We start from the raw sequence: 72,089 nt of genomic DNA, 5'->3' as shown, positions 1-72,089 counted from the left end.
GTCTCCGTACAAAATGGTGTACGGTAAAACATGTCATTTACCTCTTGAGCTAGAGCATAAAGCTTATTGGGCAATCAAAGAGCTCAACTTTGATTTCAAACTTGCCGGTGAGAAGAGGTTATTTGATATTAGCTCGCTTGATGAATGGAGAACCCAGGCATATGAGAATGCCAAGTTGTTCAAAGAAAAGGTTAAGAGGTGGCATGATAAGAGGATACAAAAGAGTGAGTTCAATGTAGGTGATTATGTCTTGCTATATAACTCTCGTTTAAGATTCTTTGCAGGCAAGCTTCTCTCTAAATGGGAAGGTCCCTATGTTGTTGAGGAAGTATATCGTTTCGGTGCTATCAGGATCAACAACACGGAAGGTAATTGTCCGAGAGTTGTAAATGGGCAGAGAATCAAGCATTATATCTCAGGTACTCCCATAAATGTTGAAAGCAATATTATCAATAGGATAACTCCAGAAGAATACCTAAGGGATATTTATCAGCCTGTTTCAGACTCCGAAAACGAAGAGTTATGTGATTCGGTAAGAAAACAGAGTCCAAAACTTTTCCAGTAGGAAATTCTCTCCGTTTTGGAATATTTCAAAAAATACAAAAATTGGAAGTAGTCCGGAAAGTGCGTGAGGAGGCGACAAGCCTGCCCGGCGCAGGCCCACCCCGTGGCCGCGCCGGGAGGGCTTGTGGCCACCTCGTGGGCCTCCCGGACTCCGTTTTCGTGCGGGGTACTCCTTCTGGTCTGAAAAAAATCATTATATATTCTCCCGTTTGTTTTGACCCATGTATCACGCAGATTTCCTCTGTTTTCGTTTTGAGCCTGTTTTCTGCCGCAGATTTAGGGCAAGATGTCTTCTCAAGATTTAGAGGGGGAGAGCTCTGTGGCAGATTACCTTGCTAATCCCAAGGTCTATGGGGACTTGGATCCTTATGGCTGGACCACTCATGAGGAAGAATATTATGATCCGAAGGGGAAGGAACAAACAAGTTCCGATGAAGAGGAGGCTCCTCTACCTCAACGTGGACACACGCATGTCGAGTTCAAGAAGTCGAGCCTCCCTGACTCAAGGAAGAAGTCTAAGACTTTGTTTATCCCTTCTCATTTCTTGTAGGATAGTAAGCAGGAATTATGCCAAAGGGTGTTGAAGCTTGAAGAGGAAAATGATGATCTGAGGGAGCAGAATTTTATGCTCAAGTGGAAATTAAACAAGCTCAAGACCTCTACAACAACTGCTCCACCATCACCACCAAAGGAAGACAACTAAACATGGGTATGGGCAATCGCCTTGGCTTGTGCCAATCTTGGGGGAGTTGCCCCGGTATCGTATCACCATCACTTCTTTTGCCTTTACCTTTGTTTTAGTTTTCTCTTTCTCTTGTAGATTAAAAGTCTTAGTGTTTTAGTCTTGAGTTTTTCTTTGTGTCACCCCCGATGTATTTGGGCTCGTGAGCCATATAATAAGAGTGTCTTAGTTGAAGGGCTTTTCCTCTTGCCATGTTCAAAAGAGTGAGAAAAGAACAAAAGCATGAAATATCATGTAATGATCTTATGGAAGTGATGGCTTCACATATAAAAAGAATGAGGATTTAAACTTGTTGAGGGTAGGCAAACGTAGACCTTGGTCATGGTTGCAATTAATAGGAAGTGATAAAGAAGGAGAGGTTCACATATAATTATATCATCTCTGACACCATCTATGATTGTGAACACTCACTAAACTATTGCATGCCTAGAAGTAGATGTTGGACAAGGAAGACAACATAATGAATTGTGTTTGCTTGGCTCGGAACAATGTTATATGATTAGAGATCCCTTAGCATGTGACGATTGCTTCCACCTCACATTAGCCAAACCTCCGCACTAAGTAGAGATACTACTTGTGCATCCATAAACCTTCAACCCAGTTTTGCCATGTGAGTCCACCATACCTACCTATGGATTGAATAAGATCCCTCAAGTAAGTTGTCATCGGTGCAAGAAATAAAAATTGCTCTCTAATATGTATGATCTATAAGTGTGTGGAAAATAAGCTTTGTACGAACCTGTGATGAGGAAGACATAAAAGCGACAGACTGCATAATAAAGTTCTTTATCACAGGAGGAAATATAAAGTGACGTTCCTCCGCACTAAGAGGACACACATCCAAACCTCAAAAGCGCATGACAACCTCTGCTTCCCTCTGCGAAGGGCCTATCTTGTACCTTTACTTTTTGCCCTTGAAAGAGTCATGGTGATCTTCACCAATTCTTTATTTCGCCTTTATCTTGGCTAACGTCATATGCTTGGGAAAGATCTATATTCATATGTCAACTTGGAGGTAAGTATTCATGAATTATTATTGTTGACATTACCCTTGAGGTAAGCAGTTGGGAGGCAAAACTGTAAGCCCCTATCTTTCTCTCTGTCCAGCTAAAACTTTGATCTCATGAGTACCATGTGAGTTGTAGCAATTGTAGAGAACGGAAGAATGATTGAGTATGTGGCTTTGCTTTACAAGCTCTTATTTGACTCTTTCTGTTGTTGTGATAAATTGCAATTGCTTCAATGACTAAAGGCTATAAGTTGTTACTTCTCGGTAAGGTTCATGATCCATGCTTTACTTTGTGAAGGAATTATCACTTTAGCATGAGAGATTATATGTTGGTATTGTTGTTCTGATCATGATCATGATGCATGCATGTTCGTATCTTGTTTTGTCGACACCTCTCTCCCTAAACATGTGGACATATTTATTGAGCTAGGCTTTTGCTTGAGGACAAGTGAGGTCTAAGCTTGGGGGAGTTGATACGTCCATTTTGCATCATGTTTTCATGTTGTTATTTATTGCTTCTTGGGCTGTTATTTCACTTCACGGTACAATACTTATGCCTTTTCTCTCTTATTTTGCAAGGTTTACATGAAGAGTGAGAATACCTGCAGCTGGAATCCTGGCCTAAAAAGGAAAAAAGTTGAGATACCTATTCTGCACAACTCCAAACGCCATAAAAATCAACGAGGATTTTTTTTCCGGATTTATAAAAAATACTGGGCCGAAGAAGCGCTAGAGGGGCGCCAGCAGGTGGCCACAAACCTGCTTGGCGCGGCCAACCCCCCTGGCCGCGCCCAGGGGGCTTGTGGGCAGCCTGCTGGCCCACTGGCCCCCTCTTTTGCTATATGAAGGGTTTCATCCAGAAAAAAAATCAGGGAGGAGCTTTTTTGTGGATTCGCCGCCGCCACGAGGCGGAACTTGAGCAGAACCAATCTAGAGCTCCGGCAGGATGATCCTGTCGTGGAAACTTCCCTCCCGGAGGGGGAAATCATCGCCATCGGCATCACCAACACTCCTCTCATCGGAGGGGACTCGTCACCATTAACATCTTCATCAGCACCATATCATCTCAAAACCCTAGTTCATCACTTGTAACCAATCTCCGTCTCGCGACTCCGATTGGTACTTGTACGGTTGCTAGTAGTGTTGATTACTCTTTGTAGTTGATGCTAGTTGGATTATTTGGTGGAAGAGTTTCTGTTCAGATCCTTGATGCTACTCATTACCTCTGTGGTCATGAATATGATTATGCTTTGTGACTAGTTACTTTTGTTCCTGAGGACATGTGATAAGTCATGCTAATAATAGTCATGTGAATTTGGTATTCGTTCGATATTTTGATGTGTTGTATGTTGTTTTTCCTCTTGTGGAGTTATGTGAACGTCGACTACATAACACTTCACCATTATTTGAGCCTAGAGGAAGGCATTGGGAAGTAGTAAGTAGATGATGGGTTGTTAGAGTGATAGAAGCTTAAACCCTAGTTTATGCCTTGCTTCGTAAGGGGCTGATTTGGATCCACTAGTTTAATGCTATGGTTAGACTTTGTCTTAATTCTTCTTTCGTAGTTGCGGATTCTTGCGAGAGGGGTTAATCATAAGTGGGATGCTTGTCCAAGTAAGAGCAGTACCCAAGCGTCGGTCCACCCTGATGACCCACAAGTATAGGGGATCAATCGTAGTCCTTTCGATAAGTAAGAGTGTCGAACCCAACGAGGAGCAGAAGGCTGTGATAAACGGATTTCAGCAAGGTAATAACTGCAAGCACTGAAAGTAGCGGTAACAAGTGATTGTGTAACGAGGTGAAACATAGCAAGCAAAGAGTAACAAGTAACAAGTAGTAGCAACGGTGCAGCAAGTGGCCCAATCCTTTTTGTAGCAAGGGACAAGCCTGAACAAAGTCTTATAGGAGGAAAAACGCTCCAGAGGACACACGGGAATTTCTGTCATGCTAGTTTCATCATGTTCATATGATTCGCATTCGTTACTTTGATAGTTTGATATGTGGGTGGACCGGCGCTTGGGTACTACCCTTACTTGGACAAGCATCCCACTTATGATTAACCTCCCTCGCAAGCATCCGCAACTACAAAATAAGAATTAAGACAAAGTCTAACCATAGCATTAAACTAGTGGATCCAAAACAGCCCCTCATGAAGCAACGCATAGACTGGGGTTTAAGCTTCTGTCACTCCAGCAACCCATCATCTACTTACTACTTCCCAATGCCTTCCTCTAGGCTCAAATATGGTTAAGTGTTATATAGTCGACGTTCACATAACACCACTAGAGAAAAAACAACATACAACATATCAAAATACCGAACGAATATCAAATTCACATGACTATTATCAGCATGACTTATCCCATTTCCTCAGGACCAAAAGTAACTACTCACAAGACATAATCATAATCATGAACAGAGGTGTAATGAATAGCATCTCGGAGTTGCGACACGAAGATTGGTTACAAGAGATGAAATAGAGATTGGAGAGGAGATGGTGCTGATGAATATGTTGATGAAGATGCCTCCCCTCCGACGAGAGGAGTGTTGGTGATGACGATGGCGACGATTTCCCCCTCCGGGAGGGAAGTTTCCCCAGCAGGATCGTCTTGCCGGAGCTCTAGATTGGATCTGCTCAAGTTCCGCCTCGTGGCGGCGGCGAAACCACGAAAAAGCTCCCTATTGTTTCTTTTCAGACTAGGATGCTTCATATAGCAAAAGAGGGGGGCTAGTGGGCCTTCAGGCAGCCCACAAGCTTGCCCACCGCCATCAGGGGGGTGGTGGCGGAGTGGGGGCTTGTGAGGCCCTCGTGGCCCCCCTCTGGTATTTCTTTCGCCCAATATTTTTAACATATTCTAGAAAAAATCCACGTAAATTTTCAGGGCATTTGGAGCTGTGCAGAATAGTGGACTAGGATTTGCTCCTTTTCTAGTCCAGAATTCCAGCTGCCTGAATTCTCCCTCTTCAAATAATCCTTGCAAAATAAGAGAGAAAAGGCATAAATATGGTACCACAAGTAATATAACAACCCCAAAATCAATAAATATCAACATGAAAGCATGATGCAAAATGGACATATCAACTCCCCCAAGCTTAGACCTCGCTTGTCCTCAAGCGAAAACCAAGTTCCATAAACATGTCCACATGTTTGGGGACGAAGGTGTCGATAAAACATAATACAGACATGAGGGCATCATGATCACACATAGAACAACGATATATCATAAATATTCTTATGGGAAAGTAACAATTCCTTCACAAAGCAAAGCATGAAGCAAAAACCTTACGAAGAAGTAACCAACAATAGTCCATAGTCATTGAAGCAATTGCAATTTATCACAACATCAGAAAGAGTCAAATAAGAGCTTGTAAGGCAAACCCACATACTCAATCATCTCTTTTGTTTTCCACAATTGTTACAACTCACGTGGTACTCATGGTGTCAAAGTTTCAGCTGGACACAGAGGAAGATAGGGGCTTATAGTTTTGCCTCCCAACGGTTTACCTCAAGGGTAAAGTCAACAACAATAAAGCATGAGTACTCAACTCCAAGTTGATATATGAATATAGATCTTTCCCAAGCATGTGACGGTAGCCAAGACAAAGGCAAAAAGGGAGTTGGTGATGATCACCATGACTCTTACAAGGGTAAAAAGTAAAGGTACAAGATAGGCCCTTCGCAGAGGGAAGCAGAGGTTGTCATGCACTTTTGAGGTTTGGATGCATGTCCTCTTAGTGTGGAGGAACGTCACTTTATATTGCCTCCTATGATAAAGAACTTTATTATGCTGTCTGTCGCTTTTATGTCTTCCTCACCACAGGTTCGTATAGAGCTTATTTTCCACACACTAATAGATCATACATATTAGAGAGCAATTTTTATTGGTTGCACCGATGACAACTTACTTGAAGGATCTTATTCAATCCATAGGTAGGTATGGTGGACTCTCATGGAAAAACTGGTTGGAGGTTTATGGATGCACAAGTAGTATCTCTACTGGGTGCGAGAGTTTTGGCTAATATGAGGTGGAAGCAAATCATCACATGCTAAAGGATCTCTAATCATATAACATTGTTTGGAACCAAGCAAATACAATTCATTATGTTGTCTTCCTTGTCCAACATCTACTCCTAGGCATGTAATAGTTTGGTGAGTGCTCACAATTGTGAAAAGTGTCTAAGGTGATATATTTATATGTGAACCTCTCTTTCCTTATTACTTCTTATTAATTGCAACAATGACTAATGTCTATGTTGATTTATGCTCAACAAGTTTCAATCATCATACTTGTCATATGTGAAGTTATCACTTTCCATAAGATCGTCTCATGATCTTTCATGCTATCGTTCTTTTCATACTTTTTTATCATGGCACAAAGCAAAGCCCTTGACTAAGACACTCTTTATTATATAGCTCGTAAGCTCGAATACATCGGGGGAGAGACAAAAGCAAAAGACTCAAACTAAAAACTAAAGACTTATTCCTCTAAAATAAGAAATAAAAACTGAAAAGGAAAGAACTAAAACAAAGGTAAAAGAAAAGGATATAAAGGTGATACGATACCTGGGCAACTCCCCCAAGCTTGGCAGAAGCCAAGGGGATTGCCCATACCAATGCTTAGTTGTCTTCCTTTGGTGGTGATGGTGGTGTTGTTGGAGCAGTCTAATCCTCCTTCTTCCAAGGCATAGGTGCTCCATCATGGCAGGATGAACGAGTAGCCGGAATCCTCAAATCTGCAGCCAACCTTATTAATTTAAATCTGTACTCATACTCACAGTTTTGATTCTGCAGGTCATAGATCTGGCCCTGAAGTTGGTCAACCCTATTGTAAAGCCTAGAGAGGTGTTTCCCAATATCAATGGCATCCATCTTGTGATTGCTAGTGAACTCCGTGATCATCGTGTGGTTGGCGTTGAGTCGACGCTCAACCATCCCTTGGCACTTGAAGACTTGTTGCTCCATTGCTTCGAGCCTCGTCTCCATGTTTCCGGTCTTCTTAGGCCCCTCAATATCACGGATGTGCAACATCCCCTCGCTCATCTTGATAGATTGAGGGTGTTTCAGCACTTCCGTGAGGTAGGGATTGATGACCTTCTCGAAGATCCTGTCCTTAGGAGCGTTTGGGGAAGTCATTATGATCTAGATCTGCGGCAGAAACAAGCTCGAAATGAAAACAAAGGAAAACTACGCGATACGGAGATCAAAACCTTCGGGCGACTATATATTGATTTTTTGTGGGCCAGAAGGAGTCCTCCGCAAGAAAAGGAGTCCGGGAGGCACACGAGGTGCCACAAGCTTGCCCACCGCCACTAGGGGGGTGGTGGCGGAGTGGGCCCTTGTGGCTGCCTCGTTCTCTCTCCGGACTGCTTTTTATTTTTCTAATTTTCCAAAAATTCCAAAACTGAGGAAATTTCCTATTGGAAAAGCATCGGAGTCCAATTTCTTGCCGAAACAGACACATCTTCGTTTTCAAGGTGTGAAACAGGCTGATAAACATCCCTTATGTACTCCTCTAGAGTTATGACATTGATGATATTGGTCTCAACATTTATGGGAGTACCAGAGATGTAATGCTTGATTCTTTGCCCATTTACCACTCTAGGAAAATTTCCTTCCATTTTATTGATTTTGATGGCACCGGAACGATATACTTCCTCGACAACATAGGGACCTTCCCATTTAGAGAGAAGCTTGCCTGCAAAGAATCTCAAACGAGAATTGTATAGCAAGACGTAATCACCTATATTGAACTCTCGTTTCTGTATTCGTTTGTGGTGCCATCTCTTAACCTTTTCCTTGAACAACCTAACATTCTCATATGCCTAGGCTCTCCATTCATCTAACGAGCTGATATCAAACAACCGCTTCTCACCGGCAAGTTTGAAATCAAAGTTGAGCTCTTTGATTGCCCAATAAGCTTTGTGTTCCAGCTCAAGAGGTAAATGACAGGCCTTACCGTAAACCATTTTATACGGTGACATGCCCAGGGGATTCTTATAAGCAGTCCTATAAGCGCATAGTGCATCGTCAAGTTTGCTAGACCAGTTCTTTCGAGATCTATTGACGGTCTTTTGTAGGATCAACTTGATCTCCCTATTACTCAACTCCACTTGACCACTAGACTGAAGATGATAAGGAGATGCAACTCTATGGTTGACATCATACTTAGCTAGCATATTGCGGAAAACACCATGAATGAAGTGTGAACCGCCATCAGTCATCAAGTATCTAGGGACTCCAAATCTTGGGAATATGACTTCTTTAAGCATCTTAATACAGGTGTGGTGATCAGCATTTTTAGTGGGGATAGCTTCTACCCACTTAGTAACATAATGCACAACAACTAAGATGTGATTGTATCCATTGGAACTCGGGAAGGGTCCCATATAATCAAAGCCCCAGACATCAAATGGTTTAATGACAAGTGAATAGTTCATAGGCATCTCTTGACGCTTACTGATGTCCCTATCCTTTGGCATTCGTCACAAGACAAGACAAACTTACGGGCATCCTTGAAGAGAGTGGGCCAATAGAAACCTGATTGCAATACCTTATGGGCACTTCTATCTCCAGCGTGGTGTCCTCCGTAGGCTTTGGAATGACACTTCTGCAGGATTTGTCCATGTTCATGTTCAGGCACACAACGTCTAATAACACCATCTACTCCTTCCTTATAAAGGTGAGGATTATCCCAAAAGTAGTGTCTCAAATCAAAGAAGAATTTCTTCTTTTGTTGATAGGTGAAATTGGGTGGTATGTATTTGGCTACGATATAGTTTGCATAATCGGCATACCACGGTGCACTAAGTGAAGTGCGGATGACATTTAGTTGCTCATCAGGAAAGCTGTCATCAATTGGTAGTGGGTCATCAAGGACATTCTCTAGCCTAGACAAGTTATCTGCTACACGGTTATCAGCACCCTTTCGGTCAACAACGTGCAAATCAACATCCTGTAGCAGGAGAACCCATCTGATCAGCCTAGGCTTAGCGTCCTTCTTCTCCATGAGGTACTTAATAGCAGCATGATCAGAGTGAATAGTGACTTTGGAGTCAACTATGTAAGATCTAAACTTTTCACATGCAAACACGACTGCTAAAAATTCCTTCTCCGTAGTGGCATAGTTTTTTGGGCACTGTCTAGAGTTTTACTAGCGTAGTGAATGACATTCAAATTCTTGTCAACTCTTTGTCCTAGAACAGCACCAACAGCATAATCACTAGCGTCACACATGATTTCAAAGGGCAAGTTCCAGTCAGGTGGTTGAACAATAGGTGCGGTTATCAAAGCCTTCTTAAGTATTTCAAAGGCTTCCTCACAATCCTCATCAAAAACAAAAGGAACATCCTTCAGCAAGAGGTTGGTAAGAGGCCTAGAAATCTTAGAGAAGTCTTTAATGAACCTTCTATAGAAACCAACATGACCTAGGAAACTTCGTATACCTCTGATATCTGTGGGGCAAGGCATTTTCTCAATTGTATCAACCTTAGCCTTATCAACTTCAATGCCTCTTTCAGAGATTTTGTGTCCTAAGACTATAACTTCATTAACCATAAAGTGGCACTTCTCCTAATCCAAGACGAGGTTGGTTTCTTCGCATCTCTGTAAGACTCGATCAAGGTTGCTGAGGCAATCATCTAAGGAAGTCCCGTAAACAGAGAAGTCATCCATGAAAACCTTGACAATCTTTTCACAAAAGTCAGAGAATATAGCCATCATACATCTTTGGAAGGTGGCAGGTGCATTACATAAGCCAAAAGGCATACGTCTATAGGCAAAGGTACCGAAAGGGCAGGTGAAAGTGGTTTTCTCTTGATCAGATTGTGCAACAGGTATTTGCGAGAAACCTGAATAACCGTCTAGAAAGCAGAAGTGTGTGTGTTTTGATAGCCTTTCTAGCATTTGGTCGATGAATGGCAAAGGATAATGATCTTTCCTGGTTGCCTTGTTCAGTTTCCGGAAGTCTATCACCATTCTATAGCCGGTAATAATCCTTTGTGGGATTAGTTCATCCTTATCATTAGGAACGACGGTGATACCTACCTTCTTAGGTACGCAATGTACTGGACTTACCCAATCACTATGAGCAACAGGATAAATGATTCCTGCTTCCAGAAGCTTTAATATTTCTTTTCTAACAACCTCTTTCATCTTAGGATTTAATCTCCTTTGATGATCAGCAACTGGTTTAAAGTCAGGATCGGTTTTAATCTTGTGCTGAAATAGAGTAGGACTAATACCCTTAACATCATCAAGAGTATATCCAATAGCAGCGCGGTGCTTCCTCAGAGTTTTTAGTAACTTCTTCTCTTCATGCTCTGAGAGGAGAGCACTAATAATGACAGGATATATCTCCTTCTCATCAAGATAGGTATACTTAAGAGTATCAGGCAACTGTTTAAGCTCGAACACAGGATCACCCTTTGGTGGGGGAGGATCCCCAAGCAGTTCAACAAGAAGATTATTCTTGAGAATAGGATGTTGTTCTAAGACAATTCTATCTATCTCATCTCTCTCCTCCATATGCATATCATTTTCATGCTCAAGCAGATATTGCTCTAAAGGATCCGTAGGAGGTACGGCAATAGAGGCAAGAGCAATGATTTCATCTTTACCACACGACTCTCTTTCATGGGTTTGTCTACCAAACTTGGAGAAGTTAAATTCATGAGACACACCCTCGAAACTTATTGTGACAGTCTGCTTAATGCAACCAATGTGAGCATTGACAATGTTGAGAAAGGGTCTACCAAATATGATGGGACAAAAGCTATCTTGTGAAGTACCATGGACGAGGAAATCAACAGGATACTTCGTCTTACCACACAGGACTTCTACGTCTCTCACAATTCCCAGAGGGCAGATAGTGTCTCTATTAGCTAACGTAATAGTGAAATCAATGGGTTCTAACTCAGCAGGTGCAATCTCATCTTTGATTTCATCATATAGAGAACGGGTATTGCACTAACACTTGCTCCCATATCACATAAACCATGGTAACAGTGATCTCCTATCTTAACAGAAACAATGGGCAGGCCAACTACAGGTCTATGCTTGTCTTTCGGGTGAGGTTTAGCAATTCTAGCGGAGTCCTCACAGAATTTAAAAACATGCCCATCTATGTCTTCGGCTAAGAGATCTTTGATAATAGCAACACTAGGTTCAACTCTAATCTCCTCAGGGGGTGCAAGTGGTCAAATGTAACCCCTACGTATCACAGTTGGAGCTTTAGAATAATCCTTTATCCTAGCAGGGTATGGTGGTTTCTCAGTGTAAGCACAAGGAACAACAGGATCACTAAAAGCTATGATTTTCTTCTCAACTAGATTGGTTTTGGCTATGTTGCTTTCTACACGAGGATGATATTTAAACCACTTCTCTTTGGGAAGATCAACATAAGCAAAAAAAGATTCACATAGAGAAGCTACTATCTCAGAGTCAAGTCCATACTAAGCGCTAAAATCTCTAGAAGTGTTTGTCTCAACAAAAGATTTAACGCAATCAAACTGGAAATTCATACCTCACTCCTTACCTTCGTCGAGCTCCCAATCTTCAGAGTTGCGTTTGATTCTCTCCAATAAATTCCACTTGTGATCAATATCCTTCTTCATAAAAGAACCGGCACAAGAAGTGTCAATCATGGTACGATCTTCATGAGAAAGCCGAGAATAAAAGTTTTGAGTGATGATTTCTCTCGAGAGCTCGTGATTGGGGCATGAATATAGCATTGATTTAAGCCTCCCCCAAGCTTGAGCTATGATTTCCCTGTCACGAGGCCTAAAGTTATAAATAAAGTTCCGATCACGATGTACTAAATGCATAGGATAGAACTTTTGATGCAATTCCAATTTCAACCGATTGTAGCCCCATGATCCAGTATCATCACATAGCCTATACCATGTCAACACCTTATCCTTCAAATATAAAGGAAATACTTTTTTCTTTACCTCATCCTTGGGCAAACCTGCAAGCTTAAATAAACCACAAACTTCATCTACATAGATTAGATGCAAGTCTCGATGTGAAGATCCATCTCGTGTGAAAGGATTAGCCACCAGTTTCTCAAGCATACCCAAAGCAATTTCATAAAAGATATTTTCAGTAGGTACCTCAGGTTGAGGAGCAACTCCTCGTTCTTCCATTCGTGGTGAAGATACCCCTAACAAACTCCTCAAAGGAAGAGTTTCCATAGTGACAAGTGACAATTAATTTCAGCACAGTATAAAAATGTTTCCTTACCAATTTCCACTTACCAAAGGCGCTTCACTCCCCAGCAACGGCGCCAGAAAAGAGTCTTGATGACCAACAAGTATAGGGGATCGATCGTAGTCCTTTCGATAAGTAAGAGTGTCGAACTCAACGAGGAGCAGAAGGCTCTGATAAACGGATTTCAGCAAGGTAATAACTGCAAGCACTGAAAGTAGCGGTAACAAGTGATTGTGTAACGAGGTGAAACGTAGCAAGCAAAGAGTAACAAGTAACAAGTAGTAGCAACAGTGCAGCACATGGCCCAATCCCTTTTGTAGCAAGGGACAAGCCTGAACAAAGTCTTATAGGAGGAAAAACGCTCCCGAGGACACACGGGAATTTCTGTCATGCTAGTTTCATCATGTTCATATGATTCGCGTTCGTTACTTTGATAGTTTGATATGTGGGTGGACCGGCGCTTGGGTACTGCCCTTACTTGGACAAGCATCCCACTTATGATTAACCTCTCTCGCAAGCATCCGCAACTACAAAAGAAGAATTAAGACAAAGTCTAGCCATAGCATTAAACTAGTGGATCCAAATCATCCCCTCACGAAGCAACATAGACTGGGGTTTAAGCTTCTGTCACTCCAGGAACCCATCATCTACTTACTACTTCCCAATGCCTTCCTCTAGGCCCAAATATGGTTAAGTGTTATGTAGTCGACGTTCACATAACACCACTAGAGGAAAAACAACATACATCATATCAAAATACCGAACGAATATCAAATTCACATGACTATTATCAGCATGACTTATCCCATGTCCTCAGGAACAAAAGTAACTACTCACAAGACATAATCATAATCATGACCAGAGGTGTAATGAATAGCATCAAGGATCTGAACATAAACTCTTCCACCAAGTAATCCAACTAGCATCAACTACAAAGAGTAATCAACACTACTAGCAACCTTACAAGTACCAATCGGAGTTGCGAGACGAAGATTGGTTACAAGAGATGAACTAGGGATTGGAGAAGAGATGGTGCTGATGAAGATGTTGATGAAGATGCCTCCCCTACGACGAGAGGAGTGTTGGTGATGACGATGGCGACGTTTTCCCCCTCAGGAAGCGAAGTTTCCCCGGCAGGATCGTCCTGCCGAAGCTCTAGATTGGATCTGCTCAAGTTCCGCCTCCTGGCGGCGGCGAAACCACGAAAAAGCTCCCTATTAATTTTTTTCAGACCAGGACGCTTCATATATCAAAAGAGGGGGGCTATTGGGCCTTCAGGCAGCCCACAAGCTTGCCCACCGCCACCAGGGGGTGGTGGCGGAGTGGGGGCTTGTGAGGCCCTGGTGGCCTCCCTCCGGTAGTTCTTTCGCCCAGTATTTTTAATATATTCCAAAAAAAATCAACATAAATTTTCAGGGCATTTGGAGATGTGCAGAATAGTGGACTAGGATTTGCTCATTTTCTAGTCCAGAATTCCAGCTGCCTGAATTCTCCCTCTTCAAATAATCCTTGCAAAATAAGAGAGAAAAGGCATAAATATGGTACCACAAGTAACATAACAGCCCAAAAAGCAATAAATATCAACATGAAAGCATGATGCAAAATGGACGTATGAAACCCACACATCAAACTATCAAAGTAATGAACGTGAATCATATGAACATGATGAAAGCTAGCATGACAAAAATTCCCGTGTGTCCTCGGGAGCGTTTTTCCTCCTATAAGACTTTGTCCAGGCTTGTCCCTTGCTACAAAAGGGATTGGGCCACTTTGCTGCAACGTTGCTACTTTTGTTACTTGTTGCTTTCTACGAATCATCTCACCACACAATCACTTGTTACCGACAATTTCAGTGCCTGCAGATTTTACCTTGCTGAAAACCACTTGTCTGATCCTTCTACTCCTCGTTCGCTTCGACACTCTTACTTATCGAAAGGACTACGATTGATTCCCTATACTTGTGGGTCATCAGGGTATAACTAACTCTCCCCCTCCCCTCAGACGGAAAAATTTTGTCCCTTTTGATCCTCTTTGGACCAAAAGCATCACCCAACGGGCCTTCCCAAATGGACCGAGGGGGACTCGTCTGTGCTGGCACAAACCCGGTCCAAAAATGGGGCACGTATACGCTATCCTCGGACTTTCCCCGCGTCTCCACTAGTCCCTTGTCCCACCTGGCAGCCATGGGTGGGTTGTTCGCTGATGACCCCACAAGTGTAGGGGATCGCAACAGTCTTCGAGGGTAAATATAGCCCAATTTATTGATTCGACACAAGGGGAGCCAAATAATATTTATGAGCCTTAACAACGGAGTTGTCAATTCAGTTGCACCTGAAAAGTATCTTGCTTGGCACAATTTATGAGTAGTAACGATGAGGAAACAACAACAGTAATATAGGAGTAGAAGTAATGGTGTAACAAAAGTAGCAATAGTCACAGCGAAGGAAAAAGGACTAAGTAACAATATTAAAAACACCGAAGGCATAGGGATGGATGTACATGCGTTGCATGAATGAGATTAACCATGTAATAGAGGTAACTAAGGGCAGCACAAATATATAAGAGAGTATCCAAGTCATTAGCTTTTGTAGGCATGTTTCCCGAGAATAGTCGAACGTGCTTGCAATAAGAACTTGCACGACGTCTTTTGTCCTACCATCCCGTTGCTGCGGGGCCAATTTGGAACTAATGGTAATTAAAGTACTTGTTTTACCAAGCACCGGAGCAAAGCATTAACATACGATGGAAACATGTGATCCTCAAACTAAAACCCATCCCCTCCGATATCCCAAGATTTCACCTTTAGGGTCTCGGGTTCTGGACAATAGCAAGTGTATACAACTCGTAGATATGATCAAAGACGCCATTATATTCATGAAAACATGAAATGTTCAGATCTGAAATCATGGCACTCGGGCCCTAAGTGCCAAGCATTAAGCACTCCAGGTTGCAACAAGGATTATTAACAACAATAGTGGATACTAGGCATCATGCCCTAACAATCTTATGGTCTATTACACGACTAATCATATCCAATACCTACCATCCCCTGTGCCTACAGCAGGGAATTACTCACACATCGAAGGGGGAATCATGGATGGTTGATGGAGTGGTATTGGCGATGACGATGGCGGCGATCTCCCCTCCAATCCCCGTCCCGGCAGGGTGCCAGAATAGGAACTTTTCAACCCCGAACTAGGGTTTCTCGTGTCGGCGGAGCTTTGTATCGTTTTTGGGAAAATCCTTCAGGGGGTCTCCGTTTTGGGGTCGAAGTGACCTAAATACCGAAGGGGAGCCGCACAGGTGGCTCTAGGCTCCCAGGGTCCACGAGGCGCGACCAAGGGGGAGGCCGCGCCTGGCTCTCCCCTAGTGGCCTAGCGACCCTCCTCCAGCTGTCCTTCGGGCTCCAGGGGTCTTCCATGAAAATAGAATTTTGGTGAATTTCTGGGAATTTTCCAGGAAAGTTGATTCCTACACTAAAATAGATACCAAGGGTAATTCTGCTAAAAACAACGTTAATGCGTGTTAGTTTGATCCAAATCATGCAACTTAGAGGAGAAACGACAAGAAAAGTGTTTGGAAAAGTATATACGTTTGCGATGTATCAACTCCCCCAAGCTTAGCTTATTACTTGTCCTCAAGGAATTCGGTTGACAAACTGGATGCGAAAAACAAAACTTTGACAAACACTTTTGAATTCATATGATGTGCATAAGACTATTCCATGACTAGTATTTAACGAGTGCATGATAACTGCTGCAAGAATAATAAAGCTTATGAATTCATCCTAACTCATAAGAAGTGAATAAATAACTGAAAGTAAAGATTATGAAACTATAACGCCAACTAGGTTGCAATGATCATAATAAGGTATGGTAAGATGGTATCTCACTTTCCCTTAGTTGTGTAGCAAAACATAAATGCCAGGGCACGTGCAAAGTCTAAGTGGTGACTAGATATAATAATTTTCAGAGGCAACAATATTGTAAACATGCATCAAACAATAATATTTTTGGACAATGCACATTGTACATAGGATGACAATCATGCTCTCCTAATTGGTGCACAAAATGAGAATATGGAGACTCAACATAAAAGTAAAAGACACACCCTTCGAAGAGGGAAGCAGGGATCACTCATGTGATAGAGCTTTTTATTTAGATAAATCAGAAATAGTATTTTGAGAGAGGTGTATGTCTATGTCAACGAATGGTAATGCAAAACTTATCATAACTCATATCAAGCAAAGTTTTTAGACTTTTGAGAGCGGTTTCCATTGGCACTTTCCTCTTTTCCTTATTGTTGGCACTTCCCACCACCTTTTCTTAAACAATCCATGGCTAGCCGAATCCTCGGGTGCCAACCAATCAATCATCAATCCATGGGGAAGTACCTTTATTTATTATTTTAAGTTTATATTATTGGCACCAACTCTCGGCAATATTAAGATGAGCATAGATTTCATACTCATCGGGTGAAAGAGGGGGAAGAACCTTGCTTGACATAAGGTATGATAAACTTTACACTACTTCCTCATGAACTAAAACAGGAGCACAAAACAGGTTTAATAATTTTTAAGGTTTTAAAGGTAGCACACAAGCAATTTACTTTGGACTGGCGGTGAAATACCACATATAGGTAGGTATGGTGGACACATCTGGCATACTTCGGTTTTTGTGAGTTGGATGCATGAGTAGAGCTCATACTCAGTACGGGTGAAGGCTAGCAATAGAAGGGGAGTGACCAACTAAGAGAGCAATAACGGTCATAATCACGCACTACGACAAAACAGTATTGAGTAAAGCATGGATGTAATATTACTTCTCTGAAAATAAAATATCATCGAGGATTGAATAGACTTTTATTTACAGTCTTAACATGTGTGAGCATGTGCCAAGTCGATCCAAATAAATTCTTTGAAGGGAGATACCACCAAACTATACCATCTTATAAATGAAGCAACACATGTGACATTATAATAACACATTAAACACTCCTAGTTATTTGAGACTAGTCATAAGAAAGCATGAACTACTAAAGTAATATTATAGATACAACCAACTATCATGACAAGCTAATATAAGGTCATGTGAATAAACATATGTACAAAAATGAAGATAAAACGAGTTCATACCAGCTTTCTTATCACACGCACTTCATCATATATCGTCATTAGTGCCTTGTCGCTTGCACAACCGGATAGTATGGAAATGATAATCAATCGAAGCGCTACCGTGGAAACGAGTTGAACTCTACAAACAACTATACAGTAACAAGAAGAAGAAGAGAAAATGTTTTTGTTGTTTTCATGTTTTTAAGAAACAACGAACAAAGAAGAGAAAACTCAAATAAAGGAACGCAAAGGAAAGAAATATCAAAGAAGAAACAGAAAAACAAGAGAAATAAAAACATGTGGAGAGAAGAAAACCAAACGAAGAGAACCGAGAAACGTTTTTGGTGTTTTCTTAAATAAGTGAAGGTGCAATAAAAACAAGGAAACAATAAAAGGGAAAATCTTTTTGGGTTTTTTGAAAAATTAAAGAAGCAACTAAAAAGCTAGAAAACACATGAAATATAAATACACGCCGACATAAATAATGAGAATCATAAAGCAAGTGTCAGCGTATACTTACTTCCCCAAGATTAGGCTTTTGGTCTAGAAGTAGTAGTCATCGGGCAAGTTCCAACCGGGATGCGGCTGTTGCTGTGGTTGCGTGTAATCATACTTCTGGGACGAAGAACCTTCCGTGTAATCAAACGAGGATGGGTATCCAGTGTATGTGAAAGGTTGTGGCACCACAGGTTCTTCAATATGTGTTTCGTCTTCAATAGAGGGGTGCGTGGGCAACACCGGAGTGAGGTACTCGTCCAAAATGCAAAATTTTAAATAGCACGCTAAGCCTCTTAGCGGCAGCTCGGCCAAAAACTATGAAATGCTATAGCGCGGCTATAGCATGCTAAGCCCCATTTAGCGTTTCAGTATAAATCAATAAAAAATGAGAAAATAAACATAGAATCAGTCATCATAATACCAACATACTATACAATACAATACATAATAGGGGCATCTATCAGGAGATGGTCCATTTCATTACATAATAGGGGCATCTACCAACATACCACCAACACACTTTGAAATTACAAAGTGGTACAGGTACATCAACAATAGGAGATGTTTCAGTTCATAAGTTTGACCAACTAACTTGACATAGGAACATACGAGCATACCAGCATACCACCATCATACTTCGAAACAACAAAAGTGGCATTCCAACCATGCAATTAATACGAGTCAGCAAGGCTAGAGGGAGACTCATCTTCTGATTCCGGCGAAGAAGAATCGGAAGAGGCAGAAAGTATAGCTTCCTCATCAATGCTATTAAGGAGAGATTGCACGCTCTTCTTCCTCTTCTTTCTAGGGTGTGCAGTCGGTCTCTTTTTCTTTTTCTTTTGTACTTGTGATGTTGAAGCTCTCTCTTGCTGACCTTGATCTTCATCACTAACATGTTCATCAACATTATCATTTCCAACAATACCGGTGATGAACTCGTTGTCCTCATCCTCGAGAACATCAACGATTGTCTTCTCTATTGGGTATCTACTCTTGTTCTATCACTTATGCTTCATCCTAGAGTTAAACTTGATAAATACAAGATGCCTCATCCTATCATGGAGTAACCTGCCGCGTTTCTTTGTATGAACTGTGTAAGTGAACAAAAATCAAGTATGGAACAGGTGCCTCAATGTGAGAAGTGCAAGGAACTATATTTTGTACTTATGAACTTGTAGTTGTCTTCCTTACTTGTTCAAATACTGACCAGTTTCTCTCACAAGCTGAGGAGCTACATGTCAAACTCAGAATCTTCATTGCCAAGTCCTTCAACTTGGGTGCACATGTGTCGTAATTCAGCCACCATTTTGCTGCATTAATACATTAAATGATTATTACGGTACAGAGGGAGGAAACAAAGGAAGTGATACTAATTAACATCACAGGTTTTCAGCAAGCAACACTCACCTGGAGAGAAGTCTTTCCTTCTTCTCTGTCGTACGACAGTGTCCATTCCGAAGGAATCATGCTCCTCCTCGTATTTGTCGAGTTCATTAATAATCTCATCTTGAGTTTCTTGATCTCCAATAATCCTTGTGATGCATTGGATCACAGCTGCTCTAAATGATCTCTCCCTCTCTATCGCAACTTTGTTTGAGTAATAATAGTAGGGGTTCAGAAAGGACCCAGCCAAATGTAGTGGCGACTTGAGTTTGCTGTCCCATCTCTTGTTAATGATATCAATGACACATTTGAAGAGACTATCATCATTATCAAAACTCGCAGCAATTTCCTTTTTTGTATCCAACATACAACCATGGAAGAATCCCATTGCAGGCACATCACTATCCATTCTTCTCAGGACCTTAGCCATGGGCTCAAAGTAGTTGACAGCAACGCGAACACCTTTCCAGAAGGTTTCCGATTGCACCGTTTTGTGAGCTATCTTTCCCTTATCCTTGTCTATGTAACCCATTTCATGTAGCTCATCTGATCTGAATAGTTAAAGCATTTCCTTCTTGTTGTATTGCAAGCTTTTAAGATTGAGATAGGCTGTGGCAAACCTAGTAACACCGGAGCGTACCAAGTCTTTTCCAAGTGTTTTCCTCATCAAAGCTAACACCCTTGTGTGAGCATACAAGAACATAGTTACTTGTCTTGCTTGGGAAATTATTTTGTCTACCGATCCAAGCTTCCCTATATCCTCCAACATGAGATCAATACAATGGGCTACACATCCATTCCAAAAAAATGGAAGGTCGCTTTGCTTTCATTAGACTTGTTGCTGCTACATTGACACTAGCATTGTCGGTCACCACCTGAACAACCTTTTCTTCCCCTATATCTTCAATGCAACTATCAACTAGATCAAAGATGTATTTGCCATTTTTTTGGACAGATGAACAATCAACCGAATCCAAGAATATGACTCCTTGAGAACTATGAACAACTAGGTTCATTACTCCCCTACCCTTTCTATCTGTCCATGCATCTGTTATTACGGTACAACATGTGCGCTCCCATGCTTGCTTATGTGGTTTGAATGAATCCAGCACCTTCTTCTTCCTTTTCTGCAAGAATGGTCCACTCATCTCATATGCACTAGGCCCATCAAAGTCTGTGCCAATATCTCCAATGGCTTGAAGCATACATGCAAAGCTAGGAAGTGTGACAGTGTTATGTGGGATGCTAGCTTCATAGAAAAATTGACATATATATCCACAAGCCCTATCCCTCCTCTTTTGTCTTTCCTGAGTTGACACCTTTGATTGAACCTTTTCAGGTGCACAATTTATTTTTTGCTTCCTCTTGACAATTTCTTCTACACTAGGCTTGCAAAATTTGTCCATAGGGCCACCCATTGAGCTGCTTGTTCCTGATTTTGGCCTCAACACCACAACCTGATTGTCATTGTCTTCATCACTTTCATTTTCTCCATCGGAGTGATCTATGTCTACACTAGATCTGAGCGCCTCTAATCCCTCAACCTTTTTTCCCTTCAGCTCAGCACTCTTTAGGAGCAAACCTACCATCTCCAGCCTGACATCACTAGGAACCTTCTCGCATGGTGTGACACCACAATTTGTTATTTGTGAAAGGTGAAACTTTACCCTTGTAATGCCAGTTGTGCATATCTTGCCACAATAGTTGCATTTTTGCCAATGTTTTTGTTGGCATCTCAAAGAGTGCAATACTTCCACGCAGGATCATTCGAGTCAACAACTTGAGAGAGTGGAGGTGTTGTTACTGAGGTTGTGCTTGAGCCACCAACACCTATGCAAAAAGAAGCAATAAAAGTAAAATTAGATAATTAAGGGGAAGCCATTGGTTGAGAATCGGTTTCAAAATAAGTAGATAGAGAACTCGGATTGGCATATTGTTAGACTGCTACTGTGGTGGTATGAGGTATTCAATTCAATCTATTTTATAGAATAAGAGGGAACTGTATTTTGTAGAATGAATTTGTCTTGATATCCTTGCCAGCTTTTTGTTTGTCATAGTATCCTAGAGGGTTGAGCAACTAGTGATAAAATTGTAAACTGTAACTTGTAAGAAGAGAAATTGTAAACTGTAACTAGTGACAAAATTGTAAACTGTAATTTTGACAGTAAACTTCATACAAGGTAAACAGATTCAGAAATGCTAACTCCCATTTTCCTCGGCAGTAAACTTCATATAAGGATAATGTGAAGGCAATGCCCATATAAGAAACGTGAAGGCATTTTCCTCGGTAGTAAACTTCATATAAGAAAATTGTAAACTGTAATTTTGACAGTAAACTTCATAAAAGGAAAACGTGAAGGAAATAGATTATTTTGTATGCAATGCATGGAAGTAAAATAATTGAATGAATTTTCCTGGATCATAAGGCGCAACACATTTATTCATTTTCATATTTCTTTCTTGTGCGGCTTGAAACACTACACTAATGGCAATGCCCATTTTCCTTGTTCTTGTTGTACACACTAATTGTATAAATAACTGCAGAAACGAATTTAGGTTGGCCGTGGGCAACATATTCTCTTTTTATTGAGCTAACACGTGCCTCTGAGTGCATCAACTATAACCAGAATTGGAGCATCGTCCAGCTAGGAGGTAGTACTTGTTACACATACACACACACATGAAGCTGAAGTCGCAAAATCAACATCAAAAGACCTGAAGCTGAATGTGGGCATTCGGAGACTGACGGAGCAGAATCAACATAAGTAGTACTTGTTACTGATACGTCCATTTTATATCATGCTTTCATGTTGATATTTATCGCTTTATGGACTGTTATTATACATTGTGGTACCATACTTATGCCTTTTCTCTCTTATTTTCCAAGGTTTATTTGAAGAGGGAGAATACCGGCAGCTGGAATTCTAGACTAGAAAAGGAGCAAGTTTGAGTCCTCTATTCTGCGCAACTCCAAATGCCCTGAAAATCAACGTGGAATTTTTTGGGAACATATAAAAAATATTGGGCGAAAGAAGTGCCAGAGGGGAGCTACCAGGGGCCCACAAGCCTGGTGGTCGCGGCCTACCCCCCTGGCCGTGGCAACAGGGCTTGTGGGCACCCTGGTGGCCCACTGCCCCCCTCTTCTACTATATGAAGGATTTCGTCCGGAAAAAAATCAGGGTGGAGCTTTTTCGTGGATTCTCCGCCGCCACGAGGCGGAACTTGAGCAGAACCAATCTAGAGCTCCGGCAGGACGATCGTGCCGGGGAAACTTCCCTCCCGAAGGGGGGAATCATCGCCATCGTCATCACCAACACTCCTCTCATCGGAGGGGACTCGTCACCATCAACATCTTCATCAGCACCATCTCATCTCCAAACTATAGTTCATCTCTTCTAACCAATCTCCGTCTCGCGACTCCGATTGGTACTTGTAAGGTTGCTAGTAGTGTTGATTACTCTTTGTAGCTGATGCTAGTTGGATTATTTGGTGGAAGAGTTTATGTTCAGATCCTTGATGCTACTCATTACACCTCTGATCATGATTATGATTATGCTTTGTGAGTAGTTACTTTTGTTCCTGAGGACATGGGATAAGTCTGGCTATTAATAGTCATGTGAATTTGGTTTTCGTTCGGTATTTTGATATGCTGTATGTTGTCTTTTCCTCTAGTGGTGTTATGTGAACGTCGACTACATAACACTTCACCATATTTGGGCCTAGAGGAAGGCATTGGGAAGTAGTAAGTAGATGATGGGTTGCTAGAGTGACAGAAGCTTAAACCCTAGTTTATGCGTTGCTTCGTAAGGGGCTGATTTGGATCCACTAGTTTAATGATATGGTTAGACGTTGTCTTAATTCTTCTTTCGTAGTTGCGGATGCTTGCGAGAGGGGTTAATCATAAGTGGGATGCTTGTCCAAGTAAGGGCAGTACCCAAGCGCTGGTCCACCCACATATCAAACTATCAAAGTAACGAACGCGAATCATATGAACATGATGAAACTAGCATGACAGAAATTCCCGTGTGTCCTCGGGAGCGTTTTTCCTCCTATAAGACTTTGTTCAGGCTTGTCCCTTGCTACAAAAGGGATTGGGCTACTTTGCTGCACTGTTGCTACTCTTGTTACTTGTTACTTTTCACCTGCTACGTTTCACCTCACTACACCATCACTTGTTACCGCTACTTTCAGTGCTTGCAGTTATTACCTTGCTGAAAACCGTTTATCAGAGCCTTCTGCTCCTCGTTGGGTTCGACACTCCTACTTATCGAAAGGACTACGATTGATCCCCTATACTTGTGGGTCATCCGTTACCTGCTGATGGGATTTGCTGGCTCATCATCGCCACGGGGAGCACCGTCGCGCGGGGAGCTCTGGTGGCCTGTGGATGCGGTCGTCAGCGCAGGGAGTGGCGAGGAGGGAGCAGCCTAGAGGAAGTGTCTAGGAGCTACCTTGGCTGGTGGAATAGCTCATCGGTAGGAGGGAGTGGCGAGGAAGGTCAGTCACCAGTGTCACACCTCGAGGTCGACGCCATGGTCACCGTTGGTCGGCCGCCGCCGCTGTTCCTGCGTGAGAGAATATGACGGGAGTGGGGATAGGGTTTGGCTTGAGATGAGGATTTGGGGTATTCTAGTTGGTAGGCATGGGCTTTGGCCCGCGTTGGAATTCAATTTTGGGCCAAAATTTTCAGGCCAAAGACGCGGGACGCTACGCTAGAGGCCCAATCTCGGCGCTAAATGGCCTCTAGCGCGCTATTAGCACGCTAATCCGTTGCAGCTAAAATCAGGCTTCGCGTAGCGCGGCGTGTGCTTGAACGTGTATAGCGGCGCTATAGCGCGCTATTTAAAATTTTGCCAAAATGTCCTCAGAGAATGACCGTCCATGCCTGGAAACATCAAACAAAATAGGAGCTGGCAACCTAACATAGCGGGGTCTAATATCGAATAGTTTATAATCGAATTCTCCATAGGCGCTTCGGCCCTTAAAGAAACCATGATAAGATAGAGCATTGAAATCCAAACTCTTAGCAGTCATTAAATCGTCACTAGGTTCAATAGATACTGTAGATTAGGAGAATAAAGTAAGCGAAGCAATAATTCCTCCACAATAAGGCCCTCTACTAGCATTGTTAGAAACACGCCTAGCAATTTGAGCACAATGCTATATGTATAGTTTCTGTCTACAGCAGCAAGCATAATAGCAAGATCGAGATTTGTAGAGTTGTTGGTGTTCCCTCTAGCAAGGTAGTAAGCGAAATATCTAATCTCAGGGAATTGCATGCAACCATTCTTACTGCGTTGAGTAGTCCTTGTATCTTGGTGGCAAAGGCTCGAATATAGATGGTGAAGGTCAGTTGGGTTCGCAATCCTCCTAGTATCTCCAACGTTTGTAACGCCAATAACACTTCAAAATTCATCGAGAGACATGGTCCTTTTTCTATGATAAAGACAAAATTCCACACGTGAATTAACACGAACAAAGAATTTGAAATTTTTCACAAAGATAGACGTTAGTCTTTTATATTGAGGCACCTTGTTAGTTGTAAATTCTACCAAACCTGCATTAGAAAAAGTTCATAGAAATAATCATGAATACCCATGGACCTCAAGAGATCATCACAAGGATACGCGAAAGCATGCACGTTTTTCCATCTCCTCAAAATCCATCTCGCTGAAGTCAGCTATATCTTTATTAAGAGAGGGTCTCATTCTTGTTTTGTCTTTAGAGGATCTAGTCTCTCTTGAAGAGGGAGGGGCAGTTTTTCCTCCATGCCAACCTCCAAACTACCTCATGTTCCTATTTGGAAATTTTTAACAAGTCTATCAAACATTTAACTATGTGAACAAATAATATAGAGAACTACTCTAGCAACCTAAATAGTACTACCACAAGTGTTCAAACAACCTAAATCAAGCAGGCAAGATCAAACAACCAGTCACCTAGTGCAGCAAAATACTCAAGATATATAGCTCCAATAAAAAAATACGAGTATAGGCGGAGGAGTCGCATACCGAAGAAGAAGTGTACCAAAATTCAATAACAAAGGTGGGTTGAATGAAGATATCGAACAAATCCGAGGGAGAACAATAAGAAATCAAAATTTTCTAGGAGCTTTATGACTTCTCGGGAGAGAGATAGAATGGGGGAGCTGCCACTTATGTTGTGGGGCCGTGGGGCCCCCAGGAGCACATGAGGCGCGGTCTGGGGGTGGCCGCACCTGGCACCCCTCGGGGTGACACGTGGCCCCCCTGGGTTGGCCCAGGTGCCATCCTGCCCCTTTCTTAACGAAAAAATTTAATATAATTTTTTTGGAGTTTTTTGAGAAAAATTATTTTTGGTGAATTTCCAGAATTTGATAAATGATTATAACACAGGAAAAATGTTTATGAAATGATAGAAAACATATGCAAATCTATTTCTACAGAAGTTTTAAGACATGCTACTATGCAGATGATAATTGTAAACACGAGGGAGAGAAGAGAAACCTCAATTTCATTCATTTAAAGTTACTTTGTTAACAAGGTTGATCAAGTCTTGTCACGAAAACAATTTATATGAAGTAAAATTTTGCATTTATCTGAATGATTATGTTACCTCAAATTTGATAACCATAGTCCCAATCATGATAATTTCAAATTCTTTTGGTGGCATTGGAATGGGACAATAGAATTCTCCAATCTTGATGGTGTCAATGTTTTCAATTGAATTTAGACCATATTTCTTATCAATCTTCTTAGGAAAATACAATGTGTATTCTTTATCATTGATAGTGAAAGTTACCTTCCCTTTGCTACAATCAACAACAACCCCTACAGTATTAAGAAAAGGTCACCCAAGAATAATAAACATATTTTCATCCTCAGGCATTTCCAACACAACAAAGTCAGTTAATATTAAACAATTAGCAACTTGAACATGAACATCTTCACAAACACCAATGGGGATAGCAGAAGATTTATCAACCATTTGCAAAGAGATATCAGTAGGAATTAATTTATCTAAATAGAGTCTCTTATAAATAGAGAAACGCATCACACTAACTCCAACACCAAGATCACATAAAGCAGTTCTAACATAATTATTTTTGATAGAGAAAGGAATAGTAGGAATACCTGGGTCTCCAAGCTTCTTGGGAATTTTACCATTGAAGGAATAATTAGCAAGCATAGTGGAAATTTCCTCATTAGGAATTTTCCTATTATTAGTAACAGTGTCTTTCAAGTACTTAGAATAAGGTGGCAATTTAATAGCACCAGTCAAAGGGATGTGCAAAAGAGAGGTTTCATCCACTCACAAACTTTATTATAATGTTCTTCCTCTTTACCCTTAAGAGACTTACTAGGAAAAGGCATAGGTTTTTGCACCCAAGGCTCTCTTTATTTACCATGCTTCCTAGCTATAAAGTCTTCTTTATCATACTATTTGGTTTTAGGAGGGTTCTGAGGTTCTACTTCAGTTTCTTCTTTATTAGAAGCATCATTCTTATCAATATCATTATCATGTTCATTACCACTTTTAGTTTCAGCATCAAAGATGGATACATTATTAGGATCTTCATCAAGTTCTTCATTAGTATCATCATTATTATTATCATTAGTCTCTCTAATTATTTTATGTTTCTTCTTCTTTTTCTTTTTAGGAGAACTGACAACATTTTGATCTAGCATTTGAGAGTCTTGTTCAAGACTTTTTGGATGTCCTTCAGGATATAAAGGATCCCGAGTGAAAGCAACACCTCTAGTTTTAACACTACAAGCTTGTTTCTTAATTTTACCAGACATTTTAGCAAATAAATCATTTTGCACTTTAGTACGTTACTCTAACTTAGTCTGAATCATTTGAAAGTGTGTAACAAGACCTTTAACATCATTAACAGTTCTTCCTAAAGTTGCATGCAAATTCTTGATACAAAGAGAGTTTTCATTTAATTGATTTTGCACTTGTGCATTAAAGTGAGTTTGTCTAACAAAGAAACTATCCAATTCATCCAAGCATTGAGAAGGGGGTTTATAATAAGGCACATCACTTGCATCAAATTTATAAAGAGAATTTACTTCCACCATAGGAGGGTGAGGGATAGGCTCACATAGAGTTTCAATTGGAGGTAGATTCTACACATCTTCAGATTTAATACCCCTCTCTTTAATAGATTTCTTGGCTTCTTGCATATCTTCAGGATTGAGGAAAATAACTCCTCTTTTCTTGGGTGTTGGTAATGGTTCTGGTTTAGGAATATGACAATCATTGTGATTTTTGGCTATATTGCCCAATAATTCTTCACCTTCTTCTACAATTCTTTTCCTTAAAATGCAACTAGCACAACTATCGAGGTATGTCCTAGACTCAATGGTTAGTCCATTATAAAATATATCAATTAGCTCATTTTTAGGTATGCCGTGATCAGGTCTACCTTTGAGGGTAGCACAAAATCTCCCCCAAGCTTTAGGAAGTTTCTCCTTCTCCAATTGTTTAAAATTAAATCTTTTGTAAAGCTACATGTTGCATATGAACAGGAAAACATTTCTCGCAAAAGACACGAGTCAATCATTGAGGAGTATTAATGAAACCATGAGGAAAATAATCATAGCAAATTTTAGCATCCCCTTTTAATGAGAAAGGGAACAACTTAATCACATAATATCCTCTTATCAAATTTATATCGGAAAACAACATGCCAATTTCGAATAATTTCATCAAGTGTGCCACTACATCATTGTTTTCTATGCCATCAAAAGGTTCAGTTTCAACCATTGGTATAAGTGAAAGATCAACAGAGAAATCAAATTCTTTATCTTTAGTGTCCACGGGAGATTTAATAAAGTCAGGATCAGGAACAAATTTATTTTTCTTAGAATGTTTCTCAAGCAGTTTCTTAAAGGTCTCGGGATCAGGAGCAGAATCATATCTCATATATTCCTTAAAGAATTCATCAGCAAGTGTAACGTAAGTGTCATCTAAATAATCACTTATCATTATTCTCAGGTCTTTTAGGTAATTGTTCAGGTGTATATAGTACTCTTTCAAAAAATTCAGCATGTTCAATTTCTTTAGATTTAGCAATTTGAGTTTCTAAAAAGGGACCTAACGAACTAGAGGTGTCAATCATAGTAGAAGCATCATCATAATCATCAGGTGTAGTATCAGACACAGCAGTGATAGCACATGAAGTATATGGTGGAGTAACAAGCTTATTAATAACATAAGGTGAATCAAGTGTAGCAGTGGTGTTCAGAGTGGTACCTTGCCTTGTTCTGGAAGGTAATACGGAAACCTTAGGATCAACGGACTTTCCCATGATGGATAATAAATTGTCGTGAACAATATAATCTTCAAGTGAGCTCACAAATAAAGCTATGTTCCCCGGCAATGACACCATAAAATAGTCTTGATGACCCACAAGTGTAGGGATCGCAATAGTCTTCGAGGGTCAATATATCCCAATTTATTGATTCGACACAAGGGGAGCCAAAGAATATTTATGAGCCTTAACAACAGAGTTGTCAATTCGGTTGCACCAGAAAAGTATCTTGCTTGGCACAATTTATCAGTAGTAACGATGAGGAAACAACAACAGTAATACAGGAGTACCAGTAATGGTATAACAACAGTAGCAATAGTCACAGCGATGGAAAAAAGGATTTAGTAACAGTATTAAAAACCCCGTAGGCACATGGATGGATGTACGGGTCGTTGCATGAATGAGATTAACCATGTAATAGAGGTAACTAAGGGCAACATAAATATATAAGAGTATCCAAGTCATTAGCTTTGGTAGGCATGTTTCCCGAGAATTGTCGTACGTGCTTGCAATAAGAACTTGCACGATGTGTTTTGTCCTACCATCCCGTTGCTGCGGGGCCAAATTGGAACTAATGGTAATTAAGGTACTTGTTTTACCAAGCACCGGAGGAAAGCATTAACATACGATGGAAACATGTGATCCTCAAACTAAAACCCATCCCCTCTGATATCCCAAGCTGTCACCTTTGGGCTCTCAGGTTCCGAATAATAGCAAGTGTATACAACTCGTAGATATGATCAAAGACAATATTATATTCATGAAAACATAATATGTTGAGATCTGAAATCATGGCACTCGGGCCCTAAGTGTCAAGCATTAAGCACTCCAAGTTGCAACAACGATTATTAACAACAATAGTGGATACTAGGTATCATGTCCTAACAATCTTATGGTCTATTACATGACTAATCAAATCCAATCCCTACCACCCTCTCTCCCTATAGTAGGGAATTACTCACACATCGAAGGGGGAATAATGGATGGTTGATGGAGAGGTGTTGACGATGATGATGGCGGCGATCTCCCCTCCAATCCCCGTCCCGGCAGGGTGCCAGAACAGGAACTTCTGAACCCCAAACTAGGGTTTCCCATGTCGGCGGAGCTCTGTATCGTATTTCGGAAAATCCTTTGGGGGGCCTCCGTTTTGGGGACGAAGTGACCTAAATACCAAAGGGGAGCCAAAGAGGTGGCTCTAGGCTCCCAGGGGCCCACCAGGCTCAACCAAGGGGGAGGCTCCGCCTGGCTCCCCCTGGTGGCCCAGCAGTGCCACTCTAGTTGTGCTTCATACTCCGGGGGTCTTCGGTGAAAATAAAATTTTGGTGAATTTTCCGGGAAAGTTGATTTCTGCACAAAAATAGACACCAAGGGTAATTCTGCTGAATACAATGTTAGTCCATGTTAGTTTGATCCAAATCATGCAAATTAGAGGAGAAACAACAAGAAAAGTGTTTGGAAAAGTAGAAACCAAGGCAAAAGCCACTCCCGTCCACACTCACTGGTTGAAACCAAGGCAAAACCCAAGCTCGCTCTGGCCACCATCCTCGCTCACCACAATGGTGAAGACGGAGAGCTCCAGCTGGGGTTGCGCCAGCCGCAATGACCACGAGGCTGGGCCCTCGAGTGGCCTCCACCGAAAGCGCGAGCCCGTGGCCATTGGGTTTGTTACGTGACTCTCAGAGCACGACGAGCCGGTGCCATGGTTGGAAGTCAAGCTCCCAGACCACTAGCATATCAATGGTCGTCGGGTGCCTGTGGTGCTGGTGCTGATGTACGGCCTGACGCGGCATTGCGTGGCGGTGCACCTTCTTAGCGCCGTATCTGCGGGTAGAGCCCGCAATTGACGGTCTCTAAACCAGTGGTTAGTCGCTTGCGCCATCCCGGACACACGCCGCCGCACCATCTTCTTCTCTCGCGGGTAGAAGCTGGTGGAGCTAGCTGATGGGATGGGAAGGTCGACGGCCCAAGCACGTCGCCACACCAACTTGCGCCGCCCTAGACTGAGGAGGAGGGCGCGGAGCAGCTCCGCCTCGGCATTGAGGCGTCCGAGCTGCCTTAGCTGGGCCAATAGCTCCTGTGCGACGTCTTTCCTGCGAATTGGATGGAATTGAACGTTGTTCGATGAAATAGCTCTCGTGCGACAGTTTGCAGGGAGAAAATAGCTCACGGCCACACATGCGATAAAACCTTAGTCAACTAGTCCAATTTGCGTTAAGTCATGTCTTACCTAATTTGGGCCCAAATTAATTAGCACCGCATCTCGTGAAACTGCCCGACTAGAGCTGTCCAAAACTGCCCGACATCTTCAGCTCCGGCGGCGGCTACGGCGGAGGAGTCCTCTTTCTCGGCGTAGCCCCCTTTTGGCGGCGGCGGCGGCCATGGTGGTGAGTGAATTCGATACTCTTGTCCCAATCCCCTCCGCCTTGTAGATCTGAGCTCTGTGTTTTGCTTGGTGAAATCGATAGAAGGTGAGAGGGGGCGGCGCGGTGAGAGGAGCCCGTGGTCAGGTCGAGAAGGAGCCGCCAGATTCAGCTTCGAACAGGTAATGCGCCTCCCTTCCCGCCCATTTTGTGAGTGCGATTGAAGGCAATCTTTGCTCTGTCTGACGCTGCCCGCCCGCCTATAACAGAGGGAATGCTGCTGAAACATTTGAATTTGCAATCAATTTCTTTCCATCGACGGCAAAATTAGTTGATGGTAGCATTGAGAACATCCAGAGAGACACAATTGTGAAATGGGAGGTTGATTGTGCAGAAATTGATCCCATTAAGATACAGTCGATGGAAGAGAAGGCAGTGAGGAAATTGGTGGAGAATATTGGGGAAACTGTGCTTTGGGGTCCAGAGCAAGAGGTTTCACTATTGCGGTATGATGATTTTAAAGGAGAGTATGTCAGAATTGAAGATGGTGATGATATTGTTGTTGAAATCGATAGGCAAGAGGGCTGGGCAAGCCTCAGGGCTGAATTTTTTGCTGAGCTCGTTGATCTGAATATTGACTCGAAGGTAGGTTATGTGCCGTCACACTTGGCTATGCAGAAGGCAGATGATGATTGGGCTTCGCAGAGGCATATCGTTCCCATTATGACGGATCTAACAGTAATAGTCGATGGAGCTAATGCACATGCAGAAGAGGGAAATGTTAATGTTGTTGATTGGAATGCAGTTGAGTTGGAGGAGCCTACTGATTTGGTCATTGCACCAATTGCTGATACTGAGATGGCCAAACTATTTGGCATTCCAGTCGATGACAGATATGAGGAGGAGAGGGATGAAGCTAATACAAGTGATAATGATGACAGAGAATTGAGTGATGTAGATGAACAGTTGATGAAAGATGTTGCAGATGATGTAGATGATGCACATGATGAAGAGCTAGTGCATGTGTATGACAAGGAAAACCCTGTTATTCGAGTGGGGAAGTTGTGGCCAAACATGGATGAGTTCAGGTTGTCTTTCAAGACTTATGCAGTCAGACATCAGTGTGATGCCAAGACAGTTTGGACTGATAGAAAGAAGTTTTATGCTAAGTGCAGAGGTTTTGATGGTAGTGGTAGGAGGGCTTGCAAGTGGTACATATCTGCTAGACTGCAGCCTGATGGAAGTACTGTCAGGGTTAACCAAATCCCTAATAAACATACTTGTCTCACAAGTTCACAGAAAAAATCAAGCATGACATCACATATTTGGGTTGCAGAAAAGATAACTCCAATTTTGGCCAAAACACCCAACACTACTGCAAAAAGACTCCAAGTAGACTTGGAAAAGTTGTACCCCATTAAACTGCATTATACCACAGTGTGGAAGGCTAAACAAAGGGCAATGAAGAATTTGTATGGTGATTGGGCAAACACATTTAGGCTGCTTTTCAATTTCAAAGCAGAGGTGGAGAAAAGGTCACCTGGCAGTGTTGTCGAGATAGATACTGAGGTATCAGAGGATGGCAAGGTTTATTTCTCCAAATTTTTTATGGCTTTAAAGCCTTGCATCGATGGCTTCAAAGCAGGATGTCGTCCATATTTGAGCATAGACTCATCATTTTTGACAGGCAAGTGGAATGGTCAGTTGGCAGCATGTAATGCTCTAGATGGACATAACTGGATGTTTCTAGTTGTTATTGGCTTGTTTCAGTCAGAGACAGAGGCTTCATGGACATGGTTCATGATGCAGTTGAAAAGATGCTTAGGGCCAGTGTCACCTTTGGCAATACACATAGATGCATGCAAAGGTCTAGAAAATGCAGTTAAAAATGTGTTCCCACATGCTGAGCAAAGGGAGTGCTTCGGCCATTTGTGGATGAATTTGATCAAAAAATTCAGAGGAGATGAATTTGGGAGAATGTGGCTAGCAGCAAGATCTTACACTAAACAGACACATTCATATCATCTTAGTAAGGTAATGGCAACATGTGAGGAGTTTGGTACATGGTTGAACACCTACCATTCTTTATTATGGTACAGGTCAGGATTCAACACTGCCATCAAGTGTGACCATATCAACAACAATTTGGCAGAAAGTTTCAACAACAAGGTGAAGCAGCTAAAAGATTTGCATGTGCATGACATGGTTGATCAAATCAGCATCATGCTCATGCGGCTGTGGGAATTGAGAAAAAAGATTGCTGATTGTCTGCAAGGTGATAAACTTCCAATAGTGGTGCAACAGGTGGTCAACAGAAGCAGAGGTCTTACACATTTTTCTGTTGAAAAATCATCACTGTGGGGTGCTGAATTTAGAGATAACAAGACTGGAAGGAGGCATGTTGTTAACACTGAATTGCATGATTGCAGTTGCCTCGAATGGCAGGCCACTGGTAAACCATGTGATCATGCCATTCTATTCTTAGCCGGCCAACCAAAGATAAAAATGCATCCATATCTGCATGAGTATTATTCGGTTGCAAAATTCAGAGCTGCATTTGCAACTCCAATTCCACCTCTTACAGATCAGGAACAGTGGCCAGAAGTGCCGCTTGAATATTCCATGTGTCCTCCTCTAACAAAAAGAAAGGCAGGCAGACCTAAACAGAGTAGATTCAAAGCATGGTTTGAAAAAGGTGGGAGTAGTAAGAAGGGCAAGAAGGAGAAGAAAGATGCAAAGCCAAAAAGGGCTCAAAAGGGTAAGAAAAACAGATGCAAAAGGTGCCAAATACTTGGGCACAGAGAGGGATCCAGACTATGCATTTTCTCTCCTCCTAATCCGAGAAAGTATGTGCTTGCTTATCTGTGTTTGTTCATATTCTGATTTTGTTTAAATTATAAATATGTGACATGCTTTGTTGTTTTCAGGAGGAAGCTTCCAAGTCAGCCTATTGTTGTCGAACAGTGTTGGCCAACAAAAAGAGCAAGAGTGAGTGGCAGCAGAAGGCAAACAAGTCAGTGGATGGAACAGTTTGGTGCTGCAAGTGTCGAAACTGAAGCTGTGCACACTGTCGAAACTGAAGTTGTGCACACTGTCGGAACTCAAACTGAAGCTGTGCACACTGTCGAAACTGAAGCTGTGCACACTGTCGAAATTGTCGAAACCGAAGCTGATATCGAGTTTCATGAGGCGATAGCATCGAGTCCAGTGAAGAAAACCAAGATGATAAGTGAACTTGTGTGTGCAGTACAACCAAAAACAAAAAATGCCAAGGCGAAGAAGGGTACACGGCGTGGTCGGAAGAGATAGAACTGTTGATCATTTGAAATTTATGGCATGTAATAAAATTTGTTGGACACTATGTACCCACATGTTTCCATCAAACTTGTTTGATTCTTATTGTTTTCAAACTGAATTTCAAATTTGATGAAAAATAAAAATTTCGGTTTAAATTCAAATTTGGAGTAAGTTGAACTTTTGACTCGGGTATGATGTTTCAATGCTACCACAACAACTCAAATATGGTTGTTATGTTAGAGCCATGGTCATGAAAAATGTGTGACAAACGACCTCATAAGGTAGGGTAAACGTCATCTTCTTAAAGGCATTTTCCTGCAAATGTATATAAACCATGTTCATATATATATTTGGTTGCTATGCAACATAATAGGACTATGGGCACAAGTTTTGAATTTTTTCGATTTTTTTTGAATTATTTGTGCTCATTTGAAAAACAGTCAACTTTTTCACAAAAACGTTGACCGACTCAAAATCAAAGTTTATATTTTTGTTTGCTAAGTATGTGATGTAAAATGACAATGTGTGCTGGTTTTATATTTTTTTGATTTTTTTGAATTAATTATGTTCAACCCTAGCTCATTTCGTCGATATGGTGAACGTGTGAATTTTGGTTTTAAACTTTGCATATAACAAGTTTCCATTTTTTATAGCAACTCAGTTGAATAAGTACACAATGTGCGCTCGTTTTGTATTTTTTTTAATTTTTTTGAATTACTTACGCTCTACCCTAGACCATTCCATCAATAACATGAATTGTGTGAATCTTTTTCATTTAAACATGGATATAACATGAATCAATTTTTTTATAACAACGTAGTTGCATCAGTAGACAGTGAGAGAAAGTTTCATATTTTTTGATTTTTTTTAATTTTTTGTGCTCAACCCTAGCCCACTGCAACCCTAAACCCCGAAAACCCCATCCTAAACCCCTCCATAGTACATTGTACATTGTAACAAAATCCCATCTTCTTGAAGGCATTTTACTGCAATTGTATATATACCATGTTTATATTTTTTTTGATTGCTATGCAACATAATAGGACTATGGGCACAAGTTTTGAATTTGTTTGATTTTTTTTGAATTATTTGTGCTCATTTGAAAAACAGTTAACTTTTTCACAAAAACGTTGACCGACTCAAAATCAAAGTTTATATTTTTGTTTGCTAAGTATGTGATGTAAAATGACAATGTGTGCTGGTTTTATATTTTTTTGATTTTTTTGAATTAATTATGTTCAACCCTAGCTCATTTCGTCGATATCGTGAACGTGTGAATTTTGGTTTTAAACTTTGCATATAACAAGTTTCCATTTTTTTATAGCAACTCAGTTGAATAAGTACACAATGTGCGCTGGTTTTGTATTTTTTTAATTTTTTTGAATTACTTATGCTCTACCCTAGACCATTCCATCAATAACATGAATTGTGTGAATCTTTTTCATTTAAACATGGATATAACATGAATCAATTTTTTTTATAGCAACGTAGTTGCATCAGTAGACAGTGGGAGAAAGTTTCATATTTTTTTGATTGTTTTTTAATTTTTTGTGCTCAACCCTAGCCCACTGCAACCCTAAACCCCGAAAACCCCATCCTAAACCCCTCCATAGTACATTGTACATTGTAACAAAATCCCATCTTCTTGAAGGCATTTTACTGCAATTGTATATATACCATGTTTATATTTTTTTGGATTACTATGCAACATAATAGGACTATGGGCACAAGTTTTGAATTTGTTTGATTTTTTTTGAATTATTTGTGCTCATTTGAAAAACAGTTAACTTTTTCACAAAAACGTTGACCGACTCAAAATCAAAGTTTATATTTTTGTTTGCTAAGTATGTGATGTAAAATGACAATGTGTGCTGGTTTTATATTTTTTTGATTTTTTTGAATTAATTATGTTCAACCCTAGCTCATTTCGTCGATATCGTGAACGTGTGAATTTTGGTTTTAAACTTTGCATATAACAAGTTTCCATTTTTTTATAGCAACTCAGTTGAATAAGTACACAATGTGCGCTGGTTTTGTATTTTTTTAATTTTTTTGAATTACTTATGCTTTACCCTAGACCATTCCATCAATAACATGAATTGTGTGAATCTTTTTCATTTAAACATGGATATAACATGAATCAATTTTTTTATAACAACGTAGTTGCATCAGTAGACAGTGAGAGAAAGTTTCATATTTTTTGATTTTTTTTTAATTTTTTGTGCTCAACCCTAGCCCACTGCAACCCTAAACCCCGAAAACCCCATCCTAAACCCCTCCATAGTACATTGTACATTGTAACAAAATCCCATCTTCTTGAAGGCATTTTACTGCAATTGTATATATACCATGTTTATATTTTTTTTGATTGCTATGCAACATAATAGGACTATGGGCACAAGTTTTGAATTTGTTTGATTTTTTTTTGAATTATTTGTGCTCATTTGAAAAACAGTTAACTTTTTCACAAAAACGTTGACCGACTCAAAATCAAAGTTTATATTTTTGTTTGCTAAGTATGTGATGTAAAATGACAATGTGTGCTGGTTTTATATTTTTTTGATTTTTTTGAATTAATTATGTTCAACCCTAGCTCATTTCGTCGATATCGTGAACGTGTGAATTTTGATTTTAAACTTTGCATATAACAAGTTTCCATTTTTTATAGCAACTCAGTTGAATAAGTACACAATGTGCGCTGGTTTTGTATTTTTTTTAATTTTTAATGAATTACTTATGCTCTACCCTAGATCATTCCATCAATAACATGAATTGTGTGAATCTTTTTCATTTAAACATGGATATAACATGAATCAATTTTTTATAGCAACGTAGTTGCATCAGTAGACAGTGGGAGAAAGTTTCAATTTTTTTTGATTTTTTTTGAATTTTTTGTGCTCAACCCTAGCTCACTGCAACCCTAAACCCCATAACCCCGGAAACCCCATCCGAAACCCCGCCATGTTTATAGCCGTCGATCATTGCTGAGTCAGCGGTTCGATCTGACCCCGTGATCCGCGTGTGCTGATTGGCTGGCGAACGGGGGTTTGGATCGAGGGCCCAGGTGAGGGCCTGTCCGTTGGATCTAGTTAGTTCGGTGAAGATCCGACGCTTGGAAATGAATCGGTGCATGGATGTGGCGTACGCGCCTCTGACTTCGTGTGCTTCTTTGTTGCATGACACGCGCCCGTTTTTCTGCATGCATGCACGCGTCGCATTAGAGCCATTAGCAGCGCAGTCTGAATGGGCTCTGAATATGAGGGTGGGGGGTGCTCGACACGGTGCACCGACGAAAGTTTGAACGGCGGGCGTGCTCGACGCAGTCCTCGACGCAGTGTGTGAATCGGCGACGCACCCTTTCATCCAATATGCAAACGCAAATGGGCGGCATCCATTAATTGCTGCAACTGAATCGACGAACCGCAACCGACGCAGCCCGCCCAAAACTTGTTGTTTAACCCTCCTCTGCCCCGTGCACATCTTCATCTTCCTCCTTTCCCTCCTCACATCCAAGCAACCGCAAGCCCCGGCATGGAGTTCCACGGCCCGACGTTCCGAGCGCCCGGCACCAGGCCGGAAAGGATGTACCCCGCTCGGGTCATCGTGGAGAACGAGCTCCGGGTCTGGGCCATGTCGCGCTGGCGGGGTGGACGGGAGTTCGCGGGGCTCTTCCTTCGCGCCCTCTATCGCCACCGCCCTGTGGGAACTCCGCAGATGTTCACCATCGACGAGTCTCCCATGGGAGGAACAGGCATGATCGTGTGCTTCCGCAACCCCTACGACGCCTATCACCTCCTCGGCCATGTGTGGTTTGGCGGGTGCGAGTTCATCTGCTTCACCACCTACAACATCTTCACCGATCTCGAAAGTATCTGGCCCAACGAGCACGCCATGCACACCCTCCCCTACAACCTCCCGCCGGTCGACGACGAGGAGTGAAGACGCGCGCCCGTCGCCCCTCCATGCCGGGTTTATCTTAGTTTAATCTTTCTATCGTATCTGTAATGTTAAACACTATGTTATCTGTAAGTTTATTATAATTGCCCGTACTATTGTGCCCTACGTACGTTTATGTGATGCCCGTGTTTATATCGGGCCCGTTTATATCTTATCTATGTCGTGCACATCTATGTGTTTATTTAGGGCTATACTGTAAGTTTATATATTTATCAGTGACCATGACGCAGTGCACCAGGTATTGGGCTCATCCTTTCTTCTCACCATTCATGGTTCTGTGTCTATCTTGTCACCATTCACCAGGAACTAATCTATCGTTTGGTTGACCCAGGAGCAGCAGGGCTCGGAGCAGCAATGCAGCAATGGAGGGGGGGACAATGGAGCGCAGCCACAGCGACAAGGGGTCCGGTTTGGCAGCCAGAACCTGTTCCAGCCAGAACAGGTGATTCTGCAGGAAATAACGGGCACAGCGAGCAGTAAGGGCCAGAAAAGAAGCAGCAGAACCTGTTCCAGCCACTATTCCACGCATCACAGACGTTCCTCAAGTGTAGTTCCCCATGTAGTACTTGCTCTGTACATTTTACAGTTGTATCTTGCAGGCCGCTTAGGCCATGTTTGTAAATGGACCGTTTGTAAATAATACAAATCAGATTAGATGTTAAGATAAATGAACTTGGATTGTTGTATATAATCCGTCGTTTTTATTTCCTATTGAAAATCATACATGACCAGTCAAATAATTTTGGGCCTGGTTATTTCTATTGTGATCAGTAGTACCTTTTGTAAATTACACCTTTGGCCTGGTTATAATCCGTCGTTTTTATTTTGGGCCCAACATCTATTCGCCAGCCCACGAATAATTGTTTTGTACTCAAACTGAACTTTCTTTGGTCTCGCACTCGGCAGCCCAATTTTGTTTTTTTTACTGCAAACTGAATTTGGGTGTGTACTCTGTTAACTGAAGAACAAAAAACAGAGGAAACACAACATGAAAACTGAATAATTTGTGTTCCAAACTGCTAATTCATTTAAGATACATGAACTTGTCATGGCGCACAGATCACATCGTCTACACTGGACAGACCTAAATGCCCCCTCTAATGACGATGAATAGCAAGTAAAACATAAACAGAGCAATGACACAACAATAAAAAAACACTGCCATGATATTTGCTTGCTTCTGCAAATCGATCATCTCCCTTTGATTTTTCTTTATCTTCTTCAGTTCATCGGTCAGTTCAGACTCCAAGTACCTCGCCATCGGCACAACTCTGCCCGCCCCTGTGTCCGAGCTCCCCCAATTCTCCATTTGCGGCACCCCGCCCAAATTGAGCTCCCAGGTTGCGGCCACGCTAGAATCAATGTAGCCCTCAGATTTAATCCTGTGAACATATTCATCAATCCACTCAAAATGTGTGCATTTCTTCAGGATCTGCAAACCACAAAATGAACCCTAGATCTCAAATTCGAGGGAAAAAAACAAAATATGGAGAAATCAAAGCAAACAACAACGAAAGAACGGGCTTAGAACCGAGATCTAACCTTGCCATCCCGTCCTGCCATTGGTTTGCTCAAGCATTTCACAAACTCCCGCCCAAGATTGCCATTCTCATCAGTCTTAGTGACCAACCGTTTGAGAGGCTCTGGGCGTGGGCAGTTAGGGCACCTTGTGAGCATCACTGGACCATACTGACGCCAGTTTGATTGCGTGGCCGAGGAGGTGGACATCTGCACTAGGTCGCCGGAGACCCGAGGAAGAAGAAGAATGGGGAAAGGGGAAAGCAATGGGCGGCGGCGGACGGACGGGCAACGGGCGGAATCGCTTCTAGCCGCGACGAGGTAGGTCCCGCGTTTACGTGGATACGTTGTGGGTCCAACCCATAACAGCTAATGAGGATATCACTTCAGCTTAAGGGCCATGTCGCACAGGAGCTATTGACTCGCTCAAAAGTGTCGCTGCCGAGCCATTCTGTCGAACAACGTCCCATTCCATCCAATTCGCAGGAAAGACGTCGCACAGGAGCTATTGGCCCGCCTTAGCTGGGTATATGGCCCCATCTCGCTCCGGCGATGTACGCCTCCACAGAGCAACCACAACCGGCATAGCAAGGCCTGCCGTGGTTGGCGTGGGAGCAACGCGAGGCGTTGCAGGCCTGGGTACTGGCTCTGGCACGGGTGCAGATACCATCCACGGCGCAGACATCGCCGATGGCTCCACCGGCGGACCTCTACGGGTCGGCGCCATACGTCATCTTCAACGACAACGAAGAGGACTAGGTGAGACGTCCCGGTTGAAATCTTCGACAAAGACGACCGTGACGGCTAAGCAGCAAAGCCTAGTAGATATGGCTTTTTTGTTGTTGTATTAATTTTAAGTTCAACACTATGGAATGTGGACTCTGTCCTCTGGTTGTTTAAAATTTATGTAAATTAATTTATGTTTTGTTTGAATTTGTTTGTGTTAGGTTTGAATTTTTTAATTATATTTTCTCAAACTTTGAGGGGGGCATTGGGTGTGCGACCCATAAAATTTTATACGCACTGATTTTGACCGGCGGACTGCCCCAAACGAACCAAATATTGGTCCAATTTGGAGGGGGGGGGGCGGTTGGAGATGCCCTTAGAACATCTCCATCCGACCACCCGCAAACCACCCTATATGCCCGAACGGGCAGCCCAAACACCGCGCGGGTCAAGTAAGGCCACCCAACTATCTACCCAAAAGTCAGCCCAAACATGTGGGGTGTCCGGTAATCCTCAAACCCAGCCCATATGTGCATATGCTTTGGAGTTGCCCAGACATGCATGGGCTTGTCGGCCACATTGTATTCGACAAGCTGGACACACCCAACTTTAAAGATATCCTCTCGATATATAGCTCCTGCAGCCTCCCATTTTATTTAGATTTTTTTCAAAACTAGCACGTTTTTTATAGCAAATTCAAAAACTAGCAGACCTAACGCATTTTTTTTCAAAAACAGCACCCCGACGGTGAGGCATTGGCAGAAAAGTGTGTCTTCGGTCATGCGTTGGCCGAAGAGGGACTCTTCGGTCAGGCATTGGCCGAAGACCCGCGGTGCTGGGCCCAGCACCGCAGGTCTTCGGCCAACGTGTGACCAAAAAGTCCCTCTTCGGCTAACGCATGACTGAACACTTCCTTTTCGGCCAACGCTTGATCGACTGGGTGCTACTTTTAAAAAAAGTGCGTTAGGTCTGCTAGTTTTTGAATTTGCTATAAAAATGTGGTAGTTTTGAAAAAAAATCTTTCATTTATCCCGCCGTACCCGACAAATTGTCCCCGTCCCTCTCTGTCCCAAGCTGCTGCCGGCGTGAGAAGAGAGGATGGACGTCGATGCGCCCGTGGAGTCCGCGGAGAAGGGCGCCTCCTCCGTGGAGATGAAGTCGGAAACCCTCGCCGGGAAGTTGAGGCGGAAGAGCAGCGCCTATACGAGCAGGCGAAGAAGGAGATGGATAAGGACTAAGGAGGAGGCCGCGAGGCAGGCGGCTGCGGAGATTCAGCCTGCCTGCATGACCACGCCCACCCACCAGGAGGATGCCGCCGGCGGCGCCTTTCATCACCGCAATAAAGTCGACATCCTCGACGAGAAACACGGAGGACAACCGGAGAACTGGCACCTCCTGGATGACTTCATGTCGCAGGTCGTCGCGACGCATAAGACGGAGATGGTGGCCGACTCTCCGCCGCTCCAACGGACGCAGTCAGCATCTGGCATCACCGAGAACCAGCACGCCCACAACCTGTTCGATAAGAGTCAAGACGACACGAAGGTATGGAATTCTACTCCAAATGCATAGTTTAGATCTTCTTTAGGACCGTAGTTTAATTTTTAGCATAGTTAGGATGAGTTCTATATGGATTTGATCCGATATGGTGGAGATCCGACACAGGATGCTCTGGGCGCCCCACTACCGCTTTTTCTTTATCGTTGGGTGATTCATCCAACGGTAGAATGAAGAAGGATAAAGGGAAGAAGGTGGCAAAGCGTGATATTCCACTCATGTGGATGTATTCTATGAAAGTCTCGGTTGGTCACCAGCATGGATGCTATACGTGGAACCGAGCAAAAGGGCTCAAAACTATGGGAAAAGATCCATACCCTCTTTCATAATTAAAAGCACTATGTGCAACCGCACCCAATTGTCTCCGATCGCAATGCCGGATCTCTCGAACATAGATGGGCACGGATCCAAGAGTGTGTGAACAATTTTTATGGTTTCCATGCACATGTGGTCAACATGAATCAAATTGGTGTTAACGTCGATAGTCAAGTAAATATTGCATCAATGTTCGTCAATTCATTTTTTTTTAAATGAGGATATACCCCCGGCATCTGCATCTAGACGATGCATACATCCATTTTATTAATTATTCATAGAGACCATACAAAGTAATACATCAGTCAGCCTGAAGCCATCATCTAGACAACACATGTTGCTACTCCTATTCCTTGATGAAGGTGTGCTGAATATCCGGGTCAAATACCAAACAGATATCGCACCAAATCCTAACATCTATAGTCTGATGCTCCAGCCCAGCCACCACTGAGACTGGATCCCAAACTAGTCCGACGCAGAGGCCGCCTCCACCATCTACCACCGTACCCTCTCCAGAGCTAGAACAAACGCATCATCCTTGCGAGGTCTGCTGTCGACGCCACCACGGTGCCAGACAGCGCCACCATCCTGCACGTGTCCGCCTACACGTGCCTGTCGACGAACCACCACAGCGCCATGCCGCCGGGCTACACCGTATGGCTCACGGTAGACCAAACACCGCTCCTCCTCTTGTCCCGTCCACCCAGCACGTACTCCAAAACGATGCCCTCAGGAGGGAAATGACATCGAAGATGCCATCATCGTCCGACCGGTAGATCTAGATCTAAGGTTTCCCTCGGAGCATCACGAGTGTGGTGCCACGACCTGCAACAACGATGCCATGGGTTGGTAACGACGTCCTAGACGCCGCCATCGTCCGCCATGACCGAGGTCGGCGCGGTTTTCACCGAAAGTCGCGACCCCCCGATCTCGTGGTTGGATGGAACCGAGGGAGGCACGTCATGTAGACGAAGACCACCGTCGGCATGCCGGCAGGGGCGTCGCCGCCCCACATCGATCCTCCTCGCGCCACCGGCCGAAGAAGTCCAAGCTGTGACGGATCTGGGCAGGAAACGCCAGATCCACAGCCCTCGATGACCGCCCTTGCGCGCAGCCGCTGCCCTCGCCGGATGGAGCGCCTCCGCCGCCATCCAACCTGACCATGGCCGGCCATGGGGCCACGAACGCCGCCGCACATCAGGTCCGCTGCCCTGACCGCCGCCCCCGTCTTCCCCGCGCACGACGGCCCCTCCGCCTCGCTGGGGCTCCGCGGCACCACCGCCGTGGCTCTAAGGCGCAGGGCCCGCCGCCACCGCGGCCCTTGCCGGCGGCAGCGACTGTCGAGGAAGGGGGGAACCGCTCTGGCGGCTAGGGCTTCGGGGGCCCCTAGCGTCGCCAGAGGGGAGGCGACGCGAGGGGGTACGGGAGAGTTAAGACGCTTATTTTGGAACGGAGGAGAGTTCGTCAATTCATATGATTGCATGTTTGTCTATGCCCTTTACTGAATTTATCGTTTGCATTTACTTCCTAGTGTCAATTGGCGGCCACTTTGTATCATCAAGTGCAGGGTAAACCATTCACAATGGCCCATTGTTGGCTTGAATTGAATGGAAGACCAAATTTGGTCTCCCAATATGATGACCGGACTCGAGCTCATCCTTACCTATTGGTCCTATTGGTCTTGATGAAGAAGAGATGCCGTCCGACCGTGGGAGCCAAGGGAATGGGAAAAGAATGATGGGGAGGAGGTGGGAGAAGAATATATAGGGCGTCTCGAGACGGTGCGGCAAGCAAAGTGTCCGCCACATGGACGGACATCTTGTCAAACAAAGATGTGGCCATGAAGATATTGGAAAAGGAAAGAGAGGAGAAGAAGACGGAGCAGTACAATGCAATCTTGTCTTTGCAAAGTGACAAAATGTAGTTGATTGGGAAAAGATGAGGGAGAGGTTTGAGTTGGAGAGGGCGAGGTCAAATTCGGAGCAAGAGGAGGCTTAGCTCAAAATCGAGTTGGAGAAAAAGAAGATCCACGATGCCGCAATAATAGAACAAGAGGAAGTGAATTTTGTAAGGTTCAAGGAGGATGAGAGAATCATGTTTCAAGACGCTTCCCTCTTGTATCGGTCTATTACCGGTTAGTGACTCCTCATTATTCTTGTATCGGTCTATGTATGAACATGTTAAACTTTAATTTTGTGTTGAATTTGGCAATGTAATAACAACCTAAACTTCAATTTGTGTGGACGAACGTTGCATGTGTTTGCATGTATTTATCTAATTTTTTGGGGATTCCGGTTCGAGGAGGCAACATTTGGGTGTTGCCCGGTCTATATCTGCAGACAGTTTGAGGCCAAGTTTGGGATGGCCAGTTGGAGATGCTCTCATGTACCAAACGGCGCTCTCTTCATTGTTCATGCGCTAACCTGCCGGCTAGTTAAGCCTAACTACTACTGCTACCTGCAGGCTAAGAAAGACCAGCACGTGAGCATAGCACCAGGTTCAGCTGGCTCCATGTCCGCTCAAAGCATCTTCTAGCAGAACCCGCATTTCCGTAAAAACTGTATAATAACCGTCATTTTGTCGTTTCGGGTCGAAAACGCTTGCAGAGTAGATTCCGCAAAAGTGACCGGCCTGCAAAAAAATTTAAACGTGGCAGTTTTCGCCCGCAGAACTGTGAAAACAAGGTTTCGCGACGCGATCCGGAGGTGCCCTGCATTGCGCGGAAATACTTGACGGGAGGGACATTTCAGCGCGCGGGACATTTCCGTCAGAACTGTATAATAACCGCTCTCGCCGTCGCCGCCCTAGATTCCGGCCGCCGAACACCATCTCGCCGCCCCCGCCGCCGCCACACATCACCGCAGGCCCTGCGTGTCCGGGCTCCGACGGCGGCGTCGGGTCTTTGTCTCCGCCGCCCAAGATCGAGGCCGCCCGGCGAAAGGGCATCTGCCACCGCGGCGCCGCCTGTCGGGACCAACCATCACCGCACCGGCCTCTTGATCTCAGGTGGGTTTGGTGGTCGTGATGGCCATCAAGGAGTACGAGGATTGATGGAGGAGTCGTCGACGCGGATCGAAGGTAGGCCGCCTATGCATCCCGCGCAATCACCACCTCGGCAACGAACTGCAGATGCGAGACTACTTTGCCCAGCGACCAACCTATCCTGCCAATCTCTTCCTGCGAAGGTACCGAATGCGTCGATCCTTCTTTGTCAAAATAGTAGAGGCTTGCGAGTCAAATTCTCGCTATTTTACTCGCCGGAGGAACGCCATTGGATTATTGAGATTTAGTGCATACCAAAAGATATCTGCAGCCATGAGGGTTATTGCATACGGAATCGCTGCGGACTATGCCGATGAGTATCTTCGTATTGATGAAGATACTACAATAGAGTCCGTGCGTAGGTTCACGAAGGTTATGATCCGCGTATTTGGTCCAACTTATCTTCGAGCACCAAACAAAGGTGATACGAAGAGATTGATGACGATGAATGAAAGGAGAGGTTGGCCGGGTATGCTAGGTAGCATAGATTGCATGCATTGGACTTGAAAAAACTGCCCGAAGGCTTGGCATGGGCAATATTGTGGCAAAAGCCGAGATGCAACAATTGTTCTTGAGGCCGTAGCGTCCGAGGATTTGTGGATATGGCATTGCCACTTCGGTTTACCGGGCACCGACAATGATATCAATGTGTTACAACGATCACGCCTATTTGGAAGGCTTGCTAGTGGTGATGCTCCTGCTTGCAACTTCACTGTGAATGATAATGCCTACACTCAAGGGTACTACCTTGCCGACGGCATTTATCCTCCTTGGACTACTTTCGTGAATACTATATCCAATTCAAGCATTAGGAAACAAGCTGAATTTGCTAAGCAACAAGAGGCGTGCAGAAAGGATATTGCGAGAGCCTTTGGGATTTTGCAATCTAAATTTGCTATTGTCCGTGGGCCAGCTCGTTTTTGGGATAAGAAAACCCTCAGCAACATCACGACATGTTGTGTGATTCTTCACAACATGATCATTGAAGATGAGATGGATTTAAACCTGGAGTTCTTCTACGACAATGTTGGTAGCCGTGTGAAGCCATCTAGAAACCCTGACCGTATTCAGGCTTTTCTGGAGTCCTACCGGCATATAAAGGACGCCCATGGGCACACCCAGCTGCAACATGATCTCATTGAACACATATGGCAGTTGGATGGGCAGTAGAGATTTTTATGTTCGTCTATTTGATTGTTGTGTAATTTGAACTATTCTTTTATTTCAGACAATTGTTGTATTGGATTATTTGTTTAATTCTTCATTTGAACCATTCTTATAAGTTTGACTATTGTTGTAATGTACAATAAACATATATTTATATTTTAGTTAATGTTTGCATAAGAATTTGCTGGAGATTTTAATATCAAAACCTACGTATGCAGGTCCGGTTTTGGCTGCGGCAGAATAGACACCACAATGCGGAACTGCAAAACAGAAGTCAAAAATGAAACTGCAAAGCGCTTTGCCGCGACCTTCATCCTAGGTTTGCGGGCTGGCGAAATGCGAGATCTACTAGAGATGCTCTGAGATTATCCGCACTTCGAAAGTTCCGGATCGCAAAAGAACAAAAGGGCGCCGTTGTGGACAAAATATATGCTGGCAGAGTGGCAGGGGCATAAAATATGATGCACTCAAGCATCCGAACAGGTTTTACAAACCGATAATAAAGATACACAGGTTTTACAAACCGATAATACTACCCTACAGGGAGAAGGCAAATTAAACATACAAGAGTACACTGATCATTAACCGACACACAGGTTACAAACCAACAACACTACTTGAACCTCCAGGGTTCATGCGACAGAGCAACCACGCACATGGAAACGTCTCATGTTGCCTCCTGTTAGCAGAAGAACAAGGCACATGAAATTTGGTTAGATGTTGCGTCAAGAGTTTAAAGTGTCTTTAAAAAAACTAGCACATTTCGTTGGCAGAAACTCAATTTGTTTGGTTTGGTTCTACATATCGATATATTAGTAAACACTCTAAGGAATGACAAGTTTGTGTCTATTACCTTCTATAACAAAATAATAGTAATCGGGTAGTGGAATAAGAATGTAGTTTTGGGGAGCATAAGAATAAAAAAAACATGTAAAAAGGTAAAAGGTCTGACGTTGTGAATGGTTCATGACGAAGAACAAATAGTGTACAAACCCAATGGTATGTCATAAAGGTGGTAATTTTCTTATTTGCATCTGTACCGCGGCAAAGCTTATATATTTTGTTCCATTAAGACAAGGACTTTGAGTAAAATTACTCCTCAAATACTTCATTTATGTGATATAAAATTATAATGACAAGTGAACCCTTTCTAGTCCTATATTTTGTTGTGTACCAAAATTGAGACTTGTCCTAACGAAAAGAAATAAACGTTGTAATTTCACACTTAGGAACAGTATGTAGCTTATGTAGCTCAACGAATTCTGGGGAAGAATGTGGCGTGTATTACCTGCTAGCTGCTTGATACGTGATGCCTAATTAGCATGCCATCGTAGAATCTCATCAATTCCGCTATTCTAAAAAACAAAAACGACTTTGGTTGTCATGGCCTGGAGTTGAGATCAAAAGCTAGAATATACCTTGACAAGCTAATACAATATATTCATTATTAACACTTACGCCTGGGTTAGGATGCCGCTTCCGTAATGTGTCGAGTACAGTCACAACAGAAACGGCCTTTTTGACTACTTCAAGGGACTCCTTGTGCACCCCAACAACCTTATTTCTCTTGAGCACAGGACCTCCTGATGTGCCATGCTCGGATGCATAATTACAAGTTATTTTACCATCTTCCGGCGCTGCATGAAATCAGTAGCAGCAAATAATGAAGTAGTTAGCTCGAGTCACTACAATATGCATTATATATCATTTTCGTTGAGAGAGGCATTACGTACGTGATGCAGCCATCGAACACTCCTGGGTACAGAAGGCGTCCAGGTGAAGTAGCATGGAATGCTATCATCTCAACATTTCCACTATTTAGCGCAGTAGTGTTTGGGTCTGCGAACTGCAGTGCGGCGCATCTACTGCAGTCTCCATCAGGAGCAAATCTAAGTAAAGCAAGGTCTGCATCTTTGTCTGTCCAACGTACTCCAGCTGAATACCATTTTGTTTTGCCAGGGAATGTGACTTGGATACTCTTATACGACCCAACAACATGCTCGCATGTCATGACTAGAAATGCTGGTTGACTGGTGAACATAACAAAACCACTACCCTCAAATTTAGAATTGTACCCCAAGCTGACCACAGAGTCCATCTCTGTACACAAGGTAGAAACAAATATTCACGATGGATAGAAGAAGAAAAGAGTCTATGAACGATGTAAAGAAAAGGTAAAGAAAAGGTATAAACCGACAAACAGAAGCCAAAAGGAAAAGATAAACAGCAGCAACAGCAAGGAAAATGGCTTTATCTACAAAGTCAGGCTCATGCCTTTTCTCTAAAAAAACAGCAAGGAAAAGAGGACTGACCCATGCTGAGAGAGCTCCGGCGTGGAAGACAGCAGCAAGAACAACAGCAGAAAGGAAGCAAGGAAGATAGCCAGGAAGAGACGAGGGCGTGGTTTCCTCCGGCGGTGTTTGAGTTGAGAGAGCTCCGGGTAAGCGCCGGGAAAGAGTTGAGAGCTGCGAGGAAAACCAAGCCACTTGCCTCCATTTATACTGCAAGTGCAATGTACTCGCGTCTAGCTTTTTGGTAACGTCCAACCGATGCGTGTAAATTTTCTCGGGTACTGTAGGCAGTCTGGTACTGTGGCGTCTAGCCTTTTGGTCACGTTCTGGTGTGGCGTGTAAATTTTCGTCGCAGGACCAAGATAGTGAACTAGTGCTGCAGGAGGTAGTGCGCTCTTCTGATCAGAGCCAGCCTAGGCTTGTAAATTTACTCGCGTCTAGGCTTTTGGTCACGTACAACTCGGGTACTGTAGGCAGTCGGGTACTGTGGCGTCTAGCCTTTTGGTCACGTTCTACTGTGGCGTCTAGCCTTTTGGTCACGTTCTACCGTGGCGTGTAAATTTTCCAGGGACCAAGGTAGCACCGCAGAAGGTAGTGCGCTCTCTCAGAGCAAGGAAATTTATCATTGCCGTGTTACTGGAAAGCCTTTTCTTTTTCTTTGACGAAAAAAAAGCACATTGCTGATTTTCATTAATAAGAAGGCATTACAATGACAGATTCTGCCAAGATGCTCACCCAAAAATATGGTGAAGATCAAACGACGATCTCTAACATCTGTCAGTTATTAGCAGCTAGCAGCATAGACAAGCTGAGCCGTGGTCTCCTCCTCCCGTAACCCTAGCCGCCGCCTTCATCCACTGAGCCGCCGCCTCCTCCCGTAACCCTATCCGCCGCCTCCCGTCACCCCCCGTAACCCCCTCCGGTCGCCCCCTCCCGTCGCCCCCGTGGGCGACCAGGGGGTAACCCTAGCAGCCGACGTCGGTCCTCCCTCGCCCTTCCTTCATCCTCGCCGCCGCGAGCAGCGCCGCCGGGCGAAGCCTGGCCGGCAGGGGCGGCGACAAGGATCATCTCCCCTTCACGCGACATGGCTGGCGCTGGACGACCGTTCGTGAGGAGGCGCTGGACTAGCACACGGTGCGGCGGCGCTGCATGTGGATCCTAGTTGCGGCATGCGGAGCGCGTCGACGACTCGGGTTCGTTCTTGCGGCGCGGTGTGGCGGCTGCGAAAGGGGCAACACATGGTGGTCGCGTGCGTCGTCGAGTTCGGGTCAGATCCTTTTGGATCCGGCGCCCGCACGCCGTCAGCCATCGCAGGGTGGTGGTACTCGTCACTGTTCAGATTGGATCTTCATTGATCCAGATACCCGTGGTGTGCTTCTCTCCTGCGGTTTCCTCGCGTTGCCGGCGTGGCCGCGGACGTAGCTGGTGGAGGAGATTCAGATCAGGGGAACCCATTGGTCGGCCCTCGCCGGCCGCGCCGACGACGATGCTCAAGGGCACCGTTTTTCTTCATGCAGACGTCGGTCTACGTTTGCTCCTCCACTTCCTACCTCACTGCCTCTCTGGTGAAAACCCTAACTCCAGTGGGCGGCGGTGGCGTCCTTGACGTCGTGACCTTCTTGAAGGCGTCGCCTTGAGGGCCGAGTGGTGGTGGGCACTATGTGGGTCCTGGACAGTTGCTGGTAGTGGGCAGTGCTTCGGGGGAAACCCTAAGATCTGACTTTCCAGATCGGACGATGGTGGTATTGCAGTGCCGTTTCTCTCTTGGGAGCATCGTTTGTGGAGCAGCGCTAGATGACAGAGGTAGGAGATGGACCGGCTTCGTCTGGCCCGAAGATTTGGTGGAACTATCAAGTCATGCCTGGCCGACAGGTGCTACGCTGAGTCATGCGTGGTTGGTAGGTGCTACGCACGGCAGTTCTTCCAGAATCTTCGTGTCTGGACGAATGAGCGCAGGGCGGTGGCGCTGTTTGGCGCCGTGGTGGCGTCGATCCTCTTGCACAGAGCTTTCGGTGGAGATGTCAAGTCATGCCTGGACGACAGGTGCTACGTTGTGTCATGCCTGGTTGGCAGGTGCTACGCATGACAGATCTTCCAGAATCTTCATGTCTGGACTGACGAGCCGTGGTGGCGTCAATAGATGGACGAACTCGCAAGGATGATACAGATCTCTCTCCTGAAGATGGGTTAGCGGCCTGATGATGATGGTGGTATCTAAAACGTGTGCATGTGGTGTACGCTTTAGGTCTGTTGGGGAACGTTGCATGGGAAACAAAAATTTTCCTACGCACACGAAGACCTATCATGGTGATGTTCATCTACGAGAGGGAGATCGGATCCACATACCCTTGTAGATCGCTAAACGGGAAGCGTTAAGAAACGTGGTTGATGTAGTGGAACTACTTCGTGATTGAAATCACCGTCGTCCCACGATCCGTCCCGATCTAGCACCGAACGGACGACACCTCCGCGTTCAACACACGTACAGCTTGATGACAATCTCCGACTCCTTGATCCAACGTAAGAGACATGGAAGTAGATGAGTTCTCAGGCAGCGTGACAGCGCACCAGTGATGGTGATGATCTTATTCCTGCAGGGCTCCGCCCGAGCTCCGCAGAAATCCGATCTAGAGGAAGAACTACGGAGTAGAGGTCTAGGGTTGCACGTGGCAAAGTTGTGTCTCAAAAACCCTAAAACCTCTAGTATATATAGGAGGAACCAAGGGGTGGGGCTTGCCTCCTACTCCAAGTAGGAGGGCGCCGGCCAAGGGAGGGAGGAGGGACTCCTTCTTCAATTCGGTTTGGAAGGAGGAGTCCCTTCCTTCCTTCCCACCTCCTCTTTTTTCCTTTGATTTTTTCTTCTTGGCCGAAATAGACCTATTGGGCTTGCCTCACCAGCCCACCAAGGGCTGGTGCGCCACTCATGGGCCTATTAGGTTCTCTCTCGGGTAGGTGGCCCCTTCCGGTAAAAACCCAGAACCGATTTGTCACTCCCGGTACACTGCCGGTAATGCCCGAAATCTTTCCGGAAGCCAAATGAAACAATCCTATATATCAATCTTCGTTTCCGGACCATTCTGGAAACCCTCGTGACGTCCGTGATCTCATCCGGTACTCCGAACGAAACTTTGATCACCAGCACCTATAACTCAACTATACCGAAACGTCACCGAACCTTAAGTGTGCAGACCCTACGAGTTCGAGAACTATGCAGACAAGACCTGAGACACTCCCCGGTCAATATCCAATAGCGGGACCTGGATGTCCATATTGGATCCTACATATTCTGCGAAGATCTTATCGGTTGAACCTTGATACGTCCATTTTGCATCATGTTTTCATGTTGATATTTATCGCTTCTTGGGCTGTTATTTCACTTCACGGTACAATTCTTATGCCTTTCTCTCTTATTTTGCAAGGTTTACATGAAGAGGGAGAATACCGGCAACTGGAATTCTGGCCTGAAAGTGGAGCAAGTTTGAGATACCTATTCTGCGCAACTCCAAACGCCGTAAAAATCAACGAGGAATTTTTTCCCAATTTATCAAAAATACTGGGCCAAAGAAGTTCCAGAGGGGCACCAGGGGGTGCCCACAAGCCTGCACGGCGCGGCCACCCCCAGGGCCGCGCCATGAGGGCTTGTGGGCAGCCCACTGGCCCACTTGCTCGCCTCTTTTGCTATATGAAGGGTTTCGTCCAGTAAAAAATCAAGGAGGAGCTTTTTCGTGGTTTCGCCGCCACCACGAGGCGGAACTTGAGCAGAACCAATCTAGAGCTCCGGCAGGACGATCCTACCGGGGAAACTTCCCTCCCGGAGGGGGAAATCGTCGCCATCGTCATCGCCAACACTCCTCTCATCGGAGGGGACTCGTCACCATCAACATATTCATCAGCACCATCTCATCTCCAAACCCTAGTTCATCACCTGTAACCAATCTCCGTCTCGCGACTCCGATTGGTACTTGTAAGGTTGCTAGTAGTGTTGATCACTCTTTGTAGTTGATGCTAGTTGGATTACTTGGTGGAAGAGTTTATGTTCAGATCCTTGATGCTACTCATTACCTCTCTGGTCATGAATATGATTATGCTTTGTGAGTAGTTACTTTTGTTCTTGAGGACATGGGATAAGTCATGCTAATAGTAGTCATGTGAATTTGGTATTCGTTCGGTAATTTGATATGTTGTATGTTGTTTTTCCTCTAGTGGTGTTATGTGAACGTCGACTACATAACACTTCACCATTATTTGGTCCTAGAGGAAGGCGTTGGGAAGTAGTAAGTATATGATGGGTTGCTAGAGTGACAGAAGCTTAAACCCTAGTTTTTGCTTTACTTTGTAAGGGGCTGATTTGGATCCACTAGTTTAATGCTATGGTTAAACTTTGTCTTAATTCTTCTTTCGTAGTTGCGGATGCTTGCGAGAGGGGGTAATCATAAGTGGGATGCTTGTCCAAGTAAGGGCAGTACCCAAGCGCTGGTCCACCCACATATCAAACTATCAAAGTAACGAACGCGAATCATATGAGCATGATGAAAACTAGCATGACAGAAATTCCCGTGTGTCCTCGGGAGCGTTTTTCCTCCTATACGACTTTTTCCAGGCTTGTCCCTTGCTACAATAGGGATTGGGCCACTTTGCTGCACCGTTGCTACTTTTGTTACTTGTTGCTTGCTACGAATCATCTCACTACACAATCACTTGTTACCGACAATTTCAGTGCGTGCAGATTTTACCCTGCTGAAAACCACTTGTGAGATCCTTCTGCTCCTTGTTGGGTTCGACACTCTTACTTATCGAAAGGACTACCATTGATCCACTATACTTGTGGGTCATCAAGACTCTTTTCTGGCGCCGTTGCCGGGGAGTGAAGTGCCTTTGGTAAGTGGAACTTGGTAAGGAAACATTCATATAGTGTGCTGAAATTTGTTGTCACTTGTCACTATGGATACTAATCCTTTGAGGGGCTTGTTCGGGGTATCTTCACCTCGAACAGAAGCACAAAGAGTTGCTCCTCAAGTTGCTGCACCGACTGAAAATATTTGGTTTGAATTTCCTTCGAGTATGCTTGAGAAACTGCTGGCTAATCCTTTTACAGGAGATGGAACATCACATCCTGACTTGCATCTAATCTATGTAGATGAGGTTTGTGGTTTATTTAAGCTTGCAGGTGTGCCCCAGGATGAGGTCAAGAAGAAGGTCTTTCCTTTATCTTTGAAGGATAAGGTGTTGACTTGGTATAGGCTATGTTATGATACTGGATCATGGGACTACAATCAGTTGAAATTGGAATTTCATCAAATGTTTTATCCTATGCATTTAGTACATCGTGATCGGAATTATATTTATAAATTTTGACCTCGTGACAAAGAAAGCATCGCTCAAGCTTGGGGGACGCTTAAATCAATGCTATATTCATGCCCCAATCATGAGCTCTTGAGAGAAATTATCATTCAGGACTTCTCATGATGATCGCACCATGCTTGACACTTCTTGTACCGGTTCTTTTATGAAGAGAGATATTGACTTCAAGTGGAATTTATTGGAGAGAATTAAACACAACTCTGAAGATTGAGAGCTTGAAGAAGGTAAGGAGTCAGGTATGAATTTCACGTTTGATTGTGTTGAATCCTTTGTTGAGACAAATACTTTTTGTGACTTTAGCGCTAAGTATGGACTTGACTCTGAGATAGTAGCGTCATTGTGTGAATCCTTTGCTGCTCATATTGATCTCTCCAAAGAGAAGTGGTTTAAATATCATCCTCCATTAGAAGTCAATATAATTAAACCCACTCCAGTTGAAGAGAAAGTCATTGCCTATAATGATCCTGTTGTTCCCAGTGCTTACATTGAGAAACCACCTTCCCCTGTTAGGATAAAGGATCATTCTAAAGCTTCAACTATGATACATAGATGCTACATTAGAACACCTACACCCCCTGAGCAAATTAGAGTTGAACCTAGCATTGCTATCATCAAAGATCTTCTGTCCGACGATGTTGAGGGACATAATATTCACTTATGTGAAGATGCTACTGGAAATTCTAAACCTCACGTTAGAGACAAACACAGGCCTTTTGTTGGCATGCATGTGGTTTCTGTTAAGATAGGAGATCATTGTTACCATGGTTTATGTGACGCGGGTGCTAGTGTTTGTGCAATACCTCAATCCTTATACGATGAAATCAAAGATGAGATTGCACCTGTTGAGATAGAGCCTATTGATGTCACTATTCAGCTTGCCAATAGAGATACTATCTGCCCTGTGGGAATTGTTAGGGATGTTGAAGTCTTGTGTGGTAAAACAAAGTATCATGGTGATTTCCTCGTTCTTGCTACCGCACAAGATAGCTTTTGTCCCATCATATTTGGCAGACCTTTTCTCAATACCGTCAATGCTCATATTGACTGTGAGAAGCAAACTGTCACTGTTGGCTTTGAAGGTGTGTCACATGAGTTCAATTTCTCCAAGTTTGGTAGACAACCTCATGGAAAGGAGTTGCCTAGTAAGGATGAAACTATTGCCTTAGCTTCTATTGCCGTGCCTCCTACTGATCCCTTAGAGCAATACTTGCTTGAGCATGAACATGATATGCACATGGATGAAAGGGATGAGATAGATAGAGTTGTCTTAGAACAATATCCCATCCTTAAGAATAACTTGCGTGTTGAACTGCTTGGGGATCCACCTCCACTAAAGGGTGATCCTGTGTTCGAGCTTAAATGGTTGCCTGATACTCTTAAGTATGCCTATCTTGATGAAAAGGAGATATATCCTGTCATTATTAGTGCTAGCCTCTCAGAGCATGAAGAAAATAAGTTACTAAAAACTCTGAGGAAGCACCGTGCTGCTATTGGATACGCTCTTGATGATCTTAAGGGCATTAGTCCCACTCTATGCCAGCACAAGATCAAAACTGACCCTGATTTCAAACCAGTTGCTGATCATCAAAGGAGATTGAATCCTAAGATGAAAGAAGTAGTAAGAAAAGAAATACTAAAGCTCCTGGAAGCGGGTATTATCTATCGTGTTGCTCATAGCGATTGGGTGAGTCCGGTGCATTGCGTTCCTAAGAAGGGAGGCATTACCATTGTCCCTAATGATAAGGATGAATTAATCCCACAGAGGATTATTACTGGCTATAGGATGGTGATCGATTTTAGGAAATTGAATAAAGCCACTAGGAAAGATCATTACCCTCTGCCTTTTATCGACCAAATGCTAGAAAGGCTGTCCAAACACACACACTTTTGCTTTCTAGACGACTATTCTGGTTTCTCCCAAATACCAGTTGCACAATCTGATCAGGAGAAAACCACTTTCACCTGCCCTTTCGGTACCTTTTCTTATAGACGTATGCCTTTTGGCTTATGTAATGCACCTGCCACCTTTCAAAGATGTATGATGGCTATATTCTCTGACTTTTGTGAAATGATTGTCGAGGTTTTCATGGATGACTTCTCCGTTTACGGGTCTTCCTTTGATGATTGCCTCAGCAACCTTGATCAGGTCTTGCAGAGATGTAAAGACACCAATCTTGTCTTGAATTGGGAAAACTGCCACTTTATGGTTAATGAAGGCATCGTCTTAGGACATAAAATTTCTGAAAGAGGTATTGAAGTCGATAAGGCTAAGGTTGATGCAATCGAGGAAATGCCATACCCCACAGATATCAAAGGTATCAGAAGTTTCCTTGGTCATGCTGGTTCCTATAGAAGGTTCATTAAAGACTTCTCTAAGAATTCTAGGCCTCTTAACAATCTCTTGCAAAAGGATATTCCTTTTGTTTTTGACGATGATTGTGAGGAAGCCTTCGAAATACTTAAGAGGGCTTTGATAACTGCACCTATTGTTCAACCACCTGATTGGAACTTACCTTTTGAGATCATGTGTGACGCTAGTGATTATGCTGTTCGTGCTGTTCCAGGGCAAAGAGTCGATAAGAAGTTGAATGTTATTCACTATGCTAGTTAAACTCTAGACAGTGCCAAAAGAAACTATGCCACTACGGAGAATGAGTTTTTAGGAGTCGTGTTTGCATGTGAAAAGTTTAGGTCTTACATAGTTGATTCCAAAGTCATTATTCACACTGATCATGCTGCTATTAAGTACCTCATGGAGAAGAAAGGCGCTAAACCTAGATTTATCAGATGGGTTCTCTTGCTACAAGAATTTGATTTGCACGTTGTCGACAGAAAGGGTGCTGATAACCCAGTAGCAGATAATTTGTCTAGGTTGGAGAACGTTCTTGATGACCCACAACCTATTGATGATAGCTTTCTCGGTGAGCAACTAAATGTCATCGATGCTTCACGTAGTGCACCGTGGTATGCTGATTATGCAAACTATATCGTTGCCAAATATATACCACCTAGTTTCACGTACCAGGAAAAGAAGAAATTCTTCTTTGACTTAGACATTACTTTTGGGATGATCCTCACCTTTATAAGGAAGGAGTAGATGGTGTTATTAGACGTTGTGTACGTGAACATGAATAGGGACATATCCTACAGAAGTGCCACTCCGAGGCCTACGGAGGACACCATGTGGGAGATAGAACTGCACACAAGGTATTGTAATCAGGTTTCTATTGACCCACTCTCTTCAAGGATGCCCGTAAGTTTGTCTTGTCTTGTGACGAATGTCAAAGAATCGGTAATATTAGCAAACGTGAGGAAATGCCTATGAACTATTCACTTGTCATTGAACCATTTGATGTTTGGGGCTTTGATTAGATGGGACCTTTCCCAAAATCCAACGGGTATACTCACATCCTAGTTGCTGTTGATTATGTCACTAAGTGTGTAGAAGCTATCCCCACTAGTAGTGCTGATCACAACACCTCTATCAAGATGCTGAAAGAAGTTATCTTCCCTAGATTTGGAGTCCCTAGATATCTAATGACCGACGGTGGTTCACACTTCATTCATGGTGCTTTCAGTAAAATGCTTTCTAAGTACGATGTCAACCATAGAATTGCGTCTCCCTATCACCCTCAGTCCAGTGGTCAAGTAGAGCTAAGTAATAGAGAGATTAAACTGATTCTGCAAAAGACTGTCAACAGGTCTAGAAAGAATTGGTCTAAGAAGCTTGATGATGCACTGTGGGCTTATAGAACTGCCTATAAGAATCCCATGGGCATGTCTCCGTACAAAATGGTGTACGGTAAAGCATGTCATTTACCTCTTGATCTAGAGCATAAAGCTTATTGGGCAATCAAAGAGCTCAACTTTGATTTCAAACTTGCCGGTGAGAAGACGTTATTTGACATTAGGTCGCTTGATGAGTGGAGAACTCAGGCATATGATAATGCCAAGCTGTTCAAAGAGAAGGTTAAGAGGTGGCATGATAAGAGGATACAAAAGCGTGAGTTCAATGTAGGTGATTATGTCTTGCTATATAACTCTCGTTTAAGATTCTTTGCAGGCAAGCTTCTCTCTAAATGGGAAGGTCCCTATGTTGTTGAGGAAGTATATCGTTCCGGTGCTCAAGATCAACAACACGGAAGGTAATTGTCCGAGAGTTGTAAATGGGCAGAGAATCAAGCATTATATCTCACGTACTCCCATAAATGTTGAAAGCAATATTATCAATACCATAACTCCGGAAGAATACCTAAGGGATATTTATCAACCTGTTTCAGACTCTGAAAACGAAGAGGTATGTGATTCGGTAAGAAAACAGAGTCGAAAACTTTTCCAGTAGGAATTTTCTCCGTTTTGGAATATTTGAAAAAATACGAAAATGGAAGTAGTCCGGAAAGTGCGTGAGGAGGTGACAAGCCTGCATGGCGCGGGCCCACCCCCTGGCGCGCCGTGAGGGCTTGTGGCCACCTCTAGCGCCTCCCGGACTCCGTTTTCGTGCAGGGGACCCCTTCTGGTCTAGAAAAAATCATTATATATACTCCCGTTTGATCTGACCCCTGCATCAAACAGATTTCTTTAGTTTTTCGTTTCGAGCCTGTTTCTGTGCAGATCTAGATCGCTATGACTTCTCCAAAAGCTCCGAAGGACAAGATCTTTGAGAAGGTCATCAACCCCTACCTCACGGGAGTGCTGCAACACCCTCAATCTATCAAGATGCGTGAGGGGATGTTGCACATCCGTGCTGTGGAGGGGCCCAAGAAGACCGAAAGCGTGGAGACGAGGCTCGAAGCAATGGAGCAACAAGTCTTCAAGTGCCAAGGGATGGTGGAGCGTGGACTCAACGCCAACCACATGATGATCACGGAGTTCACCAGCAAGCACAGGATTGATGCCAATGACATTGGGAAGCACCTCTCCAGGCTCTATGACAGGATTGATCAACTCCAGGGCCAGATCTATGACCTGCAGAACCAAAACTGTGAGTATGAGTATAGATTTAAATCAATACGGTTGGCTGCAGATTTGAGGATTCTGGAGACTCGTTCATCTTTCCATGATGGAGCACCTATGCCTTGGAAGACGGAGGATTAAGCCCATGTTGCAACAACTCCACCATCACCACCAAAGGAAGACAACTAAACATGGGTATGGGCAATCCCCTTGGCTTGTGCCAAGCTTGGGGGAGTTGCCCTAGTATCGTATCATCATCACATCTTTTGCCTTTACCTTTGTTTTAGTTTTCCTTTTTAGTTTTCTCTTTCTCTAGTAGATTAAAAGTCATAGTGTTTTAGTCTTGAGTTTTGCTTTGTGTCACCCCCGATGTATTCTTGCTCGTGAGCCATATAATAAAGAGTGTCTTAGGTGAAGGGCTTTTCCTCTTGCCATGATCAAAAGAGTGAGAATAGAACAAAAGCATGAAAGATCATGTAACGATCTTATGGGAAGTCATGGCTTCACATATAAAAAGAATGAGGATTGAAACTTGTTGAGGGTAGGCAAACGTAGACCTTGGTCATTGTTGCAATTAATAGGAAGTGATAAGGAAGGAGAGGTTCACATATAAATATATCATCTCTGACACCATCTATGATTGTGAGCACTCACTAAACTATTGCGTACCTAGAAGTAGATGTTGGGCAAGGAAGACAACATGATGAATTGTGTTTGCTTGGCTCCGAACAATGTTATATGATTAGAGATCCCTTAGCATGTGATGATTGCTTCCACCTCATATTAGCCAAACCTCCCGCACTAAGTTGAGATACTACTTGTGCATCCATAAACCATCAACCCAGTTTTGCCATGAGTGTCCACCATACCTACCTATGGATTGAATAAGATCCCTCAAGTAAGTTGTCATCGGTGCAAGCAATAAAAATTACTCTCTAATACGTATGATCTATTAGCGTGTGGAAAATAAGCTTTATACGAACCTGTGATGAGGAAGACATAAAAGCGACATACTACATAATAAAGTTCTTTATTACAGGGGGCAATATAAAGTGACGTTCCTCCGCACTAAGAGGACACGCATCCAAACCTCAAAAGTGCATGACAACCTCTGCTTCCCTATGCGAAGGGCCTATCTTGTAACTTTACTTTTTGCCCTTGAAAGAGTCATGGAGATCTTCACCAATTCCTTGTTCCGCCTTTATCTTGGCTAACGTCATATGCTTGGGAAAGATCTATATTCATATGTCAACTTGGAGGTAAGTATTCATGAATTATTATTGTTGACATTACCCTTGAGGTAAGCAGTTGGGAGGAAAAACCATAAGCCCCTATCTTTCTCTGTGTCGAGCTGAAACTTTGATCTCATGAGTACCACGTGAGTTTTAGCAATTGTAGAGAACGAAAGAATGATTGAGTATGTGGATTTGCTTTACGAGCTCTTATTTGACTCTTTCTGATGTTGTGATAAATTGCAATTGCTTCAATGACTAAAGGCTATCGGTTGTTACTTCTCGGTAAGGTTCTTGATCCATGCTTTACTTTGTGAAGGAATTATCACTTTAGCATAAGAGATTATATGTTGGTATTGCTGTTCTGATCATGATCATGATGCATGCATGTTCGTATCTTGTTTTGTCTACACCTCTCTCCCTAAACATGTGGACATATTTAGTGAGCTAGGCTTTCGCTTGAGGACAAGCGAGGTCTAAGCTTGGGGGAGTTGATACGTCCATTTTGCATCATGTTTTCATGTTGATATTTATCGCTTCTTGGGCTGTTATTTCACTTCACGGTACAATTATTATGCCTTTTCTCTCTTATTTTGCAAAGTTTAAATGAAGAGGGAGAATACCGGCAACTGGAATTCTGGACTAAAAGTGGAGCAAGTCTGAGATACATATTCTGCGCAACTCCAAACGTCTTAAAAATAAACGAGGAATTTTTTCCCAATTTATCAAAAATACTGGGCCAAAGAAGTGCTAGAGGGGCACCAGGGGGTGCCCACAAGCCTACACGGCGCGGCCACCCCCAGGCCGCGCCATGAGGGCTTGTGGGCAGCCCACTGGCCCACTTGCTCCCCTCTTTTGCTATATGGAGGGTTTTGTCCATGAAAAAAAAATTCAAGGAATAGCTTTTTCATGGTTTCGCCGCCGCCACGAGGCGGAAGTTGAGCAGAACCAATCTAGAGCTCTGGCAGGACGATCCTGCCGGGGAAACTTCCCTCCCGGAGGGGGAAATCATCGCCATCGTCATCACAAACACTCCTCTCATCGGAGGGGACTCGTAACCATCAACATCTTCATCAGCACCATCTCATCTCCAAACCCTAGTTCATCACGTGTAACCAATCTCCGTCTCGCGACTCGGATTGGTACTTGTAAGGTTGCTAGTAGTGTTGATTACTCTTTGTAGTTGATGCTAGTTGGATTACTTGGTGGAAGAGTTTATGTTCAGATCCTTGATGCTACTCATTACCTCTCTGGTCATGGATATGATTATGCTTTGTGAGTAGTTACTTTTGTTCCCGAGGACATGGGATAAGTCATGCTAGTAGTAGTCATGTGAATTTGGTATTCGTTCGGTAATTTGATATGTTGTATGTTGTTTTTCCTCTAGTGGTGTTATGTGAACGTCGACTACATAACACTTCACCATTATTTGGGCCTAGAGGAAGGCATTGGGAAGTAGTAAGTAGATGATGGGTTGCTAGAGTGACAGAAGCTTAAACCCAGTTTATGCGTTACTTCGTAAGGGGCTGATTTGGATCCACTAGTTTAATGATATGGTTAGACTTTGTCTTAATTCTTCTTTCGTAGTTGCGGATGCTTGCGACAGGGGTTATTCATAAGTGGGATGCTTGTCCAAGTAAGGGGAGTACCCAAGCGCCGGTCCACCCACATATCAAACTATCAAAGTAACGAACGCGAATCATATGAGCATGATGAAAACTAGTATGACAGAAATTCCCGTGTGTCCTTGGGAGCGTTTTTCCTCCTATAAGACTTTGTCCAGGCTTGTCCCTTGCTACAAAAGGGATTGTGCCACTTTGCTGCACCGTTGCTACTTTTGTTACTTGTTGCTTGCTACGAATCATCTCACTACACAATCACTTGTTACGGACAATTTCAGTGCGTGCAGATTTTACCGTGCTGAAAACCACTTGTCAGATCCTTCTGCTCCTCGTTGGGTTCGACACTCTTACTTATCGAAAGGACTACGATTGATCCCCTATACTTGTGGGTCATCAAACCTCTGTGCCAAGGATTGATATAATCCCGTATACCATTTCCTTGGTCCTTCGGTATGTTACTTGCCCGAGATTTGATCGTCGGTATCCCTATACCTATTTCAATCTAGTTACCGACAAGTCTCTTTACTCGTTCTGTAATACAAGATCCTGTGACTAACACTTTAGTCACATTGCTTGCAAGGCTTATATGTGATGTTGTATTACAAAGTGGGCCCCTAGATACCTATCTGTCACACGGAGTGACAAATCCCAGTCTTGATCCATGCTAACTCAACGGACACCTTCGGAGATACCTGTAGAGCACCTTTATAGTCACCCTGTAACGTTGCGACGTTTGATACACACAAGGTATTCCTCCGGTGTCAGTGAGTTACATGATCAATGAATACTTGACACGCACAAAACAATAGCAACAAAATGACACGATCACATGCTACGTTTATAGTTTGGGTCTTGTCCATCACATCATTCTCGCAATGATGTGACCTAGTCATCAAGTGAGAACACTTGTATATGGTCAGAAAACCTGAACCATCCTTGATCAACTGGCTAGTCAACTAGAGGCTTTCTAGGGACATAGTTTTGTCTATATATCCACACATGCATTTATGTTTTCATTCAATACAATTATAGCATGGATAATGAACGATTATCTTGAAACATGAAATATAATAATAACTATTTTATTATTGCCTCTAGGGCATATTTTCAACAGTCTCCCACTTGCACTAGAGTCAATAATCTAGTCTCACATTGCTATGTGATTTACATTGGAATGAATCTAACACCCATACAGTTCTGGTGTTGATCATGCTTCACTCATGGAGGAGGTTTAGTCAGCGGATGTCCAACATTCAGATCCGTGTGCACTTTGCAAATATTTACGTCCTCTCCTTCGACATAGTCGCGGATGAGGTTTAAGCATCGTTTGATGTGTCTGGTGTTCTTGCGAAACCTCTGTTCCTTGGCTAGAGCAATGTCACCAGTGTTGTCACAGAACAAAGTTATTGGATTTAATGCGCTCGGTAGAACTCCAAGATCCGTCATGAACTGCTTCATCCATACACCCTCCTTAGCCGCCTCCGAGGCATCCATGTACTCTGCTTCACATGTAGAATATGCTAGGACGCTTTGCTTGAAAGTGCACCAGCTTACCACACCTATGTATCCGGTTTGAGACTCAGAGTCATCCAGATCAGTGTCAAAGCTTGCATCGACGTAACCCTTTATGACGAGCTCTTCGTCACCTCCATAAATGAGAAACATTTTGTTAGTCCTTTTCAGGTACTTCAGAGTATTCTTGACCACCGCCCAGTGTTCCACTCGTGGATCACTTTGAAACCTGCCTGCCATACTTATGGCCAGGCTAACGTCCGGTCTTGTGCACAACATTGCATACATGATAGACCCTACGGCTGAAGCATAGGGGACGGCACTCATCTTTTCTCTATCTTCTGCAGTTACTGGACATTGAGTCTTACTCAACTTTATACCTTGTAACACAAGCAAGAACCCTTTCTTGGATTGTTCCATTTTGAACTTCTTCAAAACTTTCTCAAGGTATGTGCTTTGTGAAGGTCCTATCACATATCTCGATCTATCTCTATAGATCTTAATACCTAATATGTAAGCAACTTCTCCTAGGTCTTTCATTGAAAACTTTTGTTCAAATAATTCTTTACGCTCTCCAAAAACTCCACATTGTTTCCAATCAGTAATATGTCATCCACATATAATACTAGAAACGCTACAGAGCACCCACTCACTTTCTTGTATATACAAGATTCTCCTACAACTTGTATAAACCCAAACGACTTGATCACCTCATCAAAGCGCTTATTCCAACTCTGAGATGCTTGCACGAGTCCATAAATGGATCGCTGGAGCTTGCATACTTTGTCAGCATTCTTTGGATCGACAAAACCTTCGGGTTGCATCATATACAACTCTTCCTTAAGAAACCCATTAAGGAACGTTGTTTTGACATCCATCTGCCAGATTTCATAATCAAAAAATGCATCTATTGCTAACATGATTCAGACAGATTTAAGCATCGCCACGAGTGAGAATGCCTCATCATAGTCAACTGCTTGAACTTGTGAAAAACCGTTTGCCACAAGTCGAGCTTTATAAAGGGTCACATTATCGTCCGCGTCCGTCTTCTTCTTAAAGATCCATTTGTTCTGAATAGCCTTGCGACCTTCAGGTAAGACTTCCAAAGTCCACACTTTGTTTTCATACATAGATCCTATATCGGATTTCATGGCCTCTAACCATTTGTTGGAATCTGGGCCCACCATTGCATCTCCATAATTCGCAGGCTCATTGTTGTCTAACAACATGATAGATAAGACAAGTTTCCCGTACCACTCAGGAGCAGTACGTGATCTTGTCGACCTGCGAGGTCCGATAGTAACTTGATCCGAAGATTCATGATCATCATCATTAGCTTCCTCCTCTACTGGTGTTGCCTCGACGGAGATTTCCCTCTGCCCTGCGCCACCATCTTGTTGGAGCAGAGGTTCCAAAACCTCACCAAGTTCTATCTTCCTCCCACTCAATTCTTTCGAGAGAAACTCTTTCTCAAGAAAAGCTCCATTCTTAGCAACAAACACTTTGCCCTCGGATCTGATATTGAAGGTGTATCCAACTGTCTCTTTTGGGTAACCTATGAAGACACACTTTTTCGCTTTGGGTTCCAGCTTTTCACGCTGAAGGTTTTTGACATAAGCATCACATCTCCAAACTTTAAGAAATGACAACTTTGGCTTCTTGCCATACCATAGCTCATATGGTGTCGTCTCAACGGATTTTGATGGTGCCCTATTTAAAGTGAATGCAACTGTCTCTAATGCATAGCCCCAAAACGATAATGGCAAATCGGTAAGAGACATCATAGATTGCACCATATCTAACAAAGTATGATTAGGACATTCGGACAGACCATTACGCTGTGGTCTTCCAGGCGGTGTCAACTGTGAAACAATTCCACATTGTCTTAAGTGAGCACCAAACTCATAACTCATATATTCACCCCCCGATCCTATCATAGGAACTTGATCTTCTTGCTACGATGATTTTCAACTTCACTCTGAAATTGTTTGAGCTTTACAAATGTTTCAGACTTGTGCTTCATCAAGTAGATATATCCATACCTACTCAAATCATCAGTGAAGGTGAGAAAATAACGATATCCACCGTGTGCCTCCACACTTATTGGTCCGCACACATCAGTATGTATGATTTCCAACAAGTAACTTGCACGCTCCATTGTTCTGGAGAACGAAGTCTTAGTCATATTGCCCATGAGGCATGGTTCGCACGTGTCAAGTGATTCAAAATCAAGTGACTCAAAAACCCATCAGCATGGAGTTTCTTCATGCGCTTTACACCAATATGACCTAAGCGACAGTGCCACAAAAAGGTGGTGCTATCATTGTTAACTCTACATCTTTTGGTCTCAATGTTATGGATATGTGTTTCATCACAATCAAGATTCAATATGAAGAAACCCCTCACATTGGGTGCATGACCATAAAAGATATTACTCATATAAATAGAACAACCATTATTCTCTGACTTAAATTAGTAATCTTCTCGCAATAAACAAGATTCATATATAATGTTCATGCTTAACACATGCACTAAATAAAAAATATTTAAGTTCATAACTAATCCTGATGGTAACTGAAGTGAGACCGTGCCAACGGCGACTGCATCAACCTTGGAACCATTTCCCACGCACATCATCACTTCATCCTTCGCCAGCCTTCGTTTATTCCGTAGTTCCTGCTTCAAGTTGCAAATGTGAGCAACAGAACCGGTATCAAATACCCACGCCCTACTACGAGAGTTGGTTAGGTACACATCAATAACATGTATATCACATATACCTTGTTTGGCGTTGGCCGCCTTCTTATCAGCCAAATACTTGGGGCAGTTGCGCTTCGAGTGACCCACCCACTTGCAATAATAGCACTCAGTTTCTAGCTTAGGTCCAGCCTTGGGTTTCTTTGTCGGAGGGGCAACAGTTATGCTGCTCTTCTTGGAGTTACCCTTCTTGCCTTTGCCGTTTTTCTTGAAACCAGTGGTCTTATTGACCATCAACACTTGATGTTCTTTCCGGATTTCTCACTCCGCGACTTTCATCATCGCAAATAACTCGTCGGGTGACTTATTCATCCCTTGCATGTTATAGTTCAACACAAAGATCTTGTAGCTAGGTGGCAGTGATTGAAGAATTCTGTGAGTGGTAGCCTCCTGCAGGAGATCAATCCCCAGCTCAGCTAGACGGTTTGAGTACCCAGACATTTTGAGCACATGTTCACTGACAGACGAATTCTCCTCCATTTTGCAAGCATAGAATTTATCAGAGGTCTCATACCTCTCGATCCGGGCATTCTTCTCAAAGATAAACTTCAACTCCTGGAACATATCATATGCTCCATGATGTTCAAAGCTTCGTTGAAGTCCCGATTCTAAGCCATACAAAACTGCACATTGAACTAGTGAGTAGTCATCCTTACGCGCTTGCCAAGCGTTCAAAACATCTAGTTCACCCGTAGCGGGTGGTTCATCTCCTAGCGCTGCATCAAGGACATAATTCTTTTGCCCAGCTTGAAGGATAAGCCTCAGATTACGAGCCCAGTCTACAAAGTTGCTACCATCATCTTTCAGCTTAGCTTTCTCTAGGAACATATTGAAATTCAGGGTTGCTACTGCGCGAGCCATTGATCTACAAAATATTGCAAAGTGTACTCAAACTACGTTCAAGACAATTAGAGTTTAGCTAATCATATTACTAATAAACCCCCACTCAAAAAGACATCCCTCTAGTTATTTGAGTGTGGCATGATCCAAATTCACAAACTCAAGTCCGATCATCACGTCAGTTGAGTGTAGTTTCAGTGGTAAACATCTCTATGTTAATCATATGAACCATACGATTCATGCTAGACCTTTCGGTCTCTTGTGTTCTGAGGCCATGTTTGTACATGCTAGGCTCGTCAAGTTTTACCAGAGTATTCCGCGTGGGCAACTGTTTTGCACCCGTTGTATGTGAACGTTGAGTCTATCACACCCGATCATCACGTCGTGTCTTGAAACGACGAACTATCGCAACGGTAGACAGTCGGGGAGAACACAATTTTATCTTGAAATTCAAGTGCGAGATCACCTTATAATGCTACCGTCGTTCTAAGCAAGATAAGGTGCATAAAAGGATTAACATCACATGCAATTCATAAGTGACATGATATGGCCATGATCTTGTGCTTCTTGATCTCCATCACCAAATCACCGGCATGATCTTCATCGTCACCGGCGCCACACCATGATCTCTGATTGCAATCTCTAGTGATAGCTAGAGGAATGCTGATGACAACAAACCTTCCCCTGCAACGGCACCTGAAGAATGCTACTAGCACTCCCCAGCAATGAAACTAGAAGAATGTTGTTGACGGCCCACGAGCGCGTGGGTTCGCATCAGTTTTCGAGGGTAGAGTATTCGACCCAAATTTGTTGATCACCTAAAGAAGGTGAGAGAATACCCTCGAATATTAGGAGCTGAATTTGTCAGATTCAACCACACCTGAAAGATTAGTATCTACAAGCACAGTAGTAATAGCAAAGTAATATGATAACAACGGTTTTTGAAACGATCTGTTGACGACAGACTATTCCTAACGATTGTATCAATGGCGCCTCCGTTGCCGCGTTGACGGAAGTTGTCAGTTCCCGTCAACGACCAACGAACCAACAGTGTAGCAGGTAGTAGCAGTGTAACGAGCAATAGCAGTGGAATGAACAGCAGTAGTGACAGTAGTAGCAAGTAGCAACAGTAGCAAGCGACAGTAGTAGCAACAGTAGCAGTAGAGCAAAACAAGTAACAACAGTAGCAGAGCAAGACAAGTAACAACAGTAGCAACAGTAGTAGCAGCAGCAGAGTGAGACAAGTAACAGCAGCAGTAGGACAAACTCGTAGGCAATGGGTCGGTGATATGTTTGGATGATATTCATCAAGCAACAGCTATAACGCGGAGGGATATGTGGCTAGCTCCCATTCGTCAATGTGATGTAGGCATGCATTCCGTGTGTCGTCATACGTGCTTAGGGAAAAGAACTTGCATGACATCTATTGTCCATCCCTCCCATGGCAGCAGGGTCCAAAAGGAAACTACGGGATATTAAGGTTCTCCTTTTAATAAAGAACCGGACCAACGCATTAGCACTTGGTGAACACATTAACTCCTCAAATTATGGTCATCACCGGGAGTGGTTCCGGTTATTGTCACTCGGGCTTGCCGGATCATAACACATAGTAGGTAACTACAACTTTCAAGATTGGATCTAAAACACACATATATTGGTGACAACATAATAATTCCAGATCTGAAATCATGGCACTAGGGCCCTAGTGACAAGCATTCAGCATGGCAAAGTAGTAGCAACATCAATCTCAGAACATAGTGGATACTAGGGATCAATCCCCATCAAAACTAACTCGATTACATGATAGATCTCATCCTACTCATCACTGCCGAGCGAGCCTACGAATAGATTACTCACGAACGACGAAGAGCTTCATGGAATTGGAGAGGGAAGAAGGTTGATGATGACGATGGCGACGATTTCCCCTCTCCGGAGTCCAATACGGACTCCAGATCTGCCCTCCAGATGAAGAACAGGTGGTGGCGGCGCCTCCATATCGAAAAGGCGACGAAAACTTCTCTTTTTAATTTTTCTGGGACGAAATCCAACTTGTAGATCTAGAATTGGGGGCAGCAGAGCCGTGTGGGCCCCACAAGTCTGCCCACCACCACCAGGGGGGTGGTGGCGGAGCAGGGGCTTGTAGCCCACTGGCCCACCCCCTGAAGTGGAACTTGGCGCAGATATTTTTGATATTTTCCAAAACTGCTCCCCGTAAATTTTCTGGACGTTTGGAGAACTTTGATTTTGCACAAAAATAACACCAAGGCAATTTTGTTGAAAACAATGTTAGTCCAGGTTAGTTCCATTCAAATCATGCAAATTAGAGTCCAAAACAAGGGCAAAAGAGTTTGGAAAAGTAGATACGATGGAGACATATCAACTCCCCCAAGCTTAAAACCTTGCGTGTCCTCAAGCAACTCAGTTGACAAACTAAGAAAGAAAGAAAAACTTTGACAAACTCTGTTTGATCTTGTTGTTGCAACTATGTCTAACTCATAACCAGAATTTCAGCAAGATCACAAGTTAACCACATGAGCAAGTGACACAAAGGTCTCATGGTAAACTAATATCAATGGCATAATGAGCTAACGAGCAAATAATAATGAGTTTCAAATACCAACACTTCAATCAAAACAAGCATGAAGCAATATGAATAGGTGGTATCTCGCTAGCTCTTTTTGAGACCGCAAAACGTAAATGCAGAGCACTTTCAAAGATCAAGGGCAGACTAAACATTGTAATTCATAGCAATGAAGATCCAGTCATAGTCATACTCAATATCAATCAAAAGCAAAGCATAAAAATGACAGAGGTGCTCTCTAATTGGTGCTTATATAAGAGGAGGATGACTCAACAGGAAAATAAATAGACATGCCCTTCGTAGAGGAAAGCATTGATTTGCAGAGGTGCCAGAGCTCAAGCTTTGAAAACAGAGATAATAATTTTGGGTGGCATGCTTTCATTGTTAACGCGATGACCAAGACTTTTCAATATCCTCCATGCTACTCATGCTATAGGCGGTTCCCAAACAGAAAAGTAAAGTTGTAACTCCCCCACCAGCAATCAATCACACTCCACGGCTAGCCGAATCCTCGGGTACCGTCCATACTAACATCAATCCGGGGGGAGTCTTGTTTTAGAGTTATGTTTTCGATTTAAGCGTGGAACTGGGCATTCCAAATATCGGCCCCTTTCTCGTGAATGACTGTGAATAAACACATGTCGAGGATAACACTCCTAGCATGGAAGATACCAATAGCCCTCTGTCACCACATGAGCGGTTTGGGCATGCAAAACAGATTATTTCTTGAAGGTTTAGAGAATGGCACATGCAAATTTACTTGGAATAGCAGGTAGATACCGCAAATAGGTAGGTATGGTGGACTCTCATGAAAAAACTTTTGGGTTTATGGAAGTGGATGCAGAAGCAGTATTCCACTTAGTACAAGTGAAGGCTAGCAAAAGACTGAGAAGCGACCAACTAGAGAGCGACAACAGTCATCAAGATGTAATGAGTTTGACTAACACTGAATGCAAGCATGAACATGATATAAATCACCATGAACACGGACATCATAGAGGCTATGTTGATTTTGTTTCAACTACATGCATGAACATGCGCCAAGTCAAGCTACTTGAAACATTCAAAGGAGAATACCATCCTATCATACTACATCATAGTCATCTCAAAATCTATGTTGGCATTCAAGACAAACCATTATAAACTCTCAGCTAAATAAGCATGGCATCAGAAACTATGATCTCTAAGTTGTCACTGCAAACATGGTTCTCTCAGAACAAAGCTAAATCTGGGTCGACAAGCTAGTCATATTTACAAAAACAAAATAGATAGAGTTCATACCAGCTTTTCAGTCTCAGTCACCTCATCATATATCGTCATTGTTGCCTTTCATTTGCACGATCGAACGATGTGAACAATAATAAGCGCATTGGACTAAGCTGAATCTGCAGGCAAACACAAAGGAGAAGACAAAGTAATATGGCTCTTTCAAAGCTAAACAGGTAAGCATGCAAGAACCAATAAACATTGTAACCAATATCTTCTACCTTGACACAAAGAAAAATAAAACTATTTACACGAGAAAGCTCCCAACAAGCAAAAGAAGAAAGAAAAATCTTTTTGGGTTTTCTCAAAAGGACACAAAACAAGAAAACAATAAAACGAAAAGAAACTAGCATGGATAATACATTGGCAAAGTGTAAACACCGGCTAACAGAGTGAAAGCATAAGCATGAATGTAAAGTCGGTGAGAACACGTACTCCCCCAAGATTAGGCTTTTGGCCTAGCTTGGTCTACTCCCATGGTGGGAAATAACTAGCTCCGGGATACTCTGGAGCAGACTGTGGATGCTACTGCTGTGTGAGCTGCTCTCGATCCCACTGATAAACTGGCGTGTGGTACTCGACTGGCGGCTCGGGCACGGGCGCCTGTGGTTGGGCCAAGCCCCAATATGCATAGATGTCCGCGGGCATAATAGTGTACCTGCCTGCATGAAGATCAAACAAAGAAGGAGCAAGCAAAGTAATAGTCTCTCGAGTACCCTGACTAAACACCAGGTTATAAATCATCCGTCTACTAGAATCTCTATCCAGAAAATCATGGCGAACCATGCTGTCATAATCCAGATATCTCTCAGGGAGAAGCATCTCTCCTTCCTCTCCCAGTCTAATCGGTATCTCAAAGTGTCTGGCAAGACGGGTAGCGTAGATACCTCCATAGACGACACCTTTAGAACGGTTCAGGTT

General features: G+C 43.2%; 1 protein-coding gene across 1 annotated transcript; it reads right to left on the bottom strand.

The window, feature by feature from the left end:
- Nucleotides 1-47,205: 47,205 nt before the first annotated feature.
- LOC123401936 lies at nucleotides 47,206-49,223 on the bottom strand. The gene is made up of 5 exons (XM_045095803.1): nucleotides 49,066-49,223; nucleotides 48,487-48,853; nucleotides 48,212-48,395; nucleotides 48,042-48,108; nucleotides 47,206-47,432 (listed from the first exon to the last, which is right to left on the bottom strand). The coding sequence occupies exons 1-4, from the start codon at nucleotides 49,067-49,069 to the stop codon at nucleotides 48,067-48,069; spliced, it is 597 nt and encodes a 198-aa protein (XP_044951738.1). The 5' UTR covers nucleotides 49,070-49,223; the 3' UTR covers nucleotides 47,206-47,432; nucleotides 48,042-48,066.
- Between the last annotated feature and the right edge of the window lie 22,866 nt (nucleotides 49,224-72,089).

Source organism: Hordeum vulgare, chromosome 6H (genome assembly GCF_904849725.1).
Source record: "Hordeum vulgare subsp. vulgare chromosome 6H, MorexV3_pseudomolecules_assembly, whole genome shotgun sequence".
Classification (NCBI taxonomy): Eukaryota; Viridiplantae; Streptophyta; class Magnoliopsida; order Poales; family Poaceae; genus Hordeum; species Hordeum vulgare.
Note: the sequence above shows the minus strand (reverse complement) of the source record. Positions and strands in the feature narration are given on the sequence as shown.

Excerpts from the sequence above, each read along its gene's own strand:
- LOC123401936 (XM_045095803.1), bottom strand. Across the intron at positions 48,396-48,486 it reads GTGTTCGATGGCTGCATCAC|TGCAGCGCCGGAAGATGGTA; the intron begins GTACGTAATGCC and ends CTACTGATTTCA. Across the intron at positions 48,109-48,211 it reads AGCGGCATCCTAACCCAGGC|AATAGCGGAATTGATGAGAT; the intron begins GTAAGTGTTAAT and ends TTTGTTTTTTAG.